Raw genomic sequence first — 65,853 nt, forward strand, 5'->3', positions numbered from 1 at the left:
TCTATTTCGAGAAGCTCTTGTCTTCTTTTTTCCAGACATCACCATGCTGTAATTCTGTTCAAGTATCTCAGGAAAACACTGGCCCAGTACATGGTCAGAGCACGCCTGGAGAGTGGCGTGCCACTTAGGAAAGCATTCTCCAATCAAGGAGTGAGCAAATGTAAGAGGAGGTAGGCGGTGACATTCCAAGGATGGGGTGCTGGGAGCCATCTTCCCCAGCAGAAAGAATGTTATCACTGATATTGTTTAGAATCATCTGTACTCGTGATAATAAAAAGCTGACTATTAATCCATTTTTATCACTGTTTTTAAATTCTCTACAAACAGTGCTCCCCTCAGTTCCAGCACCCAAGCCAGTGGCTCCCACCGCCCTGCCTTTGGTGCATCACCAAATGTAGGAGTCCCTCCTGTCACTCAGCACACCTCCCCGGAAAGCTTGTCAGCTCCCAAAGCTTCACCTGCCACCTCCTGGCTGGTGGCTTCCGAATCTCTGTCTCCCCCAACGGCATCATCAGCTGCCAGCAGAACATTCCGACTTCAACATCCCACTCTGTCTGAACTCCACCGTGCCTCTCCCCCTGTGCTTCTGATCTCAGAAAATACATCTCCACAAGAGCTTAAGAGAGCTAGCACGAATGCATGAGATGCATCCCTAATCTTTCAGGCGAGCCAGCAAGAACCTCCCTCACACTGCCCCTTCTCCTGGGCCTCACAGAGACAAGGTTCTGTGCTGGACATCCTAAGGGGCTGACCGAATGTAGCCTGACATTGACACAGTTGTCTATTCACAAATCTCCCTCACAAACGTCCAAGACACAGAGAGCCTCTGCCTTCCCCAGCAACTCCCCAGACAAGAAAGGGAACAAAGCTCAAGTCACGTTCCACTTCTCGCCCTTTCCTCCCACAATTGCTCAAGCCCGGATGGCTCATCAAGAATGCCTGAAGCAGTTCTCTGAGCCGCCTCCAGTGTTGGCTGGGACCCACGGGGCCAGTGAAGACAGGTTTTAGAGGTAGGGGAGCCCTACAGAATTCAATCATTTCTGAAATTTATCTTCAAATCTGACCCCTAGATACCATAATTTCAATGGGATTATTTAGATTCATTTCCACAACACCCCAACGTTTACCCTTGCCAACAAGGCTAGTCCGTGCAGGATAGTCATTAAAATATTTGCCAAATGCCAAATAGTTTCTTTTACATTTATACTCTCATCTATTCGTCCTAATCACCCTGTGAGGGCTAGAAAAGTTAGTTCCCCACTTTAGAAAAGAAGAAATTAAAGCTCAAGGAAATTAGCATGACTTGGCTAAGATCCCTCAGCTGGTTACTGGGAGAGCCAGGACCCAAACTAGGACCAGTACGCCAAGGCCTCACGTGATACTCATTGACAGGGAGGCTGTCATCACCCTGGGCAGGGCTACTCCACTCACAAATGCCTCCCCCACGGGCCTGTCCCAGTAATCAAATTAGTGCTCTGGAGAGTCATCCCCTTTGAGTCACAGAGCTGAGCTGTTATACATTGGCTGGTGTGAATTCACTTATAAATTGCCTCCTGAGATCACAGCACCAAGGATGTTGGCATCTTGCCAGGAAGAAAGGACGGTGCAGGCATGTTGCCAAGTGCTGACTGGGGAGACTGGGCTCCTTCAAGCACAGGGATTCCTAGAGTAGAACCAAGACCAGCAAAGAGACAGTAGGTGTGTCTTCTGGCTATGTCTACACTCTCTCCCTCCAGAGGTCAGATGCAAGCATGACCCACCTGGCTGTGTTCACTCACCTGCAATCCCAAGCAAAGAGGAGAAAGGACAAAAGAGATTATGTATGAAGTTGTCACCAACACTGGTGCTCCTCCCTAAAGTCACTGAGCTGACTCTGTTGTGATCTTAGAGAGACATCAGCACTTGCCATGTTTCCAGCCATCCATTCATTCATATGTTGATTCAAACACCATTCCCTGAGCACTCCATGCTGGCTCCTAGGCAGCCAGAGAGACACAGCCATACCCTCCTGGCCATTGCTGACTTCCCAGCCTCTTCCTGAAACCACACCCCCTTGTCAACTTGGCCTAGAGTTTCTTAACCTAGGATCCACTGACTCTTGGAAGCAATCACTGGAACCCTTGCACATTTTTTATTTATGACTATGAATTTTTCTGGGGAACAGTCCTTTCCTTGGCTTCATCAAATACCCACAGAATGACCCAGTGCTTAGGTTATTACCAGAGCAATGCTGCAATGTTATTCTTCTCCAGAAAGTTCCAACAATGCCCAGTGTGCTGGAGATCCTTCCTGTTTGCAATAGCAGGGTCTATACAAGGAATGGGAGCACTAATGAACCAATCCTGTAGTTCAACTTTCTCTATATAATAAGTTCCTTCTTTAAATGAGGACTAATTTTATTCACATTTGGTAACAGGAAGCCAGAGCTGTCAACACAGACGTTTATACATGTCACGGAGGCCCTAAAATAGCACTTGAAGCCAGCCACTAGATTCCATAAAGCTGATGCCTTAATGGAGCCATTCTTCCCTTATTGCAAAACAGTCTCCACGTTGAAAAATATGTTGTCAACTGCGGCCAAGAAACGTAGGGTTTTTTGGGTTTTGGGTTTTTTTAATAGTAGCACTTCTGTCTTGCACGAAGAACTGTTTACATGGTATTTTCAGATTAATATTAGATTCGTTTATTTTCAGCAGAGTTTTAAGGGTGAGAGCCTGTTTCCTCTGTAGAAGTCAGATTAATTCACACTGTTTTCAAGAAATGAACCCAATCTGATTTGATAGCTTCCCTGCTGGTTGCTAGCTATACTAAGGGTTTTAGCAATTAATTTGGAAACCCAGCAAAATCATAGCAAGTGAAATAACATACACCACTTTACATGCAGAGATTCCTGATTCCTTAGCTACTTTTTTTTCCCTCCTGAAAATTTTCTGAGCTCAGAGCAGAGATTCACTTTGCAGCCTGCTTCCCAAAAATACGCAGTATCTTAAACAGCTGCTAAACAATTAGGAAAAGGCAGTTGAAATCTGTGAAGACAGGACTGACACAAAATAAATAGAAAGTAATGTAAGATGTAGGCAATTAAGTATTAAATTATGAAGGGCTGACTCAGAGTGCTATTTGAGTTCAGAGAATGGAGTTGGCAGTGTTGGTTTGAGTATTGTGATAGATTTGACATAGAGGTAAAAAATGAGTTGGCCCTTGAGAATAGATGGTAGTGATAATACTAAAACCAGTACCATCAGTAGAAATCAATCAATTGATCGATCAATCAAGTACCAATTTTTACCATCTATTGCTAGCAAATGCTTTGTATGAATTATCTCATTTAATCTTTGGAGCAACCCATTTCACAGATGAGAAAACTAAGGCTCAGAGAGGTTAAGGACCTTGGCCAATGATGGAATCAGGTTTTTCTGCAACCTAAGCCCCTTTTCTTTCAACCACACCATATATACCACCTGTTCAAGATGTGTCCAACAGCACCATTCCTCTTCTGAGGAAAACTGTAAACAGATTTTGGAATAGTAAAACTAGAGTAACAAGATTCAAGAAGAGCTATCCCCTGGCTGCACCTAGACTCTCAAAAGGTAGACATGGTTTGTTAGCTGAGCCAGAGAAGATCTGGTTATTCTGGCTCAGGGTGTGTCCTAAATCCCCTAAGGAGTGGATCAAGAAGTAGTAGTTAGTTCCATAAACCAGAAACAAAAGATGAGAAGCCAAAAGGAAAGCCCCACTCCCCAAAGACAAAGAGAGAAGGAAATTCCTAGCTTTCTAAGAGACCTGATCCAATGCTAAGGAAGTCCAAGTAAAGATGAGGGGCCCCAGTGAAGCCACATGGATGGCTAGGAAACTAAGTTTACACGCTGCTGCACCTAAGATCACAGGTCATGCAGTTCAGTTTAACCACAGGATATGTGGCCCCCAGCCTCCCAAATGGCCCTACTGATCCCATCACCCAGATTCACACTCTTGTGTAGTCCCCTCCCATATTGCCCCAAGGTCGTTCTGTGTGGTCAATAGCACATGATGAAAGTGATGGGATGTGACTCTCGGGATTAGATTACAAAAGACCATGGCTTTTTGTTGTTGTGGGAGGAGTGGTGTAATTAGGTTTATTTATTTTTAATGGAGGTACTGGGGTTTGAACGCATGCTAGGCACACACTCTACCACTAAGCTACACCCTCCCCGAACACCATGGCTTCTATGGGTTTTTTTCTTCCTTCTCTTTCTCCTCCCACTCCTTCTCCTCCTCCTCTCTCTCTCCCTCTCTCTCACTGAAGTCAGCTACCACATGGTGAAAAACTGAAGCTGGACAACAACCATGTGAGTGAGTTTAGAAGCAGACTCTCCAGTCTGAGTCAAACCTTCAGATGACTGGCCTAGGAAACAGTTTCCCTGCAAATGTGTGAGAGATTCTGAGTCAAAACCACCCAGCTAAGCTGCCATCAATTCCTGGCCTCAGACACCGTATGGGATGATAAACATTTACTGTTATAAGCTGCTAAATTTTATATGAGATCTTAGCTAGCTAATGCAGGGTAGGATGGGCCTTACAATCAGATAGAAGAGAAGGTTCTGAGAAATGCATCCCAACAGAGGACGATGAGCTGTGTGATTCTCCTGCCTCCACATCCCAAAGCTCACTCCCTGTTTGATGCTTCCACACAGACTATTCCTTCTGCCCGGGCCATCTTCCTGATATGTCTTCCTGTCCGCCTTTCAGGTCTGGGCTCAAACACCACCTCCAGCAGGAATCTCCCCTGATCATCTCAGCTGGGTGGGTTTCTCTGTTTTCTAGGATCCCACCATTCCTCCCCACCCCGTGCTTCCTTGTAACACAGCCATGGTTTGTTATGGCCTGTTTACTTGTCTGACCACCCCACTAATCTGCACAACTTGAGGGCAGGGCTGATTCCCATGTCTATCTAAGTACTTGGCACATAGAAGGTACCCAGGGAGGTTTAGAAGGACTTCTGGGAGCTCAGGCCAGCTCCCGGAGAAGAGAAACAAGCAACTTCAAAGCAAATAATGAATGACTTGAGCAAGGGGAGAATCTTTGGGACACACAGGAAAGGGGCTTCCTCTTAGAGAAGATGGGGGTCCAGTGCAGGGATCAAGGCAACCAGGCAGCATGCCTTAGAGTGGAAACACCATTCAGATGATTTGGGGCGCAAGGCCTGAGACCAGGAAGCCAGCTTTAGGCAGGACATAGCAATCCAACCAGGCCTGGACATTATGCCAACCCAAATGACCTTGGCCTAGAAGCCAGGCTGTCTTTATTTAGGATTCAGACAAAGCTGCCATGAGGAAAAGGAGCCTGGGGCCAGGTGTGAGATCAGCATGGTCAGCCAGTCTAATCTGGGACCAGGCTTTGGTTAATCAGAAACCAGGTTGCTAGATGATGCTTAGAGACAAGGCAGTGGAGGAGGGGAGCGGTGCCCAGGAAAAGTTTGCCATTTGCTTTCTTTTTAAGATTTCATTCCGGAAAACAGTTCAAACTCATAAGAAAGGGATTTTTCCTACACCATGATCAAGGCACAGGAGTAGGGAAGGAGGCTATCTTGGGAATAAAAATCCTCCTAGATCCCAGTGCCCCACTATCCAACCTTGATCTGCCCAAATACGCTAAACCCAAGCACGTGAGGTCACGATCACCAGCTGCAGCAGCAGGGGTGGCAACAGCAGCGGCCCGCTAGCAGTGAAACCAAAGTTTGATGCTGCATCTCTCAGTCCCAGATGGGATCTGCCCTGCTAATATAAATCACTTCCTCCAGCAAGCCCAGCCCGCCACGATTCACCAGCCCAACATACAGGCCCCTACATCCCTCACCAGGCTCAGTTTTGAGACAACACAGGTTTACGTTTACACACTGTTTCAGTCAGAGTTTTTTAAGAACATGAGAAACCAAGTTGTAAGTATTTCCGCCAATTTGTCACTTGTTTTCTTCCTTTGTATGTGGTATTTTTTTGCTCTATAGAAAACTTTCATCTCTATTATCAAATGTATCTGTCTTTTGTTTTATGAATAATGCTGCTTGGCTCCACTTTTTTGTTTTGTTTCTGATGGTTTAATTTTTTAATAGCCTTTATTTTTTAGAGCTTTCTAGGTTTTAGATTGACAGCACAACAGAGTGGAAAGTAGAGAATTTCCATACACCTGCTGACTCCACACATGCACAACCTCCCCACTACGAACGTCCCCAACCAGAACAATACCTTTGTTATTGCTGATGAACCTACACCAACACAGCTTTGCCATCCAAAGAACATAGTTTACCTCAGATTTCTCTCATGGTGGTGTACATTTTATGGGCTTTGATAACTCTGTCATGACCTGTATCCACCATTATAATATCACGCAGAATAGTTTCATTGCCCTAAAAATCCTCTGTGCTTTGCCAGTTCATCTCTCTCTCTTTCACCCTCTGGCAACCACTGATCTTTTTACTCTCTCCATAGTTTTGCCTACTCCAGAATGTCATGTAGTTGGAATCATACAGTATGTATCCTTTTTAGATGGGCTTCTTTCTCTTAGAAATATGCATTTAAGGTTCTTCTTCTCTGTCTTTTCATGGCTTGATGGCTCTTTTTTTAGTGCTGAATAATATCCCATTGTATGAATGTACCACAGTCTATTTATCCATTCATCTAACAAAAGGACATCTTGGTTGCTCCCAAGTTTTGGCAATTTGAAGAAGGCTGCTTTTGTATATCCATGTGCAGTTTTCTGTGGGGACATGCGTTTTCAGCTCTTCTGGGTAAATATTAAGGAACACAATTGCTGAATTGTAGGGTAAGAGTATGTTTAGTTTTGTAAGAAACTGCCAAACTGTCTTCCAAACTGGCTGTACCATTTTGTACTTGCATCAGGAAAAAACAAGAGTTCCTGTTGATCCATATCCTCGTCAGCATTTAGTGTTGTCTGTGTTTTGGACTCCAACCACTCTAATAGGTGTATAGTGGCACCTCATTGCTTTACTCCACATTTCCCCTAATGACATATGATGTTGAACATCTTTTCATATGCTTACTTGCCATCTGTGTTTGGATCTTTTGCCCATGTTTTTTTCAGATTGTTCATTTTCTTATTGTTGAATTTTAAGAGATTTTTGTATATTTTGTATAACAGTACTTTATAAGATATGTGTATTGCAAATATTTTCTCCCAGTCTGTGACTCGTCTTCTAATTCTCTTGACTTGCTTTACCATTTCGTATTTAAATCTTTGATCCACCTGGAATTTATTTTGATCTAAGGAGTGAGATTAGGGGGTAGGAGGGTATAGCTCAGTGGTAGAGTGCCTGCTTAGCATGCATAAAGGTCCTGGGTTCAATCCCTAGCACCTCTGTTAAAAAAAATTAATTGATTAAGAATAAAAAATTTTAAGGAGTAAGACTGGGAATCTGAGTTTTGTTTGTTTTTTGCAGATGAGATAATCCCATAATCCCAACATGATTTATCAAATAAATCATTTTCCCCAACTAATTTGAAATGCCTCTTTTGTACCAAATTCCCATGTTTTGGGATCTAAAAAACAGAAGGATTTCTAAAATTTGTATCTAGTGGTTACTTAAAAGAAGAGGTGCCTATACACTACCTGAAACTTCCTCAAATATGACAAGGTACCAATGTCACGTTCATGTATGTGTTCACCATTTCCCGGAGTTTACTGGAAATGGTGGCTGTGTAAACTACATTGGACTGGAATTTTTCCCAAGGACAAATTGGGAGCTCCCTGAGAACACAGATCATTGATCTTTGAACTGTCTACTCTCTCAAACTGTTAATCCCCAAAGGGTAGCAACCCAGTTACCTCCTTTATCAGCAGGCCATCACACAATATAAGATGGTTATTCCTTTTGGAAGCAACAGACCCTTTTGCTACAACCATTAAGATGGGAATACCCAGGGCAGAGGCTGTGCCATCTCTGAAGATCATTGGATACCTGCCCACATACTGGCCACTCCCTCTTCCCTGTTGACTGTTTCTTAAAACTATTCCTAGCCCTGGGGCTCCAGAAGAGAAGGTGGCCAGTGTGTGCTGTGGCCGAGTGAAAATAAATACCACGTCTGTTTGGCGTCCACCACTGACATTCCTCCTGGCCAGCGGAAAACCACTTGTGAGTAAGATGTGGCCTCAGGTCAGGTTCACTTCCCCCGCTCAATGGTCCATGCAAAAAGAGGTCTTCAGCTTGACCTCTCCACATTCCATACCCCATCTCCTCCTGGACCACTTCTGCTCTCCCAGCATTGCTAGCTGCCGCCCTTCCCACCCTGGGCTTTTCCCTCCCTTTCTTTCCCTTTGAATATTTTGTTTTACTTTTCATAAAATAAGTGAGACAGAGTAGAGGATCATGAGATAGAACTCAGTTCAGAAACCAGAATTCAGAGGGTGAGGATGGGAGGGATTCAGTACTTTGAAGATTGTCGTAACAGTCTTGTCATTGTCAAAGTAATATTGTCAAAGTTACTCACTGCTCTCCAGACTTTGTGTTAGCAAGAGCTCATGATTAATATTTCATAGAAAATAAATTAATAAAACATGCAATTAAATGTTTCTTTTCAGCAGCTCTATCTCATTAAAGGCCCGTAGCTTTAGGTGGGTGAGGCTCACTCTGCTGGCAGATCTGGATGGGCTCAGCTGCTTGAGGGAGGAAGGAGACAGCAGCCCTCCTCTGAGCCGGGCAGTGAGCAGTGAGCGGAGAGATCTTGGGAGGGCCCAGGGCAGGGGAAAAGCAGGATGCTGAAGGGGGTCAGACTGGGGTCGAGGGCTGGAGAGTGCATTTCCAGCTCTGATGCTCACCTGTGGTTTCACTAGAGCCCATGTTTCCTCATCTCTACAAGGATGGTGGCAATTCCCTCCCAAGGGACTGTCATGAGGATGAGATGTAACTAAATGTCGGGGGAGGGTATAGCTCAGTGGTAGAGTGCATGTTTAGCATGCACGGGGTCCTGGGTTCGATCTCCAGCACCTCCATTAAAAAATAATAATAAAAATTAAAAAAAAATGAATTAAATTTTTAAAAAAGAAACTTCACGTAAACCAAGTATCTGTCATATAGTCAAGGCTCAATGAATGGCACTTATTATTCCAATCAAATTATCCAAGACTCATTGGAATGACTTCACTTCACTCATGGAAAGTGTTCTTAAATTAGCATCTTCGACTCACCACAATGATGAGGAAGACTCTTGGTTGAAAATTACATTTTAATGAAAAGTATCATGGACCTGCTTCTTCCTCCCCATTCACCTTCTCTTCCCCTCACCCCAGTCAGCTTCCTCTGAGAGCACTCAGTCCAAGCCACCAACTTCAAGAGCTCCCTAACACATTTCTTATTTCCTTCCTTGCTCTCCTTCCGTCCAGCCTCCACACATTAACAGAGTGATCTGAAATTGAAAACTGGGTCTTTGCTCTACTATGCTTAAAACCCTCCAGTGGGTTTTCATCTCACTTAGAACATGTGGACGATGTCACCTGCCAGATCAGTAAACAAAGGATGTTGTGGCCATCAAGCCAGTGGCCACAAGTCAGTGCTGCCAACCTGACTGTGCACCCTGAAGGGATTCAGGATGGAGAAAAACAGGATACTGCACCAGATAGTGAAGGGACATATCAAAGGAATGATTTCAATGGGCCCAGATTCTTACATCTTCCTATACATAAAAAGCCCTAAATTCATTAACTTGAGATGCCTGGTCTTCTTTAATTAGCAGTAATCTTTTGATGTTCAGTTACCTGGTTTTTTGTTTGTTTGAACTCATATATCCTAACTCCTCCCTTACCTTTTCAGAGCAGTCTCTCAGAGCTATCTGAGAGGAAGTCCATCAAATACAATATAACTCTCAACTTTTAGGTTGTGCTTGGTCTTGGTCAACAAATAAAATCCTTGGCATGATCTACAGGTGCCATCACGTACATGATCTGGCTCTTGGCCACCCATCCAACTCCATTTCCAACCAGTCTTCTTGCTCATTCTGCTCCGGCCCCACCGCCTTCCTTTTTCCTTCAACTCACTCAGAGCTTTTCCCCCTGCTATTACTAGAAATGCACTTCACCCCTGTTACCGGCTGAATCATATCCTCCCAAAATGTGTATGTCGAATTCTTAACCTCCAGGACCTCAGCACGTGACTGGATTTGGAGATAGGGCCTTGAAGAGCCAATTAAGGTAAAATGAAGCCATATGGGTGGGCCCTAACCCAGTAAGACTGGCATCCTTACATGAGATTAGGACAGGGTCACACACAGACTGAGAGACGATCGTATAAGGACACGATGAGCCAAGGGGAGAAGCCTCAAAAGAAACCAACCCTGCCAACACCTTGATCTTGGACTTCCAGCTTCCAGAGTTGCAAGAAAATTAATTCCTGTTGTTTAAGCGAGCTGGTCTGTGGTATTTCATTCTGGCAGCTCTAGGGAACTAATGCAACCCTGTCTTCACATGGCTGATTCCCTCTCTTCACTGTCAAGTGTCCACAGAAGCATCATGTCCTCAGAGAGTACACCCCTAACCCCTCAGCCTAAACTACATCTTCCCGTCGTTTGCTTTTCTTCACAGCAAAATCATTTCACAGCATGAAATTATTTTATTGGTTGACCAGCATATTAGTCTGTTGTACACCAGAATATAGGCTCCATGAGACCATGCATCTTGTCTGTCTCGATGCTCTGATAGGACAGTACCTGGCATAGGGTAGGCACATGGAGAATATGTATTGAATGTCCACGATGCCAAGTGTCCATGAGGCTACAAAGACAAAGATGAAATGGTTCCCAGCCTGGGGAAGTGTGGGGCCCGGAGTGAGCCAGGAATCCTGGCTTTCAGGGAGTGCATGGGCCGGGGGAGTGGACGGGGCACAGTCTAGAGAGGCCAGCACAGAGCTGTGGAAGCACACAGGAGGGGCCGGAGGGATTGGAACATGTCTGAAAGCCCAGAGGAGTGAAACAACTGTGTGAATGTGGGCAACACAGCAATTCAGCTGGCCTAGAGGGATCTGTGCTGATAGGAATGGGTGGGAAGACGGGAGGGAGGGCAAGACAGACTTCACCATAAAGTGCCAAGCTCAGGGAGTTGAACTTTCTTCTCTCTCTCCCCACTCCTCTGTCTCGCTCTCTTTCTGTCTCTCTTTTATTTTCCTTCCTCTTCTTCTTTTTCTTTTTTTTTTTTTTTAAGATTTGTTTTCTGTTTTTGAGGGGGAGAGGTAATTAGGTTTTTGTTAATTTTTAATGGAGGTCCTTGTCTAATTAGCTATAATTTTGTTCCATTAGCAGATGCTTTAGGATTTATAGTATATATCTTTAACTTATCAAAGTTTATCTCCAAATGATAGCGTACTTCTTTGCATAGATATAAGAAACTCATAACTACATTTTGGCTCATATGTTTCTGCTTCTTTGCATGCCTGGTAATCTCCGCATGCCAGACATTGTGGATTTTACCTTGTTGGGTGCTGGATATTTTTGTACTCCTATAAATAGTTTTGAGCTTTGTTCTGGGATGCATTTAATTATACACAGTTTAATCCCTTCACATCTCACTTTTAAATGTATGAGGCAGGACCAGAACACAGTTTAGTTGGAGGCTAATTGCTCCCCACTAGTGAGGCAAGACCTTTCTGAGTACTCAACCCAAGGCCCCATGACTTGTGAAATTTTCCATCTAGACCGATGGGAACAGGCACTATTCCTGGCCCTATGTGAATGCCAAATACTGTTTTCTCTAATTCTATGAGGTGGATTTTTCCCTGCCTCAGGTTGTCCCTCATGTACATACACTGAGCAGTACTCAGTTGAAAATTTAAGGACCCCCTGCAAATATCTGGGGTTCTTGGTACTGTGCCCCTCAAACCCAAGCTGCTTTGGTCTCCCTGGACTCTCAGCTGCGTGTCCTCAACCCAGAGAGTCTGCCAGGCTCTGCCTAATTTGCATGTTCCTGGGCTGTAGCCTGGAAACTCTCTCCAGGCAATGAACTGGGGCAATATCTTCCAGTAGCTCATGGTGAAAAAGAATATGAAAACAAATATATGTATATTCATGTATGACTGAAGCATTGTGTTGTACACCAGAAATTGATACAACATTGTAAACTGACTATACTTCAATTTAAAAAAAGACTAAAAAATAAATTAATTAATTAAAAAAAATAAGATCATCTAAGAGAGAACTTTGCTTTATAACCAGTGGACTAACAGCATAGAAAGCCCTGATGTCAACACAAATCATCTTACGCTTTCAGGTTTATATTAAATTTTGTTTGATATGTCATTCTATATGCCAAGACACATCCAATCTCTCTGAAGGAATCTTGCTGTGAGGCTCATATATCTCTTAGCTCTGATTTCTTGTTTTGCTAAATAAGTTTCATTCATGGATCAGCTCACTTTACACTTCCTTTTTCCCTCTCTCTCTTTCGTCTCATACTAGACACTGAGGATGTTTCTTATTCCAAATTGTGCTCATGGATGTTAGACATTTATTGAGAGGTTTACACTACTGAAATGGAATGAATGAATGAAACAAACATAGATGAATACATTTTAAAAAAATGATAGGGGAGGAGCCTGTATATACATGAAATTTTTGGCTGGGAAATACACAGAGTCAAGCATAAAAAGATTACTGCTAATCACAAAGAACAGACATCTCAAGTTAATGATTTTAGTGCTCTTCTATGTATGGGAATATGCAAGAAACTGACATCACTGAAATTCTTCCTGAGATGTGCATCTTAACTGTGTAGGGGCCCAGATATCTAAAAACACAGAATGCTTCCAGCTTTTTCCATTCTGAATTTCCCTCAGGGCGCACTGGCACTGTGGGCTGTGACGGAATGATGAGCACTGTCCTTTGTTCTTTTTGTTTACAGTGTCATATATTTTGCCTGGTTTTTAATGCTATTTCTGATCCCTGTTACTCCATTTTGTTTGGAACTGAAAGTCTTACAGAGCCAAAATTAGGGAAAAGCTGAGAAAACAACTTTTAAGTATTTCCCAGTCAATGAAAAGACAAGAAACAAACTGTTTAGCTGTGGCCAAGAAATTGGATGGCAATGGTTTCACTGACCTCCTGAAAGACAACATTAAGAGATTCACTGAGGAGCAGAGAGAAACATTAAGTACAAAAGGTTCTTAGTATCTCATACTTCTGGGAGATGTAAAGGCTTTTCCAAGGTAATTCTGACTCCAGGCTGTGGAGCCTTCACTTTCAGCCTTGACCTTTGACCTAACCCAAGTGCAATGTTCCCCAGCCCTTATCTCCGTTTCTCTTCTGTTCACTCAACTACTAAGCAGCATAAGAGGGCACTGCCTGGGGTCGAGGCTGGAGAAGATAGGAAAGCCACTGAACCGGTTCTGGGGTTGGGAGTGTGTATGTGTGGAGGGAGAACCCAAACTCCAGGGAACTGGCCACTTACGAAATAAAACTGTTATCACACTCTATTCCCCACCAAATATTTGTCAAGTGCTGCTTTACGCAGCATTGCTGCCAAACCAGAAGTCTATCCTTTTAACTTTTGGCCCTTGACTCTGGGCACTGATCCAGTGCTAACTTCTTGCCAGGTACTATTCCAGAGAGAAAAGATCAACTACACTTTTTGGCTTTGGGGGCTGAAAGACTCAAGCCATTAGAGAACACTCCAAGTGCAAATTCTAGTTTTTCATTTTCAGACTTAAAAAGCCCATAGGATACCCAGCACGATGAATGGAGAGACTCCACCACCATCATGGCACTTTGTGGTGAAATTTCCCAAAACCAGGAATGAAAGAAAGAACCTAAAAGGTTAAAAGGGCATAAAAAACATGTTATATACAAGAACCAAAGCTACAGATGGAGTCAAACTTCTCAATATTAGCTCTGGGTGCTAGAAACCAATGGGACAGTGACTTCAAAAGACAGAGCGAAAATAATTTTCAATTCAGAATCCTATGCTTAGCCAAATTATCTAATATGAAGATAAAATAAAAGCATGCAACATATAATAATGATAATAATAATAATAATAATAATAATAATGATAATAATACCTTCTACATATCTTTCCTTTGGCAGCTGCTGAAGAATGTACTTCACAGAATACAGTAGCAAATAAAGAAAAAGAAAAGTCAAAAAACATGAGTTCCAGGAAACAAGTAAGAGGACGTAAATCCCAGGATGACAATCGTGCAGCCAAGAAAGCAACTAATTCAGGCTGGAGCAAGAGGATGGAATAATTCAGAAGAGAGGTCTCCAGAGAAAGGGGAAAAAATGGGATTAATAGACTGATATTAAAACATTTAGAAAAGCAACATTTTTAGGCCATTGATAGATATGAAGCATGTGGAAAAACTGAAGGATAGGTAAAGAAAATTAAGCAAAGGGGAAAAACGCAATTATTAACCAAGAAAAGTAAAAAGTTGTACAAGAACAGCATGTATACCATTTGGCTTTGCAGGGGACAAAATTAACAGACATGATAATAAGATAAATAATTATTGATTTAACTAAAAAATTGTGACACAACTTTGAGAAGAGGGAGCGGGGAAAGAGGGAAATACAGGAGTGGAGTCGGAAAGCTACGTCTGCATCTCTTACAGCCTGAGGTATAATAGAGAACACCTGAAATCAGGAGATCAAGAAAAAACAGCATGAATTGCTAGTATTGAGAAATATGGAACTAAAGAAAAAGTAAAAAGTTAAAAGTTAAAAGCAGTTACCTATAGGAGTGAAAATGAGACAGTGAGGAAGTCATTATGACTTTTCAAATGCTATATATTTACTTTTTTACAATGATGTGCAGTGCCTGTTCTATTTTTTTTAATTCTGGTAAAATTTCCATAACATAAAATTTACCATTTTAAGCATGTCTGAGTGCATGAGTCAGTGTCATTAAGTACATTCACATTAAGCAACCACCACACTATCTCCAGAACTTTTCCATCACCCCAACCTGAAACTTCATACCCACCGAACACTAATTCCCCAATCCTCCCTTCCCCCAGCCTCTGGGAACCACTGTTTCACTTTCTTTCTCTAAGAATTTGACTATTCCAGGTACCTCATATAAGTCAAATCCTATAATATTTGTCATTTTGTGACAGCTTATTTCACTTTAGCATAATATCTTCAAGGTTCATCCATGTTGTAGCATGTGTCAGAATGTCCCCACTTTTTAAGGCCAAATATTCCATTGTATGTATATATCATATTTTGTTTAGCCATTCATCTGACGATGGACACTTAGGTTGTTTCCACCTTTTGGCTATTTCAAATAGTGCTGCTATGAACACTGATGGGAATGAATCTATTTGAGTCTCTGCTTTCAATTCTTTTGGGGATATATCTAGAGATGGAATTACTGGATTATATGGTAATTCTTTGTTTAAATTTTTAAGAAACTGCAATACAGTTTTTCACAAAAGCTGCACCTTTTTATATTTCCACTAGCAATGAAATGCACAAGGGTTCCAACTTTTCCACATCCTGGCCAACACCTGGTATTTTCTCTTTTTGTCTGTTTTGTTTTGTTTTTATAATAGCCATCTTAATGGATGTGAAGTAGTATCTTATTGTGATTTTGGTTTGCATTTCCGTAATGATTAGTGATGTTGGGCAGCTTTTCTTGTGCTTATTGGCCACTTGTATATTTTCTTTGGAGAAATGTCTATTCAAGTTCTTTGCTCATTTTTTTTAATTGGGTTGTTTGTTTTCTTTTATTACTTTGAGATAAAAACAAAGCATTAATGTTAAAAGCAAGATTCAAATGCCAACAGGAAAGTTTCAGATTCAAAACAGGAACCCTTGGTAAGACCCTTAGATGGTTTCTTAAATGGGAGGCAGGGCACAATTTCTGTATTACCACAAACTATTGTTGAAGTCCCAGGCATTGCTCACACAAAAGTGTGTTACACCCTTATCTCAACGAAGTCTATCCATTTCTTTGCAAAGTCTCACTACCTTTCTAATACTCTTGTCCTGGAGGGTAGGAAAAGTTGGCCGATTTTTGTTTTGGGTTTTTTTTTTTTCCCCAAGCTTCCTGAGACACAGTCCTAAATTGCTCCCTGAGGGACAGCATTTCCAACAAGCTAACTGAATCCTTCTGGGGAAATCCATTTCTACCAGCTCCTAATCTATTTCCATGGCCAGCTCTGCTCATCACCTGTGTATCAAAGGAGAGCCTTCAACCACAATTGGATTGAAATGTTACACAGGGTGGCTGATGGGAGTGGTGGCTCAATGGGACATCAAACCTGCATTTGGGAGCAACTACTCTCCAGACTCCTCTGCGGGCTCAGACAGAAGTGCACATTTTACCGTCTGGGCACCACATCTTCTTAAATTCCTCCAAAGCCCCCCAACTTTTTTCTTCTAAGAAACTATAGCTAATATTCTCAATAAACCAATAAACAATTGAGATGGTGCAGAACAGAGGATGAGAGTAGACTGTGGAGCCAGACTCCCTGGGTCTCTGTCCCAACTCAGCTACTTGCTCCTTGAATCACCCTGACAAATCCTCTAAGCTCTCTGTACCTCAGTTTCCTTATCTGTAAAATGTACCCCCTTGAGTTCCAAAGAGGATTCATTTAAATACTTGGAAAGTGCTTCCAACAATACCTAGCATATGGTGAGTACTGTGCAAATCTAAAGCTCTTTGAGATGATTACCATCACAGCACTGAGTACCCAAAAGGACGCTTACCCAACTCTAACCAATGATGTCCTCTGATGAGTAGGATTTAGGAAGGGAGGTTGATGTGAGGATTTTAATTTCTAACTCATGCACCTCTGTAGTGGTTGAACTTATTACATTTTATTACAAGCAAAATAAGGAAAACAATTTTAAAAAATGGCATCTGGCTAAGAGCATATAAAACAATCTCTCTGAACTTCCCACTGAAATATCAAAGAAAACACAAAGATTAGGGAAAAAAAATCCTACCCAAATATTTAAAACTAATGTTTCCAATCTAAGGCTTGAAATCTAAATGAATTTTCTGTACCTACAAGACCAATAGAACCTAAGCCCCCAGGAAAAAAGGCATCACTGATCCATCTTGTTCCCCTCACAAACGGATAGCTATTAAGAACTTTTCTTCAGCCCACAGAAACTAAAATTTGAGGTCAATATCAATCAGGAAATAGAGTAGCAGTCCCCTCTACTTCACAATGAGCTTGTTTGTTTTGAAGCAAGCAACAAGTTGCTGCCACCCTTTCCCCATCAGTTTCTTTCTATAGTCAGTTTTTTAAAAAACTACAACTCCCAGAAGACCCCTGGGCAGGCACGGGGCGACGGGGTAGGGGGCAGAGGGCAGGGGCAGGAGGAGGAGGTACAGGTAAGCCTGACACCAAAGCTAGGGCTTAGCCCCACCCACCCTGCCCTAAAATCATTCTGGAAAAGCACCCGAAAGCTTGTTTGTTTAAGGGGCAAGGGCTCAAGAAACCTCATCTCTGTGCTGGTCTTGAAGGAATCACTTGAAGACATTGACCAACAGGAATGAGGTAAGAAACGTATAAAAGAGCTGGCAGATGTAAGTGCTGTGGGGCCTCCACAAACATGCCAGGCAACTCAACCCTGGAATCCCACAGAGAATGATGAGAATGAGGGCCTCAGCAACCACACCCCAGGGGGTGGCCCATGACCTACCGGCCAGCATGTGCAGGGGGCAGAGTCTCCTTCCACGATGGCATCAGAAGGAGGTTCAAAAGGAAATGGTCACATTAAGAACTCTTATTGCTTTTATGGGAATAACTTACTGCACGTAAGAACTCTGGTTACCTCCTTACCAGTTTCAGAAGCTAAGTTAAATGTAATTACTATGGCATTCACTATGCCAAATACATGGAGCTACAGTCATTGTCTTAAAAGAAATACATCTAAAATGGTGAGGTCACTTTGGAAAACAGTCTGGCAGTTACTCAAAGGGTTAAACAGAGTTATATGACCCAGCAATTCCACTCCCGGGTATATACCCAAAAGAACTGAAAACATGTCCATGCTGAAACTTGTACACAAATATTTATGGCAAGATTATCCATGATAGCCAAAAAATGAAAACAATCCAAATGACCATCAGTTGAGAATGGATAAACAAAATGTGGTATATTCATACAACGGACTATTATTCAGTCATAAAAGGGAATGAAGTACTGATACGTGCTACAATGTGAATGAACCTTGAAAGCATTATGCTTAGGGAAACAAACCAGACACAAAAGGCCACACATTGTATAATTCTACTTATATGAAAAGTCCAGATTAGACAAACCCAAAGAGATAGAAAAGAGATTAGTGGTTGGCAGAGGATAGGGAGAGAGGGGAATGAGAGTGACTGCTAACAAGTATGGGGTTTCTTTTTGGGGTGAGGAAAATATTCTGGAATTAGGTAATGGTGATGGCTGTGCAACCATGAGAATATACTAAAAACCACTGAATTGTGCATTTTAAATAGGTGAATCTCATGGCACGTGAAAATACCTCAATAAAACTGTTACAAACAAATAAAGAAACTTCCCCCCTCCAAATATTAATACAACAGTTTTGGGAAAGTACAGCCAGGGTGTCGATTTATATTTCTACTTTTCTGAGTTGTTTTTGTTTTTGTTTGTTTGTTTTTCAAAATTTCCCCCTCTAATGTGCAGCTCTTACTTCACCAACTGAAGCTCTGGAAACAGAGACACTCCACTGGATTCATATCCAAGCTCCTTCTGGATGAACCAGATAATCTTGGGCAAGTCAATTATTCTACATCTCAGTCTTCTCATGAAAAATTAGGAGGATAAGATGGATGAGCTCATAAGGTAGTTGTGAGAGTTTCATAAGAGAATGCTGTAAAACACTTAGACCAGAGCCTGGCATATTATTAAGTGCTCAAGAAATATCAGCTGTTGCTGTTTTTGTTATTAAGTATACAAGGCAGTAAAACAATACTACTAACTTTTGTAGGTAGCTCTTATGTAAGCACTGCTATAGTGCTTTACATAATTTTAAGATGTTTGGTCCTCACAAATACTTTGTGTGGTAGATACTCATGCCCATTTTACAGATAAGCATTTACTGTGGTCTGGATGAACCCTTGCCAGTGGCATGCAGTCTGTACATTTTGTGGGAATTGAGGAGCAGGTAAAGAGCATAGAGAGCTGAGGCAATCAGGGAGGACTCTGTGAAGACAGTGGCCCTAGAAAGAAAGGAAGGTAGGCCCTGGATAACCCCACATGAGTGGGAAAGGGTGGTGAGGGCCTTGCTGGTGAAATGGAACTTACCAAACAGAGAAGTGGAAAAATACTAATATTTGTTCATTGTGGGTGACGAATACAGATTGTGTTTATTTATTTATTTTATTTTATTTTATTTTTATGGAGGTACTGGGGATTTAGCCCAGCACCTCGTCCTATGCAAGCACTTTACCATTAAGCTATATCCTCCCCTAGATAGTGTTATTTTCTGCACTTCTGCACCTTCGAAATAACGAATCAACAAAAATTTAAAATATTTAATCAACATGTTCTAAAGGAACAAAAGACTTTTACCTTCAGTCTTTGACCTCCTTACGCATACATATAAGAAACAATGGCTGGTTAGAAGAATGAGTAAATGCTAGTTCTTTTTTTATTCTTTCGTAAGTAAACTTGTATGTTTTAATTCTATTTGCCTACTTAGTCACTACGCCTTGGAGATTTTTTTCTATATGGATCTACCTAACCCGTTGTTACAATTGCATAATACTCCACAGTAGGAATGTTCCATGATTTATTTTCCCATTCTCCTACGGATCACAATTTTCCACTATTACAAGCATTGTTCTAAAACACTGTACTGTTGTTTGAGACCCTGTACGAGTATCCTTGTACAGCCTTTTCGTGCAATGTTTCAGCGTTACTCTGAGGTAGATACCAGGAAGCGGAAATGCTGGGTCATAAATCCAATTTTTAAAACGTGAATCAAGCAGCGGGCAAATGGCAAATTTCTATACCTCCCTTTAAATTTTGCGGTGAATTTAAAACTGCCTTTAAAAAAAAAAAAAAAGTAAATCAGAGACTGGGCACTCTCGCGCCCCTACTCCGTTTGCGTACCGGGAATCCAGGCGGTTTCTCACAGAATCTGGGCCGGGAGCGTGGAGCTCGGAGCCGCGCGACCGCGTGGGCCCAGGCCGCGCCGGGTGCAGCCTTCCGCGCCCGCTGGGAGGTGCGAGGGCCCGTTGACCTACTACCCTCCGGGCACGCGCCCTAGCCCCGCCTCCCTGCCGCTTTCATTGAGAAACCCCTTAGCGATCACGTGAAAGAGGCATGCCGGCTTCGTGACGTCACGCAGAGCGGACCAATGGGAGCTTCTGTTTATGTCGGGGGGGGGAGGTTGTCGGAATATTCACGCCCCCACCGCCGCCGCGCTGCCCCCGCAGCGCCGGTGGTGAGCGCCCAGCTAGAGCGGGAGGCGGCGTGACTGCAGCGCCGCGGGAGGGCCGCGCCGGTCGCCTTCTGCAGCCGCGTCTCCGTCAGCTCCCGATCGCCGTCACTGGGGCGCCGCGCGGCTCCAGTGCGGGACGGAAGCTGCGGGCGGCTAGATCCGCGTCCCGCCTCAGCGCCGGGAGGACATGCGGGAGAGAGAATGAGCCAGAGGGACACGCTGGTGCATCTGTTTGCCGGAGGGTACGTCCCAGGCGGGCTAGGGCAGAGACTTGGGCAAGATGGGTGAAGGGGCTTCAGCCCCGGGGGCTGAGAGGGCGAGGCCCGGGTGGGGACCGGTGACGGTGGATTGGGGGTGCGGCCCGGGCGGGAAGTGATGAGGGACTGGGCCTGGGGGAGCCAAGGGGGCTGAGGCCCCGGCGAAGAGGGCTGGGAGGAAGAAGCTGGGTGGGAAGTCAGGCTTTGGACCCGCGGAGCCTGAGCGAGGCCTAGGGAGTGGCTGGCAGGGCTGGGGTCCACGCAGGCCCAGGCCCCGTGCCGCGGCCTAGCGGGCAGCGGGGAGGCGGGGAGGCGGGGAGGAGCGTAGCTGCAGGCCTCACGCAGGTTGCTGGGCCGGGGAGATGTTGGGGGAGCGGGAAGTGCGGAGGCCGAGGACAAAATGGGCGCCGGGCCTCCTCCTTCTCTCCGTGGGGCGCAGGCTGCGGGGCCGCCTCACGTCGCTCACGCCCCACCTCGGACCTCGGGCAGCTGATTTCCGGGCCCTGCTCGGCCGCGGTGGGTCGTCATGGGGCTTCCGGCACCAGCCCCGAAGGTTTTGAGGTTCTTCCGCACGCAACAGCTGTAGGTTTCAAGCTCTTGGAAAATTTCCTTCCCGAGCTTTCCCAGCTTGCGAGCTACGGTGCAAAGCCGCGGTACCTTTGGGATCAGATTCTTTCCCTGAAAACCAGCCCTGTAGCACACCCGCGGCTTTTCGTTTGCTTAAAGGAGAAAGTGGGGGGAGGGAGAGGTCAAATGCTTTGGCAACAGTTACTGTGTGTGTAAGATTCGGACTAAACCTAAAGTCTTAGTTCCCTGCTTGCCAGCTTGAGTGCTACAGACCTTTTGTTCTGCCAATTTATTCTCCTTTTTAGGTTCTTTCCAAATTATTTGGAGAACCGTAGCAATTTTAAGTTTAGGAGTTCTTATCTGTAGAATCCTAAAGAGTCATCGAAAATGGCTGCGGTGAATTATACTGAGGCTCTTTTTTTGCTTTTATGACCATATAAAGTCGCATTCTCTTAAGGCATACAATTTTGTTTAAAATAGACTAGTTTAAGAATGTTAAAGTAATACACGCGGTTCTACTCGCAGTGTCTTAATTTGAGTTATACGTATGAACTCTTATTGCCAGTGATGACAGTAGTTTTCTTGGGTTGGCACATTCATTCAACAAACATTTATTGTACACCAATTATAGACCAGCCACTGTTCTGGCATTTAAAAAATACTTTTAATTTGTGAGACTCAATTTAGACTGAGTTTGCTTTCCGTATTTCTGATACGTTGCCAGTGATATTGACAAATTAAATCATTTTTTAAAAAATTATTAGCCATCTAGATGCTCCTGTAAAGATGTCTTTTATGCAAATAATTGGATTCCCTCCTGTAGTTAGATCACAAGGTAATTCCTAAAAGTGTGGACACCACACATCTACTCCTGGCCACTATTTTAATTGCTACTCGTAGCCACTATTTTATTTGAGTGAAAAATGGACAAACTCTTTGATATTAGTTGCTTCACCTATAAAATGAGGAAACTGTACTATATGATCTCTAAGGCCCTATCTAGGTCCTAACATTTACTCTGCATTCGAGAGTCAAATACCAAGTTTTATTAAAAATGAGGTACATTTATTTGAAATGTTACCTTGATTGCACTACCCAGTTTGGATTGGGGTTATCAGCCACTTTGTTACTATTAATACATGTAAAGTCTCTTATGGTTAGCTTTTTCTTTAAAAACAAGAATAGGAAATTTTTGTAGCATCTAAACACAAATAGATTTAGGAGCCCCCCCTACCTCCCTCAACCCCCCCCCCCAAAAAAGAACCTGGCATGTGCAGGTTATTTGGAGTATTAAATGAGGTACTTGTATGTATGGCCTGATACAAGATAGGTGCTCAGCCTTATGAATTCCCTTCCTTTGCATTTCTTCTTGATTGTATTTTTATATATGGTTGTGTAAGTCATTTCAATAAAACTTGGCTTATCTTTTTTAGAGAAACATTAGAACTAGGAAGGATGGTAAAGATCATCTGGTTTAGCCCCTTCAAAAAATGGAAAAATACCAAGGTGTAAAAAATCGACTTACCCAAGGTCAAACAGCTTTTCAGACACGTAAAGTGAGAGGTAAACAATCACTAAAGACTCTTCCGGCTCTATATTATATAAAATCAATGCTGTAAAATATTTTGGAAGTCTGTATGCTGAACATTGTAGAAATACAAATTGGGTTGTGTTGGTAATACTGTTCTTAACTGAAGACATCTAATATATCTCAGAATTTTGTATTTAGGCAGTCATTTTTAGGATGTTCTTCATAGAAAACTAGATTTCATTTTTTTTTATCATGATAGAATTATGTAAATTAGGAGTTAGGAAACTTTTTTGTTACTTTAATAATAACCAGATAGAGAAAAGGAGAGAGATCTTTATATTAGTCACTGTGCAAGAACCAAGTAACTTTTCACAGTGACATTGAATCTTCGACAAAATTGTCTTAAAATGGAGCCTTTGAATTGTTTTCCTGATGATTATAATAATTGTGTTTATTCAAATATGTGTTTATCAGGATCTCAGATTTCTAAAATAGCCTTGTAGCTGTATTATTAAATCAGGAAAATTTGAAACAGACCAGCACTGTACCTTGGGTCTGGGTGACATACATGCATAACTCGTGCTTTCTTTAACATACCCTTTGGTCCCATTTTGTTTTTGCCAGGGTTAATATTCAGAGTTTATAAGGTCATTGGTTAGGTTGATTGAATTATGGAAGCTACTCATTGCAGTCTGCAAAAAGGATGTAAGTAAGATTTAATTTTAGTTGTACTTTTAATTACACTATATGTTTGTATATGAAGATATAAGCAATATGTTTTAAAATTCTTTGATAGATCTACATCATTTAGTGTGCTGGCTGCATTTGTCCACCAAGAGGCAGTTTGCTTTTTTTCTATTTGAGAGGCAGATTGTCTCAATGGGAGAAATAAACCTTCAGCCTTTAAGTGGATGAATTTTTTCCTATGTAGCTCCTGTGACAGCTTAATACATACAGTGAGTGATTTCAGATTATCTAAGGAATTGTTTATTTTTTATGTCCTGGAATTAATCAGCCCATTTATTAAACCATTTATTATTTATTATTTATTAATTCAGTAAGAAATTCACATTTGGGTGTCAGTTATGTTGAAATGTCATAATATCTGTTATATTACCTGTTTCCTTGTAAGATCAGGGCAGAATACTTTAAAGTATAATTAATGTGATTTATCTACACTTTACTTTGTCTATATTTTCATAATTTTTACAACCTTTTCCTTCTTTTTTTTCCCCTCATAAAAAATGCATTCTTTCATTCTTACTAACAGATTGTAAGACTAAGGGAAATTGCTTATCCTGATGTGAAATATTCTCAAAAAAACTTGCTTTCCTGGAAGGGGATTGGTATAGTATAGCATTGTGGGTCGGGGACCCCTGGAAGTTCCCAAGACCCTTTTGGGGTGATCTAAAATGTTAAAGCTGTTTGTGTAAAAATGCTAAGACATCATTTGCCTTTGCACTGTGTTGACATTCAGACCGATTGTGCAAAAGCAGTGATGGGTGGAGCTGCTCGTGCCTTAACACGCATTGGGGCAGTAGCATCAAACCTTGCTAGTCGTCTTTGGCACTTGAAATGTGAAAAACCAGTTTTGCTTAAGAATGTTCTTGAAGCAGTAAAAATTAATTTTATTAAATCTTGACTCTTGAGTACACATCTTTCATTTCATGTTCTGCCTGGCAGAATGAGAAATAAGAATAAAGTACTCCTGCTTCCCAGGGTGGTTCTGCAGTTGTTTCAGCCTCAGGCCAGACCAGCCTCATTATTCACAGGAGCCACTCTTGAAAGAACGATTGATAGACATACTGTGGCTATTCAGACTGGAATATTAGGCAGACATTTTCTCAAAAAAATGAAAGCAGTGGGCCTGATGCTTCAAGGAAAACCACTGATAGCATTTGTTACCTTCTGATAAAATATGAGTTTTCAAGCAAAAGTTAGAATTTTTGCAATCTTGGATTGACAGGAAATGTAATTTTTAAAATATTGTATAGTAAAATGTGTTAATATTTGGAAGCCCTATATAACCCAGTGAAACAATATTTTTCAAATGACCAGTGCATGATGTTATAGTGTCATGCATGGGTAAAAAGATTCAGAATATAAAATGAAGCAATGGGTTTTAATGCAGCAGTATGAAAAGTTTATTGATACAGTTCAGATTCCATATTGCAGCTAACTTTAAGAACCAGCACATATCCAGTTTTAGTATAATAATGAAAAATATCCACAATTATCTGGAAAGTAGATTATGTTATTAATTGAAAGGTTTCAGTGCCATAGTCGGCAGGGTGTGTGGGGAGTAGTGGAACAGGATAAAGGTGAATAGTGGGAATGCATTGTCGTTCCAAGTAGGGGAATGGTGGGGTCTTACTGAGAAGGTGACTTTTGAACAAAGACCCAGAGAGGAGAGAATTAACTGTTCAGAGGGAAAAAGCAGTGAAAAGACCCTAGGGTAGGAGCCACAGTAATGAGGCAAGTATAGCCAAAGTAGTAGAGCCTTGTTAGGCTTTTTAAAGACTCTGGCTTTTTTTCTGAAATGAGAGGAGTCATTGCAGGAGTTTTAAAGGCTAACTCTGGTCACTGTGTTTAGAAAAGACTGTACACAGGCAAGGCCAGAAGTAGGGAAATGATTCGGCAGTTGGCGTAATCAAAATGAGAGGTAAGCATCCGTCAGAGAAGGTTGTAATATATTGGATGTAGAGTGTGAAGGGAAAAAAAGTCAGAAATAACTCCAAGTATTTAGTTTAGGCACCTGGAGGGAAGGAATTGCTTGCTGTTAACTGGGATGGACAGGGTTGCCAATGGAATAGGGTTGGAGTGGAGGAAGATCAGTATGGGTGGGGTTCCATTTAAGATGTGAGAAGTTTGAGAAGTAGAGAGGTCAGAAAGCCAGTTTGTGTAGATGGATGGATATATTAGGTGAGTCCAGGAAAGAGGTCTGGACTAGAGATATACATTCAGTAGTTCGTGGAGCATCGATGGTTCCATGAGCCTAGATGAGATCACTAAGGGAGTGAATATAGAGCAGAAGAGAGGACCAAAGACTGACCTCTGAAAACTTCAACAAAAGGGATCAGAAGAGGAGGAACCAGCAAAGTAGACTTAGAAAAAGTGACCCAGAAAATGTGTTCTGAAAGTCAAGTGAAGAAGCATATGTACAGTATTTAGGAAGGAATGGGTGATCAGTTATCATATGTTACTGTCTGTTAAGACATGATCTGAGAGCTGTCAATGATTAAGTTTAAGAATTGGAGACCTTTGGTGACCTTGATTAGCAATTTGCAATGCAGAGCAGGGAGTAAAAGTCTGATTGGAGTGGGAGAGAAATTAGAGACAGTAAATGAAGGGAATTTAAAGATTTGCTGCAAAGAGAGAGCAGTAGTTTGAGGGGGAGATGTTTATTTTTATTAAACCTACCACATACCCTCAGTATATTTTGTTTCTATGGTGAATTTTAGTCCTCAAAGTCTGATATCATTGTTTTCCCTTATAGTAGAGACTGTACAGCTACATCTTGTGCTGTGTGATAATGGCTTCCTTCCATGTTTCCATGTTTATCAAGTTGTTGGCTAATGGTTTTTTTTTCCCAATATTATTAGTGTTTTGAGTTTGCTTTAGCCTTTTGAATAAGCCTAGCTTGTTAATTTTTTTTCCTGCGTGAGAAACACTACATATACTCCCCAAAATACCATTATTTTCAGCCACTTTTAAACCTAACTTTTCATAAGTTAATCTTCCAATTATGTAGAATATGTCCTTCATTCTTCAAGGACTTATATTGTCTCTTGCCTAAACACTAAAGCTTCAGAGAAAATACCTCTACAAATATATTACCAGAGAGCCAATTTTTAGTAAGACTTCCAAGTGATTTTTGTAGCATTTCAGAGACAGGCTACATGTTTTGCGATTAAAAGACTCCATGGCTAACATTTTAATGAATCTCTTCCTTAGTGGTATTTCTCAATTTGACTAATGCCCTAATTAGGAAATTACAGTGGAGTGTTACCTGTAGCAGAAAAATGACAAAATACTTTAACATATTCACTTTGCTTTAGACACCTTAACACTGCAAATGTCTGACATAATAGGTTTGCTTAATGTTAGCAGAAATACATTTCTAAAGTACCTATTTTATATATCTGTATACCCACTTACATACACATATCAATATTGTGGACCCAGTCAGAATAGATTAAATTACCTTGCCTACTGAAAACAAGTTTCCTGATTTGTACATGCTCAAAAGGTTAAAATCAAAGGTAGTCTAACAACCACAGTCTTAGACTCAGAATCCCAGTTGTTTATCATGATCCACCCTTTCCTTAGCAAAAACCTGGCATAGATTCCTCCATAGGTTGGTTAATAAAAGTCCTTTATAGCCAGGGGATCTGAATATAGTGGTTCAGGCCTTTGGGGCTCTCTTGCTGGTGGGGTTTTGTGTCTGCATGGACCTAAGGATTTATGACTCTTGGCATCATGGCTGAAACTGATCTGCTAGCTATTCATATTTACTTAGTGAATAAATTTTTTCCCCTTCCCTATCCTCCCCTAACCCCCAACCACCCCACCCCCCACCCGCCTTCTGATTCATGTGTTGCTGCAATTTGGGTGTGGGAGAGTATTTTGGGGCCCTCAGAGGCTTTCCTGTTTCTTGTAAGACCTGTTTGCAAAGATTTTTTTTGTTTAGTTTTGTTTTTTTAAGCCAGTTTTTTGGTTACGTTGTGTGTAGCTTCAGGAAAGAAGGAAGGAAAGAAGGAAGGAAGGAAGGAAGGAAGGAAGGAAGGAAGGAAGGAAGGAAGGAAGGAAGGTCTCCATTCTAAGCAGCTTTTAGCCACTGCTTACTCAAGGGATCCGTAGGCCCTTAAGTAGTTAGAACCTGTGGAATGTCAGAATTTTTATCCTCACTATATATAATAACAAGGGGAAGCAACATCTGAAAGTTCTCAGACATTTACACTTACAAAATACCATAAGCTAAAAGTGTGTCTACACTGCAGTAAATTCACAGGTGACTTGATTACTTACTGTATAGTTTGGCAAACATCATGAAAATAGAATAGTTTTAAATGTCTTATAAAGGTGTTTAGTGATAACCATTTTAAACAATTCTTAAACATTCTCTAAAATCAATACATAGTTATGTTACCTGATTCTTACCAAGCAATCTTGGCCTCATATCTTTAAATGACATTTGCCTATAAAACTTTAAAATAAGCGTTGATCCAAGTAGTTTTACTAAGAATATATAGCAGAGGCGTTCTAACCTGGATATACCAAGGATATAGTGACATTTTAAAAATTTTATATTCATAATCTTAGAAACTGTTTCCTTTCTAGATTTTTGATGTTACAGAATAACAAATTTATATGCTCTTCAGCTACCAAACTTGGCTGTTCTCTCCTTAGAATTCTTTGCTAATCAAAGCATTTAAAGCAAATGACTGAGCAACTTTAAATTGTAACTTTTTTATTTTAATACCAAAGCATCCAATTTAGTACTTTTATTAGTAGCAAACTACATTGGTGACATCTTGTGGTTGATCTTAACCCATTGTCCTCCTCACTGGATCAGGAGGGCTTAGGACCAGTTAGAAGGCAAGAAAGAAAATGAGGGCCTGCTTTAAGGCACTTGCAGTGGGAATATTGAGGAGACATTCTTTGCTTTACTTCCATCTTGAGTACTTGGTGCCCTTAATCATTAGGCCTCTAAGGGGTTCTGCAGGGTACTTCTCTTTGGAATTTACCTTTGCAAGCCTTTCTTCCTCTTTGCCGAGACAGTTACCCTTCCCATTTGTTTCATTGCACATGGAGAGAAAAGAGATCAATGTAGTTAACTCTGTTTCACAACTAGATATTTTAAATGTTTATTGACAGCAATAGTTTTTGTTCTCTGCATAAATTCTAATGATTCCAGTGTACATAATAATTACTTCAGTATGACTTAAGATAAAAGTAGCATGAGAAACACTGGAGTGTCACTCCTGTACCACATACCTATTGCATTTTATAATGTAAAACTGCTTCAGGACAGCCTAAATGCTTGTTGTGTACACCCACTTACACCACTCCCCAGTTTGATACAGTTTAGATCATCATTATGTATTTTACTTGTTGAGATGGTTTTTTAGGAATCACAATGTATATCTTGTCTGTAGTCTGGCCATAAAGTATTTGTAATAGTTCTGTTACAAAATTTTAGTTGCTATTATCAGTAATAGATGCTGACAACTTTAGTAGCTAATACTTACTAAGTACATTCTATGTGTCATACCACAAAATAACTTTATATGAGTTATATCATACCATCTTTACAACAAGCCTGTAAGGCCTAGGTGTTGTTTTTTCCCTGCTGGGTTGGTTGGTTGGTTTCTCTGTGTCACGTGTTTATTCTCTTGAAATCGGGAATGACTGGGTAGGACATAGGTAGTCATTCTTATTATGTGCTAACTTGGCTTTTTTTTTTTTTTAATTATGGAAGTAATTTATGTTCATTGTGAAAACCAAGAGTATATTCTTTAGGTTTTACAGAATATAAGATCAAAACAAATATGCATGTTTATTACAGATTTGGGGCCTATTGGGTTTTATGCTCAATAAGTTTACAAAGTAAATATATTAAACAGCTTAAAAAATAAAAGCTAGGCAAATCCAAATTAAAAACAAGTATGATTTGCTATAATAAATCACTACGATAGTGTGAATACTGTGTAGTTTACCACCCAGGCTCTCTTTAGCTCTGCAGTGTATTCTGCAGTGTATACTGTGGTGATTCACATCTCTTACCACTTGGCCTCAACAATTAACATAAATAAACTGTGACTTCTGTTTAAGATTGTCCTTGGGCCTTATATGTAATTAGATTTTAAGCCTATTTCATAGATGTTTAAAAATATTGGTTTCTTGTTTATTGAGTGTAGAGGTCTTTCTTGGATCTAGTTAATTTTTTCTCAAATCTCTTAGCCCTACCATGTATCTAATTGATGTTTGATTTGTGAAAATACAATGGTTTTGATCTTTTGGGGGGGGGGATTAAATTCTTTAAATTTCATATTTAAAACTCTAAGTGGAATTTTTTTGAAATCTTAATTTTATTATAATTAAAAAATCACATATAATTGTATTTGACCCCAGCTAGTTTGTATATTAGCATTTCCTACTAATTTTCACATATTTGGGTTTTTTTTTTCATCAGATTTATTAAGGTATAATTATGTGCAGTAAAATTCGCTCTTTGTTAAGGGTATACAGTTAGAGCTGTTCAGCGAGTTTTGGCAAAAGTGTAAGGTGCTGTAACCTCTACAGACATACCTCTGGAGATAACCTGCAGGTTCAGTTCCAGGCCACTGCAATAAAATGAATACCACAGTAAAGTGAATCCTGTGAGTTTTTAGCTTCCCAGTGCATATAAAAGTTATGTTTATACTAAACTGTTGTCTATTGTGCAATAGCATTATGTCTTTAAAAAAATTTATATGCCTTAATTAAAAAATACAGTTGACCCTTGAACATGGGTTTGAAATGTGTGGGTTCACTTATATGCACTTTTTTTTTTTTTTTCAGTAGATATATACTACAAAACAACATGATCCATGATTGATTGAATGCAGACCCACAGATACGGGAGGGATTTTTGATTGTTCAGAGGGTTGGCACCCCTAAACCCCACATTACTCAAGGGTCAACTCAGAAGTGCTACCCATCATCTGACAACACAAGTTTGCTGTAAGCCTTCAATTTGTGAAAAACAAAATATTTGCAAAGCACAATAAAGCGAAGCACAATAAAAGGTGATGTGCCTATATTATAATCAAAATATAGATCACTTCTGTTATCCCAAGGATTCTCCATGCCCTTTGCAGTCAGTCCCAGCTCCACTACCTCTTAGTAATTAACTGATCTCATTTCTGTTCTAGTTTTGCCTCTTTTAGAGTGTCATAAAAATGAAAATGTTATAAAATGAAAGTCTTTTGTGCCTGGCTTTTTTCAGTTAGCATAATGCTTTTGAGATTCATCCAGGTTGTTCTTTTTATTACAGAGCAATAATCCATTGTTTGGCTGTACCACAGTTTGTCTGTCCTTCATCTGTTGATGGACATTTCGGTTGTTTCCAGTCTTGGGCTACTAAGAGTAAAGCTGCTAAAAACTTTCATGGACAAGTCTTTGTGTAGACATGTACGGGCACACCATGTTTTATTGTGTTTTGCATTGTTGTGCTTCAGAGATAATGTGTTTTGTTTTTTGGGTTTTTTTACAAATTGAAAGTTTGTGGCAACCATGTGTTGAGCTAGTCTATCAGTACCATTTTTTCAGCAGCAATTTTTAATTGATATGTATGTTTTTTAGACTTTGTGCTATTGCACACTTAATATACTACAGTCTACTATAAACATAACTTTTATATACACTGAAAAACAAAAATCATGTGACACACAATATACTACAGTATACTGTAAACATAACTATTATATACACTGAAAAACAAAAAAAATCATGTGACTCACTCTATGGTATTCTGTATACTCTATGGTATTCACTGTATTGGGGTGCTCTTGAACTGAACCTACAATATCCCTGAGGTATGCCTGTATTTGTTGATTTTTCCCAGGTTAGCACCTTAGAAATGGGATTTCAGGGTTGAATGGCAGTAGTATTTAACCTTCTAAGAAATACCAGACTTTTTTTTTTTTCTTTCGAACTCTGCTTTTTTTTTTTTTTCCAAATGTACCATTTTGCATTCTCACCAGCAACGTCTGAGGTTTGTAGTTGCTCTTTATCAACATGTGTTGTTAATCTTTTTCATTTTAGCCATTAGTAAATGTGCAGTGGTACCTCAATGTAGTTTTAATTTGCATTCTTCTGTTGACAGATGATTTTGAAATTTTTTTCTGTGTTTATTTGCATCCGTATATCTTTGGTGAAGTATCTGTTCAAGTCTAGTTTGAGTAGTTTTTTTTTTTTTTAGTTTAATTCTCTACATAAGCACTTTATAAGATACGTGTTTTGCAAATATTTTCTCTCAGACTGTGGCTTGTCTTTTCATTTTATTAACAGTTTCTTCCAAAGAGTGGGCGATTTTAATTTTGATGAAGTCGTTTATCAATGTTTTCCTTTTATGATTCATGCTTTTTCTCTTTTGTTGTTGTTGTTGTTCATCTAAGAAATTTGTGCCTAATCTAAAGTCAGAAACATTTTTCTCCAAGTATTTTCTCTTCTAAAAGTTCTATAGTTTTCATGTTTTACATTTAGGTCTCCATTTTGAGTTAATTTTTTAAATATGGTTTGAGGTAAGAATCAAGTTTTATTTAGATATAGGTGTTCTCTTTTTAATTTGTTGTATTAATTAATATTTCACTCTTACTGCATAGTTTGTTTCAATTTTATTTTCTTGATGGCGTGTACTGTTACATTAATATGAAATATTCTTATTTAATGATTTCTTGTCCTAACTTTTATTTGGAGTGATATTGTTGTTATATGCCTGCTTTCCTTTTATTATATATATTTTTATACATACTTTTTTTTGTTGGGGGGAGGGTTAGGGGAGGTTATTAAATTTATTTACTTATTTATTTTTAAGTGGAGGTACTGAGGATTGAACCCAGGACCTCCTGCATGCTAAGCATGCATTCTACCACTGAGCTATAACTTCCTCCCATATATACTTTTTTTCAGTTCTAGAGGTGTAACTGTTTTGTATTTTTCTGTTGGTGGGCTGTTTTTCTTCCTTTCATGCCTGTTTTGGAGGTCTGGATTACTTCTGACTCAGTCTGCTTTGCTCATTCACTGCAGTAAGAGCTCTCCTGAGTGATTTTCCTCTAGTTAGAAAGCAGTTTTCAGGGCTTCCTGGGGTAGCTTTTAATGCTCTTAAGAGAAAATTATTTCCCATTCTTGCATTTAAAAACTTACTCACCCTTTCTCATATGTCTTTTGAAAGCTTAAATAATATCATTTAAGAGCTTTTATTTTGTTGTTTTCGTGATTGATCCTTGTATTTAAATTGGGTTCTTCTAACTCAGCCTACCTACTTTGCACAAATTTCCACATGTGGGCCTGAGAGATTCTGATTTTGAGACTCAAATGCCGTATTTATTTGTAAGTGAAACACTTCTGGGTATTTGGATATTTAAAATATGAGACATGTATGAATATCCATTCGTGATTTATTTCTTGTTCTCAAGATCATTTCTTAAGTTTTAAAAGATAGGTTTGGAGTTTGAGAGATAGGATATACCTCAAATAATGATCTAGGTTTCAACAAAGCCGTAAGTAATATCTGGGCAGGGAGTACCAAATAGACCCTTAAAATAGTATTTAAGCTGTGTTGTCTTACACCAGTAAATTTTAGAGTCAACACACACAATTTGGAGTCTTTAGCTAATTATTCTTGCTAGATAGATATTTAGCTACTGAAAGTGTTTTGCATACAGTCAAATAAGTAAAACATTAAATTAAAAAATATTTAGTCTTCAGAAATCAAAATTCTCAATTTTAGTACCTTTGCAAAGCCCCAGTTGCTCACACGTTTCACAGCTCAGTGCATATTTACTAATTTATGAATTAAGTAGGTAAGTTTTGTTTCTTTCATTTTTTTTGTAGATGTGGTGGTACAGTGGGAGCTATTCTGACATGTCCACTGGAAGTGGTAAAAACACGGCTGCAGTCATCTTCTGTGACACTGTATATCTCTGAAGTTCAGCTGAACACCATGGCTGGAGCCAGTGTCAACCGAGTAGTGTCTCCGGGACCTCTCCATTGCCTAAAGTGAGAGCACAGGATTCATGACTTTTTTTTTCTTTTGTCTGTTTACCTTAATGATGCCTATGTTTGTTTATTTATATTCTGCCATATTTTAAGAGGTTTTTACAAACTTAATGACAGAATTACTCTGCTATATTCCTTAGAAACAGTGATCCCTAATGGAAATGTACAGTAATTCAAATAATGTAAAATGTTATATTGTTTCCAAGTAATGTGTATTTGGAATATTTTTCTACATTTATCCAGTGGATTTATTTTCTAAAGCTATTTAAGGTATTTTATTTTGGATTATGAATTCATTTGTTTTTGAAATGTGATTTTGTTAAATGCTAATAACAACTCTTTGCATATTTTGAATTTTCAAAGTACTCACACAAGTAAGTACATCTAATTAATAACAGTCTGATTTTTATATAACCTAAATATAACAGATACAAAGCATATTTATAAAAACATGATTCAGTGTTAGGCATTTCTTGATTTGAAAAAGATTTATTTTTATGTTTTACCATACCTCATTATGTTCCAAATTGGATTTGAAATTTCAAAACTGTTGAAATTAGGTTTTACATGTTTAAACTTACATATACAACTGAATGTCTTGTGTGTCTGTCTTATCAGCTCACTTGGGACATAATCTATTTGAACTTAGTTCAGTAGTGTTTATTTTGTAGTAGCAAGTAAACTCATACTGTGTGTTTGCCTTCACTACCAAAAGATTTCATCACTCTTCTTTTTTCAAACTTACCTAAGTACATGAGTAGGTAGAATAAAATTGATAACAGTTTTAGGTTAAAATGCCATAGTTAGAGGTAAAACTTCTATCTAACTAGTAATAGAGTATTTTAATATCATGATTTTGATAGTTACTACCACTGATTACCTCTCCTTAAAATTCTTCCTTTGATCTTTGTACAATACCGTGAGTCAATGTCACGTTTCATCTGTCATCAGTATCCAGTGACTTCCATGTCTACATTTTCTTCCCTTAACCTCTCTTCACTCTCATTCCCATTGTTTCCCTATTCAGGGGTGCCATCCTAATCAATGTTTCATGGCTGCTTCTTCCTTTTTTTATTTCCCAACATCTTTATTGAGATATAATTTACATACTATAAAATTCATCCATTCAAAGTGAACAGTTCAGTTTTCTGTTCACAGATTTGTGTAGCCATCACCACATTCTAAATTTAGAACATTTTCATTATCACCACAGAAAGGGACCCTTCCCTTTTAGCAGTCACTCCTCACTTTCTTCTTTCCCTCTCCCCCTGGGCAATAACTACTAATCTACTCTCTGTCATTATAGATCTGCATATTCAGGACATTTTGTGTAGAAGGAATTAGATACACGATATGTGGCCTCTTGTGACTGGTTTCTTTCACTTAGCGTGTTTTCAAGCTTCATGTGTGTTGTAACAAGTATCTTTTTATTGCCAAATATTTCATTGTGTAGATACATACCACATTTAATTTATTCACTCATTTATTGGTGGACATTTGGATTGTCTCCACTTTTTGAGTATTATGAATCATACCATTATAGGGATGTATGTTCTATTTCTCTTGGGGATATACTAGGAGTAGAATTTCTGAGTCATAGGGTAACTTTATATTTAACATTTTGAGGAACTGCCAAACTGTTCTCCAGAGTGGATATATCATTTTACATTCCCATCACCAATGAATGAGATTTCTAGTTTCTAAACATCCTCGCCAATCCCTGTTTTTCTCCAGTTGTCTTGATTGTGGCCGTCGTTAAATGGGTATGAAGTGTTTTATGACTTCTTATCCAGGAACTGTGGGAAATCCCCCCAGGCTCTCTTGGTTTCTTAGGGGCTCATGGAAGAGTTTCAAGAGATCTATAAATTAAGTGAAATTGTGTGCAAAATTGTGAGTGTTTGCAAATGTTCGTTTTCTTAAAAGGATACTTCCTTAACTTCTCAAGGGTTTTATAACACAGAAAGGGCTAACAAACACTGACATCTTCAAAATGTGCTCTACAACTTGTCACTCTTAGTTCTTCTTCTGTCTAATGTAGTTTTACCAAAATGGTCTCGTATCACCTGTGTCATCTGACAACAGGATAAAAACGCAAATTGCTGAGCTATTGAATCAGAGTACTTTGAGGGTGGGATCAGAGAAATTTGGATTTTAAACAAATGTCCCAGTAATAACGATAATATTATTAAGATTTATCAAGTATTTACTGTGAGCTCTTTTTATATTAACTTACTTAGTCATCACGGTATACCTCCCCCCTCCCCAGGAAAAGTACTGTTTTTCTCTATTTACTACTGATGAAAATAAGGATAAGAGAAAAGTTATTACTTTATGTTCTTACAGCTAGTTGGTTTCCAAAATTGGGTTTTATATTGAGAAATCTGACCCCATGATTCAAGCCCTTAATTAACCATTTTGCTCAGTTGCCCTCCAGGGGGGAGATCATTCTTAGGCATATAGTTGCTCAGAACCGTTGGCCTAGTCTGTTAACTCGGAATTAAAATACATGCTCTTTCTCAATCTGTATTTCTTCTTACTCAAAACTTCATTTAGTAGCTCACCTCAGAAAATCTTCCATGACTTTGACATGCCTGTTTCTTTCCCTGCTGGGCATCTGTAGCTAGTTTGTGTAGTATTTGCTTATTAATATGATCTGTTAAATTATTTGTTTCAATATAATTCTTTTTTCCGCAACTGGACAACAGATTTCGCAATGACAGAGAAATTTATCACCCTCTTATCTATCTCCTTACTCTGCTCAGTCTTTATATAGTAAGTGTTCAGCATAGTAAATGTTAACTGAGTAAAGGGAGAGATGGTAGCAGGCGTTCCATTTTTGCACCCTAAAGGATGTTAGGGTGATAGATTTTTGCTATAGCATTTCACTGGAATGGTTGGATAAGATAATGCTGCAATACCTGGAAGTTGTCCAGTATCGAGGATAGGACCTCAAATACTAGGAGGGAACTATATTTCTAACTGGGAATAGATTTTTCTGGTAAAGATAGTAAAATGGAGGAGATTAAAGATAAGAATAGCATGATCATATGAAAATAAATGTAGAAATCTGTATTGTTATATGTCTTTAAAACTTTCAGGAAAGAATCTGAATGGAGATCTTTTTTTTATCACTAATAAATCTATTACTAGTCTTTAGTAACGTATGCTATGCTATGCTATGCTGAGAAAAACAGATTTTCGTAAGTGAGGAAAACTGACCGGAGCATTGTAACATATTATAGTACAAACATAAGGGATTTAGACTCTAAGTTTGCTATGTAAATAAAGTACCACACTTTGAACGACATTCTTTTCTAAATAATATTTTTCTCTTTCAGGGTGATCTTGGAAAAAGAAGGGCCTCGTTCCTTATTTAGAGGATTAGGCCCCAATTTAGTAGGGGTGGCTCCTTCCAGGTAAAAAAAAAAAAAGAAATACGTTTAATTATTCACATTCTAGCAGTCTCTCTTGTTTCATGCTTAATGAAGGTAGATGCTGAAGAGAAGTGGAAGTGATGAGGATAAAGCACTATGGTGTAACAGTTACCAGTAACCATCTAAAAGGGTAGACAGATGGTACCATATGTAGGTGCAAAGGACCTCTTAGTGAGATCGTTGTGAAGCAATTTTTGCGTTAAGTTCAAGAAGCCAAAGAGGCCTTTACATTAATTTGTCATTTTTCTCAGATAATTTTTTATCTTAGATTGATATCTTCCATGATAGAACATTGTACAGAGTTGACATTCAGAGTGAAAATGTATTCCCAGATCTCTGTAACCAAACAGTATAGCAGGTCCATGTCTCATTATTTATCGGATTTCAGCTTTATATCAGTTCTTTAAAAAATGATCACAAATTTCATTTTTTATGTGAAAACTAAAAAAATGTATAGCATAAAGCTTGACATTCCACTTTAAACACATCACCTCTCACCCCATGCACCTTCCCACACACACTTACTCTTCTCCCCATGGATAACCACCCTTGATAAACAGTTTGGTTTATTGTCTTCCATTAATTTTCCTGGCTTAACATGTACATAAAATAGATAATATGTATACTTACTATCACTTACATAAATTGAATCCTATTAAAAATATTTCAACAAATTTGTCTTGAAGCTTTTTCCCTGAAAATATGTAGAGTTTTTAATTGTATAATTTGACTTTCCCATCATGAATAAGCATTCCCTTATTGATAGACCTTTAGATTTATTTCCAGATTTTTCCTGCTAAAAACAAGGGTTTTGTGAATGTAGCTGTACCTTTATCCTTGAGTACTTAAGCAAGTATTTTTCCTCAGGATAACTACCTAAAATAATTTCCGGATAAGAGGGCATATGCACATTTAAAATTAGTGAATATTACTCAGTTGCCTTCTGAAAAGGCATTATTCTCAAATAGTGACTTAGTTGCTCTTTGTCAACATATTATTACCAATACTGGCTACTGTCCATGTCTCTTAATACTTGCCAACGAGACTAGACATTTTTCACTGTTTAGGTGTACATTTGTTTTATTTCTGGTGCGGTCATGCCCTCCTCCTTATAATTATTTGTCATTTGTATATCTCATCTGTGAATTACCTATATATATTCTTTGCCCATTTTCTCATTAGGGTGCCTTTTTCTTATTCACTCCTAGTAATGCATTATTTATTCTTCATAATTTGGTATCATTAAATGTATCCTATTTTTCTTTTCTTTCTCATGAAGTAGAATGTTTCATTTTAAATTAATTTCTCTTTTTTCTTAAGCACATTAAAAAGCACAAAATGGAGACTCCCCATTTGTACTTGTTTGTTTATTCTGACCCTTATTGGACAAATAATCAGAATTTTGGGGAAATAACAGGATATTTGATACAGTAAGAAAGTCAGTCAGTGCCTAGAAAGCTAAATCAGTGATGAGGTAGTTGGGATGCTTTGAGTTACAATAAATAAGTTAACAGGGAAAATATTTACAGATTTGATGCAGTGTTTACGAATGTTAGCAAGCATGATCTGACCTGATGGGACTGATTTGTTTTTCAGTTTTTTTGTCTAAAGATGCTCTGAACTACTCTGTAGTAGAGATTAGCATATACCACAGTACCTCAAAATTGTTTAACATACACTTGGATCACTTGGGTCAGTTCTACCTCCCTCTCTTTAAAAAAACCTGTAATGCATTTACTTAAGTATATTTAATTTAGTCTTAGCATTACATAGGCCTTCTAGCCTTACTCATGTGTTTTCCAGTCATCAAACTCTTACAGAAATACTTTTCTGTTTTAGTTAGTCAGTTGCTATCAAAATACTGGGATGCAGTGTCTGGGGATGCTTTACATTTGAATTTATCTTTAATGAGTTGACACAAAAAGTACTTCATGGTCTTCATGGAAAAATATGTATGTGATGTTATGTAAGAATGTGGCTAAGGCTTTGTTTATGTTTTTAGATTTCTCCACTCTAAATAATAAAGATCAATTTACATATCATTTAAATCTTAGGAATTAAGCAACACGCTTATTGACAAAATTTAAATCTTTATTTTAGAGCAATATACTTTGCTGCTTATTCAAACTGCAAGGAAAAGTTGAATGGTTTATTTGATCCTGATTCTACCCAGGTACACATGATTTCAGCTGCAATGGCAGGTATGAATATATAATATTAAAAAACAAAAAATTTTCTGATACCTAGAGACTCAATACTGAATTCTGATGAATTTAACATTGCAAAGTTAAAGCAGTTAATGTGCTTTTCATTGATTAGCATCTGCAACATGATGTTTACATTTATTAGTATACAATAAATTTGATTAGGCAGTGTATGTAAAATCTGTTGTCAACTGGCATTTTTGTAATTATAAGTTTGTGATAGCATGCAGGTAGTACAATTTTTACATTGTCTTGTGTAGCCCACTGAATATTTAGTGATCACTTTTAACAATTTTAAGAATCCAACCATAATTAAACTATAAGTTACAGAGCTGTAATTTACTCTTTTTTCCTCAATTTCTGTTAGTGCCTTTTCCCTTTTTGCTGCATGTTTTGGCTTCTGCCTGAAATGTGCCGGCAGTTCTTGGTAAAGTATTCATTTTGTCCTGTGCTCAAATACTGAAATTTTTGTGAGTGATGTGTTACTGAATACTCAAGAGTTATTGTAATGTATATACTGAAAAACATGTTTAGCATTCCACACAAACCACACGAGATAGCACTCAAAATTTAGGCACCAGCTATGTGTACATGCTTGCTATAGAAATGTTTCCATGAGCTCTTCCCTCATCACTGATGAGTATGTATGATTCTGAATTAAAACAGCTAGTCCTGGGTCTCTGCACTGCCTTAAAGATATACTGGGAGTTTGGTTTGATCAGTGTGTTTCTGGAATCTTTTGCTGCCATACATGTTAGACAAAGCCATGGTCTTTGGTTCTCATTAGAAAATTCTCTATAGTTTTCTGAGATATGTTGCATATTTAACCATACCTTCACATTTCCAAATTATGCTGTGACTTTATAAAGCAAATTATAACTGCTTTTATCAACTGTTGATCAATAAATTGAGTGTCAATTATGTGCTTAATAATGAGTGCGTTAAACTGTTAACCATTTTCTGTTTAGAAATAAAATGGATCAATTTGAACCACATACTTAACGAACTAAGTGTAAGTTTGAAATACTGATATCTGAAAGGTCAATAGCCTTATAATAAATCTAGCTTCTATCTTATAAATTGTTTTCATGGCTTTTTATATTTAGTAATTGTTGACTGACTCATTGAAGTTTTAGAGCTGGAAGGTAAAACTTCAAAGTACAAGATGGTAAAATATTATTATTTACCAATGAAGAGAGATCTTGGGCAAGTTACATAATTTATGTGAATCTTTATTACCTTATCCTTGGAATGAGTAGGTTGCTCTACATAGATTTGTGTTTTGAAAATTAATTCTTTAGTACCATAGAGATCATCTAGTTACAACCAGAATTATTTTTTAATGTACATTTACAGGTGTTGGATACAAATAGTTATGATTTTACTTCTACAAATTTGAGTGTAGAAGTTAGTGGCTAATTTCAAACCATATAACCAGTATATTAGGATCTTTAACAGTATATTTCTGAATTGTTCAGTGTTTATTTTTTGTTTTTAACCCCAGAAAATTACAAAGAAATGTTGATCTTTCTTTTTTGAAAGAACTGAAATCAAGAAAGTAGATGAGCAATCATTTTAAGTTGAGGATAGTTATATATTCAGTATTGCAAATTTAGAGTTTCAGAATATCTCAGTTCCCACTGGAACATCTTTTTTCTTTAGACTGTCTCATTAGAATTTATTACTGTATGTCACATTCCAAAGATTTTCAGTGGAATTACATTTTGTACTTTTTTTTCTCAAATATGTATGAATGTTAACTCATAGTTTTCTGTTTTTATCTATACATTGATACTATTTCCCAACTTGAATTCCTTGAATTTTGGTAAATTGATAGTCTTATACTTGTTCAGAGAATATTGCACTATACTCTTCCTGTGTAATTTGAAAATACTTCTTCCATTTGTTTGCAGTTTTTCTGAAAATGTTCTGAGAATTGTGCCTTCAGAGCTTCCTTGCACTATTCACAAGCATTAACATTTAGCTTTGCAGTTTTTATACATAACTACATGATTGGTGAAACTGAATGGTCCCATGCAGACTCATTAAGGTAGCCTTTTGCCCCCTTCATTCTTGTAATAATCTAGACCAAGTTGTACTGGTTTTTCCCCAGGATCATTTCAGAGGTCTTCTAAATACGAATTGAGAGTGCAAAGCGCTTAGAGGCAGTCATGTGAAAAATTATTTTTTAACTGTCTATTCCAAAAAAATGCTAACCTTGTCACTTTAGTATCAAAAATACACTAAAATGCATCATTAATGATATTGCCTGCCGGATTTTGCCACATCAAACAGCACACACGTCACAGATTTAGTAACATACCTTGTATATAATTTTTATTCCAAGTAACCTCTCAAGTCACTTGCATTGTGCATGTTATCCATATGAACTCGAATGTTTAGATACTAAGCCATTTTTTATTAAAAAGACAGTTTATTTAAAGGGGGTCTTATTTTCCTTTTTTTTTTTTAATGTTTCAAGGGAATACTATAAGAATTTGATCTATAAACTTTCATGCATTGAAAATTTTTTTCCAATTGTGAGGCTGTATAATCAAATTGAGTAATGATGACTCTGTTTTACCTGCCTCTTTTTTTTCACTCCTACATATGAACTTTGTCAGACTTAAGTATATCTTAGCTCTTGAAGGTACTTGTTTTCTTGAGACTATTTGTGTGTTTCTGTTTAAATGAATTTGTGTATCCTTCTATATACACCTGGACACAGGTGTGTATACAGAAATAGAATTAAATTTTTTTCTTTATTGTAACTCCCAATTTTCAAAAATTTTTATATGAAATTTACAGGCTTTTATATAAAACAGTACAGATTTAAAGGAAATGAATTCTGTTTTTTATTGGATTATATATTCTCAGTGACTGCTCAGTTTTTTAAAATGTCACTAATATAATTGTTTAGCACTACATAGCTGGTGGGTTTTATTTGCTTATGGTATTACTGTTAATTTTCAAGATACATTTTTCTATTTGATTTAAAGTTTAAATTTTTACTCATTAAATAGAAATTTTGTCTTACACATATAAAATATTTTAAAAAATACTTTGTCCATGGCAGTTTATTCAGCAAGATGGATGGTTAGACAGATGTTTTGTATGTTTGTGTGTAAACATTCTCCCTGTTTTTTTGTTTTGTAGAACACAAGAAAGTAAATACAAAATACCCAAAATATTTCATAAAAATGGATGTGCAATATTACTGATCATAGTGCAAAAGGTGGGAGGTGCTATTGTAGCAACCTGTGCTTTTTTTTTTTATTACAGTTACAAAATGAAGTTACTTGAATTTTTTAAAAAGATTTACTAAGTAGAATGATTGTTAAAGAATAAAAAATTGTGGTTTGAACTCTGATCATGGTAGATAATAATGGTAGGAAAATGGGATATGATGATCCCCTCTAAATATTTTCTTAGATTCCCCTTTGACAAGGTTAGCATTTTTTCTTTAAGTCAAAATTGGTCTTCTTTTAGGTAAGTATATGGACTCTGAAACTGCTACAGATGGCAGAATTTTCAGTACTCGGTGCATTTTTTAAAAAACTATGGCCCATTCTGATAGTCCTTTCTTTTTCTTTTTTAACTTAAAATTTTCAAAAAAGTTAGATCTCACAGTAAATATTTCTCAAATCCTTCCAATGGGATTCATTTTGTACACATGTTTCTGATGAGGTCACTGCTTGTTGTTATGATACAGAAAAGCCTGTGTCTATTTTAGGCATTTACTGTACATTTCTCCCGAGAAAAGAGTGAGATCGTGTCATCTCATGCTCCCCATCCGCAGGTCACTTCCTGTAGAAATATGGACTAACTTAAACCTCGTGAGTACTGATCTGAGCATCTCTTGCAGCCTCTAGTTATAAGAAACACACCCTGGGAATTTATAATAGCTGTGGAATTAATAGAAGGCGGGAAATGAATTTTTATTTCCTGAATTTGTATGTGCATTATCTTAGTATTTTATAAAACTTTAATTCTAATTCTTTTATACTATTCCTTCTAGAAGGAAGAATGGGGTAACTTTTCAGTCTCATCGTGTAATAAAAGCCTGGGGTCTTTAGCTTGGCCATAGTAGCCTTGACCTCCAAAGAATTCCTTAACAGTATTTAAGATTTACAAAGCTATAAATGGTATCATACCGCTCTACAGCTTTTAGACAAAATAGTTCTCTTTGCTTAGCATAACATATTTTTAAAGTCTAATACAGTACTTTCTATTCTCTTGTCTGTTGATACTTGACTTTCTACTATCTTGCAAAAACATTGATCTTAATACCTACCATTACTTTCCAAATACGGGATAAGAATATATGGGATCTTAGTTGTTTTAGTTTTAATTCAGTTTTTTTTTTAAGTAGTTTTAATATATTTCTCCTAGAAAGTTAGGTGGGTTTTGTTCTTACAGAAATTAATTGAAATAAAAAGTATTGAAAATGCAGTAATACAGGTATCACTCACTTAATGAAATAAACATTTTCAACAAATTTACTATAAGCAGGATTTCTATTAATCTGGTTTTTAATTGGTTTAAATTATCGAATGAAGTCTTAGATGAAGCAAAATTTTAAAAATTGCGTTTTAGAAGTTTTTTAAAGCTTTCTAATAAAATATTAACCATACTACTAACAATATGGCCAATTTACTGCCATTTTGCTTTAACTGACTAACCTACAGATAGATTATTCATATACTTGTAAGTCAGTTTTAATGTTTAACAGGGTGCTCAGAATATTAATATAAAATAGCATATTGTCAGAATGTCACAAAATTTAAGTACCAAAATAAAAATAATAGGAAATTTCTAAATTTCACAGGGCACCATTCCCAGTATCTTTGTGAAGAAGTTTTTAGAAGAAGTAGGAAGACATGTTTAGCTTTGGCTCTTTGTTAACTTCAGATTGCCTTACCATACATAATTATAAATTAGTGGTAAAATTTTGTTTCTTCCTGCTTGTTTTGTTTTTTGAATTAATAGGTTATATTTTTCTAGATTTAATTAGCTTACTGCTGTCTCCATAAATTATTAGAGTATCTTTGGTTAAGAGAATGAAATAGCATAAAGCCCAAGGACCACCTGGTAAAGGACAAATAGTTAATCCTATAGATTATGCCTAGATTCTTTATCTAACTTAATGGTTCGCTGGCAGTTAGGCTAGTGTCTTTATTAAGAGCTAGCTTGTTACTGGGAAAGTTGAGCCAAAACAGCTATAGCGAGCACAGGTTACGGATAATAGCAGCTATATAGGGATAAGACGACAGCATTCTCTCACTTACCTAAATTTTAATGTGTTGTGTTCCATAGGTCAGTTTGTGTCTGGAAATGAATTTTAGTTAAGTGAGAAATACCTGTTGCTTGCTTCCTGTCATTGTTTATTAACCTGTACGGAGGATAATTAAAACTATAATTTATGAGTATTTAAAATTTATTCCTAGTAATATTTATAAATATTTAATGTAATATTTTAAAATTCACATATATAGGGCTTTTTCCAGCCTCTAATTGAGGGACTTTATGACTTGAAAGTGTTAAGCTTGGGTATTAAGTTTATATTTTTAGAAATAGAACTTCTATTTTTTTTTTTAAAAAAAAAAGCTTTGATTCTCATTTTCTTTTCAAATGAAGTATAATAAATTGAGGCTTTTACCTAGACAGGCTGTTTTTTAAAAAGTTTGATATAAGCATTCCCAGTTTTAGGCTTTCAAAATTTAATAAAAAGGAAATGTTTTTTCTTAATTTTCACAGAATAATTAATAAAAACCATTGTGAGTAATGCAGATAAAGATAATTTTGTTGGTTGGTTCTGCTTGGTGGCTTTTTATTAATAAACTCCTAATATTACTTATAGACATTTAGCTAATACAAATATTGAAGTTTAAAATGAAAAATCATTAAGTCAGAGGTATGACCAGAATACTGATGTCTGGTGTATAGTAGCTTTAAAATAAAACTTGAATATCTTTAGCTTGACTTTCACATAGAAAAATGAGGTTCAAAAGGAAAAAAAAATACAGTACTCCATAACTCTATTCTCAATTAAGCCAGACCATGCAAGAAAAATCTTTTTCAAACAAAGTATTTTAAACTGATCAGTTTAATATTTTTCTCTTTCCTTTTACCAAGAATATATACATGAAAAGAACCTTTTTTTAAGACATGTTCCTGACACCCTGTCCAACATGTTAAGTTTTTATTATTTTAGTACTGGCTGCTGCTTACAAAATTGTTGGTCCCATTCTAGTTTTATGTGTATGTATATATGTATGTAGTATTAAAAGCACTTAAGAGAAATGGAGACTATATAACCATTACAAAATTATTAAAGGAGTTATCAAACCTAATTTTTATTTCATTTATCTTGCTTGATAAATAGATTCAATTTAAGCATCTTTTTGTGGAACAGCTGGCTATTTCTATGGTATTAAAACTGGATTAAGGGAGTAAAATTTGAGTTAGCTAATTATCTGACATTATAGAAAGGAAAAGAACCTGTGAGACTAAATTCCACTTTGTAAACAATGTAGTAAAATCATTATGCATTTGTAGACATATAGCCATACTAATTCTGAAAGCCAAGAAAGTTTTATGATTAGTTCTCCACTATATGTTAACTAAAAAAAACAAATTATTCCTAAGTGCACCATAGCATTTTTGTTCCTAGAAGTACTTTATTCATATTAAATGTGCTGCTTATATTTCAAAACCTTCCTAAAAATAACGTGCTTGACTTGCTAGTATTCGACAGAAAGTATAAAAGCAGTTAAGATCCTTAGACATTTCTGCATATAAGTTTTCACTGAATTTAAATGCCAACTGAATAAATGTAACCTTGTTGTAAGTAGCTCTATGAAGTTTGTGTAGCTGATCTTAAATATTTACAAGCCATATATTAAAACCCTGTTTTGTATAGATGAAGCAATCTTTATAACTTCCTGTCATCAAGATTGCATTTCATGTGCTTCTGTTTTTCCATAACACTAGAAAGATAACAAGTAAAAGATACGCACTAGGCTAGAAGCATATTGTTCCAGAGATCTTAATTTACTACCTGGAATGAGCCATCTTAGGGGACCACCCTTTCGCACTGATAGTTAATACATAGTACTCCAGTTTTAAAGTAAACTCGAACTGCCTTCTACCTTAAGTTTCTCTCCTCAGTGTCTATAAAAGTGAGATTTATAACTTTTTGAACTTTTGAGTTTTTGTATGTTTTTAAGTGAATGAAAAAATCTGTCCTATTAATCCTAACAGAAACCTTATCTCTGTGATACCATTATTTTAACAGTATTAGTAAGTGTGTATTTGTATAAAGTATTCATAGGGCCAAACAACAATTCTTTCTGTTATACAGTCAACTTAAGAACAGATATTGGTAAATGCTGACGTTTATGTAGACTCCATTTTGAACATAGTGATTTGTGATGTTAGTTGGACCCCGGGTAGCTGTTGTACAGTTTGCATGCTGAAAAGCCCTAGAATACACAAAATTTCTATGTGGATGTCTGTAGAAATGGGTTTCTAAATTTAGCTTAGAGAGTAGAGGGTGCCCTAGAGAATAGTCTGAATATGATGGGAGAGGAATTTGTATACAATCAGATTTTGCTCTTAAAAGAATCTTTTAGTTATGGTCAGAATTTGAGAATGTAGACTGGAAATAAAGTATAGCTGTTCATGGCTGAATGGATTTATAAAGTTAAAGTGTAAAGGATACATGAATTGATAGTTTAAATATTTATATACATTTTCTTTAATATAGACGTATATTATTTTAAAAACCTTGAAGTCAGTAGTGTGTTCTTCATTTTTACCAGAGTTCATTTTAAACATGTTTGTTTAGGTTTTACCGCAATCACAGCAACCAACCCCATTTGGCTTATAAAGACTCGGTTACAGCTTGATGCAAGGTATGTTAATTCATTAAAACAAAATTCATTAAACTTGGATTCAACAAAATTTTTTCTATAAATTTATATCAGATTTCAGTGCCTGGTATCTAACCAAGTTTTTCCTGTCTTTTGCTGGTGAACTGGGGTGGGGGGGGGTTGTTTTTGAAGCTTGGGTCTACCATCAGAAGCAAGGGTGGTATAATAGTTGACAGTGTGAGAGTTCCAGGGAAGAAATATACTATGCATTGTTTTTCAATAAAAGAAGAAGAAATGAAAAGGACGTAATCTAGCCCACCCAGGCAGTGATACTTCACCCCATAGGTGATTATAGTCTGCCTCCCAACACCTACATAAACTTACATGATCAGTGAGTCTAGACTGAGTCTTAGGATCGTTGCTCAAATTCAGTAACCTTATACACAGAGAGTCCTGGCATGGGATTTAGCTCACATGTATTCATAGACTTCGTTTGTTACCACCAACCATCTTATGGCAGCAAGACTCATTCATTCAATATATCTATATTGAGCAAGTACTGGATGGTTCCAGAGGTAGCCCAGGAAACAGTGGGGACCAACTTTCTATGGAATAATCAAGGAATAGTTTTTTGAGCCTTTTTAAGCAGAGACAATAGCACAGACCTCACACGTCCTAAGTTGAGAGCCTTTGGTGTGTTCTGAGAACTGAGAAAAGGCTGGAAGCAGTGCAGCTTAGAGTCCTGCCATCTTAACTCCTGTATGCCTTTAGAATGGAGGATGGGGGAAAGGAAATGCTTTACATAGAGAAGTGATTCTATCTGGTGTATTATAATAATAATGTTAATAGTTTTCAAACTGTCTAATTAGCCTTTCCGTCTGAAGTAGATTGTGTGTAACAAATTGTCATTGTTTTTAATATTTTAGGGTTTGGGAAACGTAACGTTAGATCTTGTAGATTATAGATAAAACTGTTCTAAGAAATCATTAACAATTATGCCTGCTTAAATATCAGTTTTCCACATTCTGTCATGTTGGACTATATGCTGTTTGGAGACTTGAAAAGAAAATGTCTGATTTTATTTCAGGTGAAATAATTTTTAATGAAATCTTCGAGTGTTGTAACAAAACTCGAGTTTATTTCTTAAAACCAAAGATCTGAAAGGCAATGGTAGATAAGACAACACAAAAGTTAAAAAGCATGAGATGCCAGTCCATATTATACTGTTATAAACTGCCAGGGGTATGCTCCGGTATGTGATAGGTGGATTTGTAGGGGATCCAGGAAAAGCATGGCTTAAAACTCTTTGATACTATTTTTTCACTTATAATTGTAACACAAGCCCGCACAATTTCTTAGGCCTGGGGGTAGGGAATAGAGGCTGAGGTAATAGTGAAAGATTGATTTGAGGATGCTAACTTACAACACTGAGATTAACGGCAAGGCTGTTTGCATGTTACCCTTTAGGGCTTATAGCTCTTTTAACTTTCTTATGAGAAAGGATCTGATGGCAGAAACTTATTACAGTTGGTTGCATGGATCATTCAACTAAGAAGGTATTTATTCAGTATCATTAGTTGAGGACATTCATTAGTTCAAGACAATTATTAATTCATAAAATAGGAGGAATCTGCAGCTTATCAAGTAGGTATCGTAGTTGTGATTTTACTTTGTTATGTCAGAAACAGATTGTGTATAATTTCTAAAAAGTTAAATTTTCTAAGACAGAAACAGGCTCGCAGACATAGTAAACAATCTTACAGTTACTGGGGAAAGGGGGTGGGAAGGGGTAAATTTGGGAATTGGGGATTTGCAAATGTTAGCCACTATATATAAAAAATAGATTTTAAAAAAGTTTCTTCTGTATAGCACAGGGAACTAAATTCAATATCTTACAATAATGTTTAATGGAAACGAATATGTGTAGGTATATGCATGACTGGGACATTGTGCTGTACACCAGAAACTGACACATTGTAACTGACTATTCTTCAATTAAAAAAAAGTTAAATTTTCCATTTCACTGTGGATAGCATTTAAACCCATTTCTTTCAGATTTCCTTAATGAGGGAATCATAGTGAAGGTAATAAATATTTTTACAACTCACAATTACTTGAAAACTGTTGAGGTCCTAATTCATTATTCACTGAGATGAAAAGATACAGCTATTGCCTTCAAAGGATCAGAGGGAATTTGACTTAAATTCACCCAGTCACTTTTTAGGAAGAACTGGGTGAGGTTAGAAGAATCCCTCAGGTGCCCTGAGATTAGTTTAATTGTACTCCTTGCTTTATGATACTCCATTATCATTATTGTCTCAGTCATTCTTTTTAATATATTATTAAATGCAAGAAAAAAAATCTTTTTAACCTAATTAGAACTGGATTTAATATAATGTAAGGGGCTTTTGTTTGCTTTGTTTTGTTTTGTTTTGTGAGCTGCAGTCACAGTTTGTTTGGACTAAAGGATTTTGTTAGTTATTCATATAATACAAACTTCAGTGAAACTGAAGATTCAGTGTAGTGTATTTTGTATTCAGTAAATTAAACTACTTACATGTTACTTATCTAATATGACAAATTTGGAATAAAAGAAAAGGAAATCTAAAATGAATATTTTAAAATTCTGATTTCACTTCATGAATTAGAGGGTCATTATTAGAGTGGCATACTTCTACTATATTTTATTTACTTTATTTAAAAAACTGTACTACTTTACTTATGTTAATAAGATTTTTCCTTTTTGCTTTTTAGGAACCGTGGGGAAAAGCGAATGGGCGCTTTTGAATGTGTCCGTAAGGTGTATCAGACAGATGGACTTAGAGGATTTTATAGGGGCATGTCTGCTTCGTATGCTGGCATATCAGAGACTGTTATCCATTTTGTTATTTATGAAAGTATTAAGCAAAAACTACTGGAATGTAAGATTGCTTCTACGATGGAAAATGAAGAAGAGTCTGTAAAAGAAGCATCAGATTTTGTGGGAATGATGCTAGCTGCTGCCACCTCAAAAACATGTGCCACGACTATAGCATATCCACATGGTAAGAAGAGTCGAGTGTATATAATATATAATCTGTTAATTCAGAAACTTTTTCCCACCCCAGCCAATGGCCCACTTACTAGAACGTTGATAATTTCCCCGAATTCCAGTATAACAAAATGCAGTTCATCATAATGGGATTGAATATGTATAAGTCACATAAGGCCATTTTAATAGGTCAGTATGTGTATGCTGTAGTAACATGGTGGTGATTTAGCATGGGCTCTGGACAATCAGATTTCAGCCCAGAGTCAGTGAGATTGCAGCCAGGTGACTTTTGGGCAAATTTCTGTTTTTTAAAAAAAGTATGGATGTAGGTCCTATACTAGATATTTTATATTATTACGTGTGTGTGTATATATATACACACATATATATATATGATACACATTATTGTTAATCTGCACAGAAATCCTGCAAAGTACTTATCTTCTCTATTTAAATGTAGGTATGCCAGAACATAACCAGAATTAACTTCATTTTCAGATGGGAAACCAAAGATGTTAAGATTAAGTAACTTGCTTAAGGTCACATAGCTTACTCAGTGGTGAAGCCCAAATTTGAATTGAAGTCTGTAATCCCAAAAACCAAGCTATTTTACATTGTTTCATGATGGCAAATAAGTATATATGAATGGTTTTTTAAAATTTCTGTCTTTTAAGTTTTACAGTATTAGCCTATTTCATTAATAATTGAGAAAATCACTTAAGAGTTTGCCTGCAACATGCTGAGGGTTTTTTGTAACTTTTTTTGTTTTGTTTAAGTGTAGCCTTTGATTTTGGTATGTTTGAAGTTTGACTTGGTTTGGGTTTTTAATCTTAGTGGTTCACTTTTGTTATGCTAATTAATATTTACATTGATCCTTGTAAAGCTAATGCTCTGTGATTAAAGCCCCAATCAGGAAAAATGAAATAGGGCTAGAAAATGAGTATTTGCTCTAAAATGTAATTTACAAATAAAACCAACTCTTTACCCAAATTGGACTTCCAAGTAACCCCAGTTTACTGAGGCATGTTCCTAAACTTCTTTAAGAGAAGTCAAAATAGTACTAGCAGCATTGAGTAGCTTCTGACCTCCTGTGGGAGGACTAGATGGTGACCTGCTCGGGTGAGAAAGAGTTTTGGAGTCGTAAAGCACCCTGTCCCTTCAAGAGAGGTGACGTCATTATAAGAAGAGGTACAGTTTATAAGCAGAATATTTTGGAGTGGAATATATAAATGGCATGGATTTTTAAGAGAGAGGACGTAAGAGATTTCAAATATTAACATTTGCAGTGAAAGTTACTTTCAGTCATTTCCCTCGGGCCAGTAAGGAGTAGTGTGTTGAAAAAGTTTAAGATCCCTCTCAGCTCTAAAGGTTTATGATTTTTTTTGCTTTTCAGAAGGGGCCTCTTAGCTGACAGCCAGTATTTTAAACATTTTGAGCCTTATTCTCATGAAATTTCATGTTGGTATATGTGGATCATTGTGAATAAATTAATAATTCTTTTTTCTCATTGTAATACCCACTATTAAGAAATCTTTTCTGCTTGTTTCTCACTGTATATTTCTGTATTCTTCTTTCATACCACCTCCATTCTCTTTCCTGCTTCACCTTTTTTAAAAAAATCACATCTGTTCTCCTTTGTATTTATCCAGTATACAACTGATACTTTTGTTTCATTCTATTTTTTACCATTCAGGAGCCTATGAAATTTTATAATTAGTACATATGATTTTAGCCAGCTATCTCAGGAGTTTGTATTATTATAATAACTAGTTTCAGTAAGTTACACATTAAAAATCACTCCTCATTTATCGTAAGTTCACACTTAGTTTGATAAATAGGATATGCTCAGTATTAGGAGGATGTAAAGATATCATTTGTGTTTAAATAAAATGGCTTTATTTTTTTCCCATACAGAAGTTGTTAGAACAAGACTACGTGAAGAGGGAACAAAATACAGATCTTTTTTCCAGACACTATCTTTGCTTATTCAAGAAGAAGGCTATGGGTCTCTTTACCGTGGTCTGACAACTCATCTGGTGAGACAGATTCCAAACACAGCCATTATGATGGCCACCTATGAATTGGTGGTCTACCTGCTCAATGGATAGCACCACCAGGCTGCTGTACTATAAAGAGGGAAGACCAAAAGATACAGTGGACCATGGAGTACCGAAGCCAGCATGGTGGACAGAAGAAAAATAGTTTGGGAACATGGAACTATGCCTACGTGGAAGTTTGGTTGTAGAAATAAAAGAAATAATAACCACATTACTTAGTCTCTTTAGTAATGTGGGGGGAAAAAAAACCTTGGCTGCCTCCAAGAAAAAGCCTTTAGATGCACTCCTTCCTCAAAATTGCCATTTTCTCTACCATGTCCTTGGGACACAGTTGCATTTTGTTGATTTATGGCAATCAGAGTATAGTGTTTATTCCATGAGCACTTTTCCAGTCTTTAAGACAAAGCCATCCCTAATTACATACCATACAGTAACTATCCAAAGATGGTATTGACAGACATAAATTTCTAACTTCTGGCTTCTGCATAATTCCTATAAAATTGATAAATAACAATAGTGAGATCTGCAGTATTATTTTTACATTTCCTTCAGAGGATCTGACACAATACTTTGAAGTTAAGTATTTGGCATTAGTAGTCAGTTTTTGACAACTCATGAAATAATGTCTAAATACCATGTATATTTTCAGCTTTAAAATGTTTTGGTTTCCACTCACAGGTGCTTTATGTTTAGCATAATGTGAACACTTAAGTTGTTTATTAACGTATTGACTCAAATGGTGATAGTTCGGGACAAAATAAACTGATAAAATGTTGATTTTTGGCCACTTCAGTAACTTAAACATGTCCTCTTATCTTTTCTAACATGGACGAATGTCTTTTTAGTAATGTATTATTTATGAACTTGAATGATTACCTATCATCCCTAGGTATCGTTTTCTTAAAGTGAAAAAAATTTACCTCTTCTGAATCTTTCTCTATTTGGTTTATCTTAAGAGTTTGAACTTTTGAATTATTTCCAGAACTTCTGCATATATTGGATTTATTTAGTAGAGAAAATGGTAATTTTCAGCTCTGCCCTTTACAAGGTGGGTTTTTTTTTTTTAAGATGACATTGTAAATATCTGAGGCGGCATAAACATTATGGAAGAGGGGCCCTCTGCTGTCTGATTGAGCAGGTAGGGATCCTAATTGACTTACAGTTTTGTAAGTGAACAAAATGCTTTTGACAAGAAATTTATTCCATCCTAATTTCTTGAGTGATAAATCATAGAAAGATTCAGGTTAATTCAGGTTAAGTTTGTTAACAGGATAGAGCTTTTACATTTTGCTATTGCATTCAACTGCACCTTTTAATACTTTAAATGTATTATATATATATGGCCCTTATGAAGATACTTGCTGTAATTGTATTAAAAGACTTTTGCTTTGGATGTTGCTGTACTGGTGTATGAAACTTACACAATTAAACTCCAGTGTGGTACTCATTTCGGTATATATGAACTGTTCATTTTGTGCAATGGCTTTATCTTAGGAATGACTTTTTGTGAATGCACTTTGTGGCCTTTTTTTAGGGGGGATGGTGAGCGTAGGAGAGAATTCCCATGTTAAAATTATTTTTTTAAAACATTGGTTATGTATTAGGCAGAAACAGTGTTCATAACATTTTCCCGGGGTTTAGGTATGTTGTTTTGGAGATCTTTAATATAAATGTTAGAAGTATTCTGTGTACACTGTAGTGCCCCTAACAGAAGATTGTAGCATGTCATTGCAAGCTTTCTCTGCTGTCACCAATGAAACACAGTGCCCTCTTAAATTCCTCCACCTTCTTAACTTCCTTGTAACCAACAGTAACTGGATGTTTTTGAGGTGCTTTGATTGGAATTTAAAATATTCCAATCTATTTGGAGACCAAAGGCAAATTCAGTTTCATCACCTTTGGGATTATTCATACCTTTTATGGTGAATTTCAGTTTTGACATTTATTGTGAGGAACATGCCAAAAAAGAAAACAGTTATAGGGGTTTCTAACTTAAATCTGTAGAGAAAGTATCAATCTAGTCTGTTTTCATTTTCAGGTGCCACTTACACTGCCTAATATAGTGCCATTTGCCTTGTGAAGATCTGTAACCATTAGTGTACTGAATGTAGGACAGGACTCTAATCTTCGTGATCTCAGTACCCCACAAATGATTAAGAATGACATGAAGACCAGCAGCTAAAGAACATCTTATTTAGTTGTAGCAAATTCGTAACAAGTGTCCTTCAAGGATGAACACATATTCTATTCCTGTTTGTATTCGTATTAACCTTTTAGTGCATTATATCGAGCTTTTAGCATTGAGCATATGTGTGTGCTGAAAGGAGAAGATCTCGAGTGTTAGCCTTTGTTTCTTTGTGTGACAACTGGAAAGGAGCAATGAAGTTTATTTCAATTGTTTTTCCCCCAAAGTAGAATCTGCCATAGTTTATGTGTGACAGAGATAATTTTAAAAGACAACTTTATATAAAAGTTGTATATAAAGTTTGTCTCGGAAACATTTTTGGGGGAATTTTTTTTTAATTGATGCAAACGTTTAAAAAGAAGAATACATTTAAAGCATTGGGCTTTTTTTAAAAAACTTATTTTCATCTAATTTCTATTGGATAACTTTTTATTTTATGGTGTAGATGTAGTCAGCACTCTTCAAACTGGTATGTACTTTTGTTAGAGAATCTTCCCAGAAAATTAAATTGAACTCATTCAGGCTACAGCAGTACGTACTGGAAGAACATACCCTCATAGAGGAGCCGACAAGAACTTTGATACCTATAGCTCACAGAAACAGTTTATTAAATTTCAAGAGTCTCAAATCTGAGAATGACCAACCTTTGATTGATTGTCGGGTACCATTCAGTGCTTTTAAATCCAGGAAAAAAACTATCACCAAAGCTTTTGTCTTGGTTTTCATTATGTATGTAACTTTGTGTAATCAACCTTACTAGATAGGACCCATGAGTAATTGATTTGTAACTCTGGAACCGCGAGAATGTTAACTAGATTATTTAATACAGCCTTTTGTCTCCTTAATACCTAACGCCCTTGGTGGAAAAGCATTATTAGGACCAGCAGAGTTTGGGTTGCTAAAAATGTTTACTCTTTATTACTAGAATATAAACGTGTCAGCATTTTTAGATTTGTTTTAAATCACTAAAAATACCGATCTTGAAAGACTTACGTGCTAGGAATTAGTTTATCCTCCACTCTTCCAGCGTTGTTCGTGCCACCTTTTGTTGTTTACATGCTCTTCTGCCCAGACTTAGTACTGTAGGGACCCCTTTTGGGCTGATATGTTTAATGGTTCAGCCTTTTTCTCCTGTAGTATTGATCATGACTTTAACATTCCTAAATCAGATACTTCTGAATGATTTAAATTGGAAAGAACTTCAACTATATAAAAGTATTTAATACAATATACTTTCTGCCTACACAAATCTCTTCTCCAGTGCCCTTATATTTCTCAATCTATACTCTGCTTTTTATGCTACTTTTAGAAACTGAAGTTTCTAGTTTTACTCAGTTTTTGTGTTAATAAACATTTTGAATGTGTACACCCCTGCATATGTGAACAATTAAATTATGACCTATCAGTCATAGCTAAATAATCAACTTCAAAGAGTTGATAGCCTTTGACCATTTATGTGAAGTCTGCTATTCTTGCATTTCTGTATGTGGCTGTAAATTATGTGCATTTACTCTATTTATGTTAACTAGCTGAATTTTATTTGAATTGTTAAAATTCAAAAATTAAAATATGCTTATGAAAATCTGGTGTGTTGGGTTTTGTCTATAATAAATCTTAATGTTTTGATATGGTGAGAATATAATCACACTTTCTTAGGATTATGTGCAGAACAGAAGTACTACCATTTTCAAGTTTTAGGGTCCTACCTGCTAGACCTAGTAATAGATGTCATGAGGAATCAAAAGGTCAAGTAAAGTAATCTCACTCCCTCATAGTTAAGGAAGAAATTTCTGTTCTTGCCTATTTTCCACAGGTTTATTGATCTGTTAAGTCCAGTACATTTCATGTATCAAAATACCTAATTTGCAAAGAATATTTCGGAAGTTGGACCCTGATTAGGTTATTTGATGCCTCCCTGGGTGTTTGTTTAACATTAGAAGCTTCTATTTGTTTTAGTTTCAACCTTTAGTAAAGCTATGAATATTGAAGAGCTGGAAACTTGTTAGAATAGTCAAGTCCACAAATGGTAGGTTGAAATACAAGTGAGACAGATTTAAGTGTTATGTACAGGTACCTACCCACTTGATATTTTGTCTATTTTGGTTTTTTTAGGTTTCCTCAAATTGTAGCTACCATCCAGCATCACCCAGTTTTGTACATGAGGAATCCAGGACAAATTTGTCATGTTGCATTTCTCAACTTAAAGCTGAAGTTGGCCTCCCGACAGTACTCTTCCCAATGAAGACCAAAATACTGGGTAGAGTGAAGATACTGTCAAAATAATGGTTGAGGTTGGTATGACTTAGCTCAAGTGTCCCAAGTTTAAATTGTGTCTGTGTGTTCATTACCAAATAGCCAGGAGCTGTGATGGAGGAAGAAATCTGAGTTTATGGTTTCTTAATGTTCCAGTGTGACATCTATACAACTGGTAAAACTCAGGCAAGCAAGCAAAGTGTACTTAAATGATTTCTGTTGTTAATTCTTTGCATTGCACAGACCAGCTGTCTGCCTTTATGTACGGAATTGATTCAGTAATTTGAAATTTAGAGTGCTAAGTTTACACAGTGATTTCGTGTGATTTCCCAACAGCCTATAGATTGGGTGGATAGATGTGATATTAAAAGGGTTTTAGTTACAGCTGGGTGTTTTTGATTTGGATGTTCTAAATCTTAGTCCTGTGTTTATTCACTGCACTAGGTTATTCATCGGCACTTGGGATGACACTTAGATGATACTTTTTTAAAAGCACACCCCTATTTAAAGGAAAGATCTACGAGGATTGGCTCAGAATGAAACACTGAGAAGTAATGAGAAATGGAGCTCAGTATGTAAGTTGGAACAATGTGAACTGAATCTTTGAAGCTGATTTATACAGAGCTTAGACTACATCCTGAGACTACTGGAGAGGCACTGGATTTTCTTTTCCCCCAAAGCATTCTTGTGATATAGAAAGTCAGACTTAGCAAACATTAGATTCAATTTGTCTTAGATGAGCTACCTTCATGATAGTACCTGTGAGCCTCAGGGATGTCCTAGGTTCTTAAGTGTTATGATGATTATTTCTCTTAGAAAAACCTGGAAAGGTTGCCTGGAAAAAATAGTATTTTAACCAGGCTTTAAAACAAGGATGGAAATTTGATGGGCTGATGTAAGGAGGGGCTTTCCTCGTTGAAGCAAAGATCAAAATTTTCTAATAGCCCATTGGGAGAAGTAACCCATTTTCTTTTATAATTCCAGGAAATTGACTCAAAAAGTAACTGTCTTGACATTTTGAAATTAATGGAAGACCCAAAATTCTAAACCTAGTCAAATTCAAAGGAGCTCATCACATTCAGCCCAACAAAATTTAGTTTGTTTTCTGTGACCCAGGTCCCTACTCCTTAAAGCACCTCATAATTTCTCTTTGAGTCTTTCATTGTCAAGGATAAATAGCCCATTTTCAGCCACTACTGAATCTTAGCTTTCACGATTATCTAATAAGACTGATCAAAATTGTATGAACTAGGTATTTTAGTGGCCCAGGTCATTTGACCTCTATCTTCCTAAACTATATACTGATTTTTAGTTTTGTTTTTTTGTCTCTACACCCCTGGTAAGTATGGTAGAGCAACTGGACAAAAATATGAATAAATATGAACAATTGCTTCACCATACACAAAAGATGAATGATAGGCCTAAAGGTAAAAAAATGAAAATGTGTTGGCAAATGTTCTTAGCAGCTTTATTTCTAAAGGTTGTCATCAAGAGAAGGTCAATTTATATTCAAACAGTAAAATACTGCATTGTAAAAACAAAAGTGAATTATTGATACATGCAATAGTATGGATGAGTATATGTTAGGTGAGAGAAGCCTGGCTCAGAATAGTATATACTGTAATCCAGTTATGTGAGGATCAAGAACAGGCGAAACTAGTCCACATGATGGAAGTCAAATTACTGTTTACGTGGAGGTATGGATGGGGAGTTGACTAACAAGGGGGGCCTAGTGGGACTTTCTAGGGTGATGGAAATGTCTTATAAACTGATCTGGGTAGTGGTTAAATAGGTGTGTACACAATATGAAAATCATTGCTATACATTTAATATTTGTTCACTTTAAACATATATTTAAAAATCTAATAATACAGAATGAAAATAGTTCAGGAAAAGAACAAATCTTGAGTGAAAGCTATAGAATGAAACCCATGAAGACTGGTGATACTGGAATTACCAAAGTAGAGTTCAAAAAATAATCATGCTTAATATGTCTCAAGAAACAAAATAGAGGTTTTTAAAACAAATATATGATTTTGATATCATGAGTAAACTGGACCTCTGAGCAACTCGCCTCTTCCATGACGGCTAATTTCAGAACATACTTTTTAAGACATTGCTGGCAAAAAACAAAAGGGTTCCCCAAGGACTTTTTCTCCTTCCCTACCCCACCCCAAGCCCAAAGCTAAACAATTAGAACTAAATCTAGATTAATCAGAGTAGGGGCTGGTGCTGTGGCTTACATGACCAGGAGCAATTATATCTGGGGGATGGGGCTGAAGAGGAGGGGAGTCAGAGCAGGATGAGGTGCTTCCAGGATAGGGGTACTCCCTGGATACCAGTAGAAGCAGAATCAAATTGTTGGAGGAAAACTTTCCAAGTTAGGCCTACAGAACTCCCGCAGCATTACTTGATGACCACCCAGCACATAAGACCAGCCACTACAAATAGTAACAGACATGGAAACAACAGATTTACACCATCAAGGACTTAATATGTTCCAGTTGTCAAGAGATAAAATGCAGAGTAGCTGGAATTACAAAAATGAACATACAATAAGAAACATAAATAAACAGACTTTAAAAGTTAGTGGTAAAAATGAAAAATATAGGGACCGGCCAACTCAATGGGTAAGTCAAAAATGGACTAGACATAACTGAAATGATTTAAACTTGAAGATATATCTAAGTAACTGACCTAGAAGACAGCAAAGAGAGATAAAAGGACTGTATGAAAGAGATGTTAGATATGGAGGATGGAATGAGAATATCTAATACTTCATTAAATTAAATTAATTAAAAGAATGAAGAAGAAGGTAGTATTTTGAAAGGAAAAATTCTCAGAGTTGATAAACATGAATCCATACCTCCCTGAATCACAGTGCATCCTACGTAAGATTGAATCAAGTCTATACACCTAGTGAACCTGAAGAACATCAAAGCAAGATGGCACTCTTGATTTCTGCTACCTGCATGATGGGCTAAGTTATAGAGCCAGTGCTTCCAGGTAGTGCAGTTAAAATACTAGACAGAATATTTCAAAAATTTTAACTTCCAAGAGTTAACATAAAAATGAGGAATGAGCAGGCCAAATCCAAGACATGGTAAGAACCTAGAAAGTCTTCTAAGAGCCACTTAGATGTGTCTGCTTATCTCACTATAATCCTGAAAGTCTTTCAGGACAAGGGAGACAGAAGCAGATGGCCAGGCCTTACCTAGGCTGAGGAGTCTAGTAGACCCTTCCCACTAAATTGGGGCCCCAGAAGTAAATTTGGATTCTTTCTTGTGCTCCCATGGGACTAGGCAAAGTTTCCTCAGTGCTGAGCAGAACTGAGAAGGGAAAATGAAGGAGGAAAAGAGCTCATCCCTGAGACTGTAGATCAAGTACTGACCTTTGAGCAGAATTAAAGCCCAAATCTGCATTGCTAGGTGGGGAGAGGGGCCCTCGGGTCATAAATTAAAGTGGTTCCAGAAATATAAATCCCAAGTATATGTGGAAGTAGATCCCACTCATTTCTGGAAAAAGCAGTCATCTTCCCAGGTCATGGTGAAACCACATCAATAATTTTTTCAAGGACTGTGAGCAGCGCACAGTGACTAATAAGCACACAAGGAGAATGCACCACTGGCCACAGCCCTCCAGATAGAAGCAAACACAGCCCATTCTCCCAAAAAGAAAGCAGATTTTGAATCACCAAATATAGATTGTAAAATGTAAATTAGTACAGTTTTTAAATTTTAAGACATACTTGAAAATAACTAGAATGGGACACTTAAAAATGGGAGAGCAGATTTGAAAACCAAATATAACTTTTAGAAATGAAAAATAAAATTTAAAGCGCAGCTGGACAAAGCCAAAAGGAATTGTTTAGCCGAAAGATAGAGCAGAAGAAATGCAGAATGCAGCAAGGAGAAAAAAATACAGAAGAGAGAGTAGGCTGCAGGGAGGGCACTCAGGAAGATTAATACAGTTTTGACTGATCGTCCTGAAAAGCAGAGAGAAAATGGGTCAGAGATCATCTGAAGCTACAAAGGCTGAGAATTTTCTAAAACTGATGACGAACAGTAAGTACTCCATGGATTCAAAATCCCAGATAATCCCGAACAAAATAAATAAAAATGAGCCCGTATCTAGACAGAGTCATAAAACTAGATAATCAAAGGCAAAGAGGAATTTTTGAGATAAAAGCATCTGAAATTTTTCCTCTGACACAACCTTCAAAGCAATGACAAAGCCTGACAACTAACTCATAACAGACGACAGCGGAACAATTTCTTCCAGGGTATTGGTCAACCAGAATTTTACACCCGGTAAAAATCTTTCAGGAATGAAGATAGAAAAAAGGAATTTCAGAAAAATTAAAACTGGGAGTTTGCTCTAAGCAGAAGCTCACCGAAGGAAATCCTGAAAGATTTAGGCAGAAGGAATGTAAGACCAGATGGAAAGCCTAAAAGGCAAGGAAAAAACGGTAAACAAAAAAGCAGTAAGTTAGGCAGACAAATGCAAAAGGTGCTTAACCATATAAAAGAGGTAACAATGGGATTTTTTTCAATGTCAGAAAAATAGAAGCAGATTACAATTTTATAAAAGTGGGGAAGGAGAGAAATGGAGTTAAAACGTTCTATGAACTTTGTTTTATCCAGGAGGAAGGCAATTTTGCTTCAATTAAAATTTTAAATATGCATTGTAAAATGTAGAATAACCAATAAAAGAACAGAAGTCATACCATTTCCATACTAGTAGAAGAGGAAAACATGAAATTATTCTTGAAACTATATTTTTCAAGGTTAAAAAGAAGGCCAGAAAGGAGAGCCAAAAGCATGAAATAATACAGTTTTAAATCCAAGTATATCAGTAGTTGCATTCAGTGGAAAAGGGCCAAATGCTCCAGCTGAAAGATTTTCGGGCTGGATTTAAAAACAACAAGAACAATGACAACAAAGAGCTTTGTGAGAGACATAGCTAAACCATAAGGGCATGTAAGATTGAAAGTGAAAGGATGAAAAAGGATAAGATAAAAATACTACCCAAAGGAAAATAAGTGTAACCATATTACTACCAGAGAAAACAGGCTTTCAGGCAAGAACGCATGACTAGAATTCAAGAAAGTTGGTTACTGCATATAAAAGGTTTGTTTCACCAAAGATACAACGATTTAAATTTTTCATGCATCTAATAAAATTTCCTCACTTTTTAGAGCCAAAATGGAAAGAACCACAAGAAGAAACACAAACCCAAAGCAATAGTGGGAGTTTTGGACAAACTTCACTCAGAAATTGATAGAATAAGTAAGTAAAAATAGTAAGCATATAGATTTCAACAAGATAATTAACAACCTTGACCCAATGGGAATGCATAAAACACTGCAGAATACACATGCTTTTTCAAACATACAAGGATACTGATAAAAATGGACCCAGGCAATCTCATCAAATTTCACATTATTGAAGTCATACGGAGGACTTTTTCTGACCACAAAGCAATTAAACTGGAAATCAACTAGAAGATAAAGAACTTCATGAGTTTGGAAATTGAGGCACATGCTTCTAAAAAACCCACAAGACCACTCAATCAAATAGACAAAATATTTTGAAATGAATGATAATAAAAAGTCTAAATGGAAAAAATGAATGAGTGCAACTTAAGCAGTCCTTAGAGAAAATTTAAAAATTTAAGTCCATATATTAGAAAAGGAAAATGACTAAAAATTAATGAGGTAAGCATTTGTGTCAGTTAGGGTTGGCTAGGGCACAATTGTTTAGAAACTCAAATGCATAATGGCTCAACCTAATAGGCATTTATTGTTTGCTCATTTAATGATCTTGGACTGAGGAACAGGTTGGTTCTGCTCTAAAAGCCCTTTAGGGACTCAGCTGAGGCTTTGCTATTCTCAAAAGTCACCTTCCAAGGTCACACTGGGACGTGGTTCTCATACTTCAGCATGTATCCTAATTGTACGGAGGGTTTGGTTTGGTTTTGTTCTGGTGTTGTCATTGTTTAAAGTAAAAAGTAAATGTAACTTATTTAGGCAAAATTCCATCATTTGGGGATGTAATTCAGAGAACAGAACTTTCCCCATACTATTACCAAAATATTTTATTCTCCTCTACAGCCTTATTGAGATACACCTGACATATAACATTGTGTGAGTTTAAGGTGTACAATGTGATGACTTGATAGTACACTTCTGTATTGCAAAATGCTACCACAGTCAGGTTAGTTGACACCTCCATCCCCTCACATAATTACTGTTTGTGTGTGGGGGGTAAGAACATTTAAAATCTACTCTCTCAGCAACTTTCAAGTAAATGATACAGTATTGTAAACATAGTCGCCATGCTGTACTTTAGATCCCCAGAACTTACTCATCTTATAACTGGAAGTTTGTACCCTTTGACTAAGATCTCCCCAATTCCCCTCAACCCAAGCCACTGGCAACTAAATGAGCTCAGCTCTTTTAGATTCCCATGAGATTAGACAGTATTTGTCTTCCTCTGTCTAACTTATTTCACTTAGCATGATGTCACAAAAGGCAAGACTTCTTTCTTTTCTATGGCTGAGTGTATACATACATACAAATATGTACACCACACTTCTTTATCCATTCCTCGGTTGGTGGACACTTAGGTTGTTTCCATGTCGTTGTTATTGTGAATAAGGCTGCAGTGAACACAGTGATGTGGATCTCTCTTTGAGGTAGAGATTTCATTTCTTTTGAATATATACCATGAAATAGGATTGTAGGCTCATATGGTACTTCTATTTTTAGTTTATTGAGACGTCTTCATACTGTCATCCATAGTGGCTGCACCAATTTACATTCCTACCCACAATGCACAAGGGTTCCTTTTCTCCACATTCTTGACTTATCTCTTACCTTTTTTGATAATAGCCATTTTAATAGGTGTGAAGTGATATCTCATTATGGTTTTGATTTGCATGTCCCTGATGATTATCGATTTGAGCATCTTTTCATATACGTGTTGGCCATTTGTATGTCTGCTCTGGAAAAATTGAGTTCCTCTGCTCATTTTTAATCAGATTATTTTTTATTATTGAGTTGTATGAATTCCTTACATACTTTGGTTATTAACCCCTTATCAGATTGTTGGTTTGCAAATATTTTCTCCCATTCCATACGTTGCCGTTCCATTTTGCTGATTGTTTCTTTTGCTGTGCAGAAAAAAATTTAGTATAGTGTAGTCCCACTTACCAATTTTTACTTTTGGTATCATATCCAAAAAATCATTGCCAAGACCAATGTCAAGGAGCTTTTCCCCTATTTTCTTCTAGGAGTTTTACAGTTTCAGGTCATACGTTGAAGTCTTTAACCAATTTTAACTTAATTTTTGTGAATGGTGTAATAAGGGTTTCAGTTTTTTGCATGTGAATATCCAGTTTTCCCACCACAATTTATTGAAGAGACAATCTTTTCCATATTGAGTGTTTTTGGCTCCCTTGTCAAGTATTAGTTGACTATATAAGCTCAAGGCCAGTATCCTGTTTTTCTCCATCCTGAATCCTCTCAAGGTGTACCATGGAGTGGGGCAGCTACAGTGGCTGATAGCATTATGGCCTTCCCTATACACTTGGTTTCCTGAAATGGCAGGCAACATGCTTTGTCCACTGTAGCTTATGACCAAATAGGGTTAATCCCAACAACACAAGTTAGTTTAACATTAAATCACATATTACTGCAAAAAAACATGCCCAAGAATGTTCATATTAGCGGATTAGTGAAGAAAAACCGTATGATCATCACAGATATAGAAAAAGCATCCAGTGTAATTATATATTCATTCCTGATAAAACTCTTCACAAACTAGGAATAGAAGGGGAGTTCTTTAACATGATAAGAAATATCTTCACTAAACCTATACTTAGAAGTGAAGTGTAGTCCCTTTGAAATCAAGAACAAGTCAAGAATGCCTGACATTACCACTTTTAATTTGACATTATGCTTAAGATCCTAGCCAGAAACAATTAGAAAGGAAGAGACTAAGCTACTATGATTATCCACATGGAAAATCAAAAGAATGTATAGGTAAGTTATTAGAGTTAACATTTGTTTAACAGTGTTGCTAGATATATAGAAATCATTGTGCTTTTTGCAGCAACAAATAAAATATAAAGTTTAAATAATACCATTTACAATAGCAACATTGAAAAATAACATTATGCATTTGAGTTTCTAAACAATTGTGCCCTAGCCAACCCTAACTGACACAAATGCTTACCTCATTAATTTTTAGTTGTTTTCCTTTTCTAATATATGGACTTAAATTTTTAAATTTTCTCTAAGGACTGCTTAGCTGCACTCACTCATTCTGACTTGAAGCTCAGAAAATATGGAGAAAATGATACAACTCTTTTGGAAAACTATTAAAGAAGTCCCAAATAATTACAAAAATACAACATGTTACGAGTAGGAAAACTTAGTATTAGAACAGTAGCAGTTGTCTCCAATAGGCCTATGGATTCCATACACTTTAATATCAACAGCATTCTTCTTAGAATCTAATTAAAGTAATCACAAAATGTACATGGTAAAACAAAGGACCAGAATAACCTGGTTGCTTCTAAAGAAAGATAAGATGACATTGTTATTATAAAGTTAGAGTAATTAAGACTTATGGTATTGGCACAGGGATATCCAAGCAGAACAATGGAGCCGAAGACAGAGTCCAGAAACAGACACACACCTAGACAGACTTGACTGTGTCTGAGCCAGCATCACAAATCATTGAGATCTGAATGGACCATTCTACATGGTGCTGGTTCAAGGTTATCCATATGAAAATTACAAAACTGGCTATTCATACCCAGTTGGTGGATACCTTACACCATACTAATATACTAAAAGAATCCATTTCAGATGGATTAGACTTAAATGTGAGAGGCCAAACATATACAACTTTAAGAAGGAAATAAAAGAGAAAGTCTTTATAAACTAGTAGGGGAAAAGGTCAAGCAGGACACAAAAGGTGCACGTTGTACAGGAAATGATTGATAAATTAGATCCCACTAAACTTGATAATTTCTTTTCCTTGAAATACTTCATAAAGAATGAAAAGATAATTAACTCACAAACTAGAAGAATATATTCACAACACATATAACTGACAAGGTATAGTATCAGAATATATAAAGAACTGTGAATCAATCAGTTAAAGACAACCCAATAAAAACCTGGACAAAAATCATAAATAATAAGCATTGCACTGGAGAATAAAACCTGATACGCAATAAGCATGTGAAATAATGTTCACCTTAGTAGTTATCAGGAAACTGCAGATTAAAATCATGAAATGTCAT

The 65,853-nt window shown here is 37.1% G+C and overlaps 1 protein-coding gene across 2 annotated transcripts; it reads left to right on the plus strand.

The window, feature by feature from the left end:
* The first annotated feature begins 20,367 nt into the window (after positions 1-20,367).
* On the plus strand, positions 20,368-55,867 carry SLC25A36 (solute carrier family 25 member 36). Of its 2 annotated transcripts, XM_064491604.1 has the most exons (8): positions 20,369-20,623; positions 30,300-30,461; positions 33,336-33,500; positions 36,839-36,916; positions 39,035-39,135; positions 46,988-47,054; positions 49,767-50,056; positions 51,958-55,867. In XM_064491604.1, the coding sequence occupies exons 3-8, from the start codon at positions 33,445-33,447 to the stop codon at positions 52,149-52,151; spliced, it is 786 nt and encodes a 261-aa protein (XP_064347674.1). In that variant the 5' UTR covers positions 20,369-20,623; positions 30,300-30,461; positions 33,336-33,444; the 3' UTR covers positions 52,152-55,867. The 2 variants fall into 2 exon arrangements, with proteins under 2 accessions (XP_010975090.1, XP_064347674.1); XM_010976788.3 differs by lacking the exon at positions 30,300-30,461 and having other exon boundaries at positions 20,368-20,623.
* The last annotated feature ends 9,986 nt before the right edge of the window (positions 55,868-65,853 follow it).

Source organism: Camelus dromedarius, chromosome 2 (assembly GCF_036321535.1).
Source record: "Camelus dromedarius isolate mCamDro1 chromosome 2, mCamDro1.pat, whole genome shotgun sequence".
In the NCBI taxonomy this organism is placed as follows: domain Eukaryota; kingdom Metazoa; phylum Chordata; class Mammalia; order Artiodactyla; family Camelidae; genus Camelus; species Camelus dromedarius.

Excerpts from the sequence above, each read along its gene's own strand:
- SLC25A36 (XM_010976788.3), top strand. The coding sequence starts at position 20,583 with ATGAGCCAGAGGGACACGCTGGTGCATCTGTTTGCCGGAGG. Across the intron at positions 39,136-46,987 it reads GATTTCAGCTGCAATGGCAG|GTTTTACCGCAATCACAGCA; the intron begins GTATGAATATAT and ends ATGTTTGTTTAG. Across the intron at positions 50,057-51,957 it reads GACTATAGCATATCCACATG|AAGTTGTTAGAACAAGACTA; the intron begins GTAAGAAGAGTC and ends TTTCCCATACAG.